The sequence below is a fragment of the Rattus norvegicus genome, chromosome 1 (genome assembly GCF_021556685.1).
Source record: "Rattus norvegicus strain SHRSP/BbbUtx chromosome 1, alternate assembly SHRSP_T2T, whole genome shotgun sequence".
In the NCBI taxonomy this organism is placed as follows: domain Eukaryota; kingdom Metazoa; phylum Chordata; class Mammalia; order Rodentia; family Muridae; genus Rattus; species Rattus norvegicus.
The window spans coordinates 83,179,703-83,251,791 of record NC_141534.1 but is presented as its reverse complement, the minus strand read 5'-3'; the positions used below and the strand labels follow the sequence as shown (position 1 = coordinate 83,251,791).

General features: G+C 38.4%; 1 protein-coding gene across 3 annotated transcripts; it reads left to right on the top strand.

The window, feature by feature from the left end:
* Positions 1-15,838: 15,838 nt before the first annotated feature.
* Vom2r78 (vomeronasal 2 receptor, 78) lies at positions 15,839-62,710 on the top strand. Of its 3 annotated transcripts, none has more exons than NM_001099659.2 (6): positions 15,839-16,327; positions 20,299-20,581; positions 43,164-43,976; positions 56,488-56,715; positions 59,132-59,255; positions 61,672-62,710. In NM_001099659.2, the coding sequence occupies exons 1-6, from the start codon at positions 16,131-16,133 to the stop codon at positions 62,574-62,576; spliced, it is 2,550 nt and encodes an 849-aa protein (NP_001093129.2). In that variant the 5' UTR covers positions 15,839-16,130; the 3' UTR covers positions 62,577-62,710. The 3 variants fall into 3 exon arrangements, with proteins under 3 accessions (NP_001093129.2, XP_087434452.1, XP_087434461.1); XM_087578326.1 differs by having other exon boundaries at positions 16,131-16,327; positions 20,299-20,529; positions 43,160-43,976; positions 61,672-62,576; XM_087578335.1 differs by having other exon boundaries at positions 16,131-16,327; positions 61,822-62,576.
* Positions 62,711-72,089: the final 9,379 nt, after the last annotated feature.

Genomic DNA, 72,089 nt, shown 5'->3' with positions numbered 1-72,089 from the left:
GGTTCTGTTCTTTCAGTTTGTTTATATAATGGATCACGTTGATGGTTTTCCGTATGTTAAACCATCCCTGCATGCCTGGGATGAAGCCTACTTGATCATGGTGGATGATTGTTTTGATGTGCTCTTGAATTCGGTTTGCCAGAATTTTATTGAGTATTTTTGCGTCGATATTCATAAGGGAAATTGGTCTGAAGTTCTCTTTCTTTGTTGTGTCTTTGTGTGGTTTAGGTATAAGAGTAATTGTGGCTTCGTAGAAGGAATTCGGTAGGGCTCCATCTGTTTCAATTTTGTGGAATAGTTTGGATAATATTGGTATGAGGTCTTCTATGAAGGTTTGATAGAATTCTGCACTAAACCCGTCTGGACCTGGGCTCTTTTTGGTTGGGAGACCTTTAATGACTGCTTCTATTTCCTTAGGAGTTATGGGGTTGTTTAACTGGTTTATCTGTTCCTGATTTAACTTCGATACCTGGTATCTGTCTAGGAAATTGTCCATTTCCTGAAGATTTTCAAATTTTGTTGAATATAGGTTTTTATAGTAAGATCTGATGATTTTTTTAATTTCCTCTGAATCTGTAGTTATGTCTCCCTTTTCATTTCTGATTTTGTTAATTTGGACGCACTCTCTGTGTCCTCTCGTTAGTCTGGCTAAGGGTTTATCTATCTTGTTGATTTTCTCAAAGAACCAACTTTTGGTTCTGTTGATTCTTTCTATGGTCCTTTTTGTTTCTACGTGGTTGATTTCAGCTCTGAGTTTGATTATTTCCTGCCTTCTACTCCTCCTGGGTGTATTTGCTTCTTTTTGTTCTAGAGCTTTTAGGTGTGCTGTCAAGCTGCTGACATATGCTCTTTCCTGTTTCTTTCTGCAGGCACTCAGCGCTATGAGTTTTCCTCTTAGCACAGCTTTCATTGTGTCCCATAAGTTTGGGTATGCTGTACCTTCATTTTCATTAGATTCTAAAAAGTTTTTAATTTCTTTCTTTATTTCTTCCTTGACTGGGTTACCATTGAGTAGAGCATTGTTCAATTTCCACGTATATGTGGGCATTCTTCCCTTATTGTTATTGAAGACCAGTTTTAGGCCCTGGTGGTCCGATAGCACGCATGGGATTATTTCTATCTTTCTGTACCTGTTGAGGCCCGTTTTTTGACCAATTATATGGTCAGTTTTGGAGAAAGTACCATGAGGAGCTGAGAAGAAGGTATATCCTTTTGCTTTAGGATAGAATGTTCTATAAATATGTTAAGTCCATTTGGCTCATGACTTCTCTTAGTCTGTCTACGTCTCTGTTAAATTTCTGTTAAATGTCGACATCACTGTTTAATTTCTGTTTCCATGATCTGTCCATTGATGAGAGTGGGGTGTTGAAATCTCCCACTATTATTGTGTGAGGTGCAATGTGTGTTTTGAGCTTTAGTAAGGTTTGTTTTACGTATGTAGGTGCCCTTGTATTTGGGGCATAGATATTTAGGATTGACAGTTCATCTTGGTGGATTTTTCTTTTGATGAATATGAAGTGTCCTTCCTTATCTTTTCTGATGACTTTTAATTGAAAATTGATTTAATTTGATATTAGAATGGCTACTCCAGCTTGCTTCTTCTGACCATTTGCTTGGAAAGTTTTTTTCCAGCCTTTCACTCTGAGGTAGTGTCTGTCTTTGTCTCTGAGGTGTGTTTCCTGTAGGCAGCAGAATGCAGGGTCCTCGTTGTGTATCCAGTTTGTTAATCTATGTCTTTTTATTGGGGAGTTGAGGCCATTGATGTTGAGAGATATTAAGGAATCGTGATTATTGCTTCCTGTTATATTCATATTTGGATGTGAGGTTATGTTTGTGTGCTTTTCTTCTCTTTGTTTTGTTGCCAAGACGATTAGTTTCTTGCTTCTTCTCGGATATAGCTTGCCTCCTTATGTTGGGCTTTACCCTTTATTATCCTTTGTAGTGCTGGATTTGTAGAAAGATATTGTGTAAATTTGGTTTTGTCATGGAATATCTTGGTTTCTCCATCTATGTTAATTGAGAGTTCTGCAGGATACAGTAACCTGGGCTGGCATTTGTGTTCTCTTAGGGTCTGTATGACATCTGTCCAGGATCTTCTGGCCTTCATAGTTTCTGGCGAAAGTCTGGTGTGATTCTGATAGGTCTGCCTTTATATGTTACTTGTCCTTTTTCCCTTACTGCTTTTAATATTCTTTCTTTATTTTGTGCGTTTGGTGTTTTGACTGTTATGTGACGGGAGGTGTTTCTTTTCTGGTCCAATCTATTTGGAGTTCTGTAGGCTTCTTGTATGCCTATGGGTATCTCTTTTTTTAGGTTAGGGAAGTTTTCTTCTATGATTTTGTTGAAGATATTTACTGGTCCTTTGAGCTGGGAGTCTTCACTCTCTTCTATACCTATTATCCTTAGGTTTGCTCTTCTCATTGAGTCCTGGATTTCCTGTATGTTTTGTACCAGTAGTTTTTTCTGCTTTATATTATCTTTGACAGTTGAGTCGATGATTTCTATGGAATCATCTGCTCCCGAGATTCTCTCTCCCATCTCTTGTATTCTGTTGGTGAAGCTTGTATCTACAGCTCCTTGTCTCTTCTTTTGATTTTCTATATCCAGGGTTGTTTCCATGTGTTCTTTCTTGATTGCTTCTATTTCCATTTTTAATTCCTTCAACTGTTTGATTGTGTTTTCCTGGAATTCTTTCAGGGATTTTTGTGTCTCCTCTCTATGGGTTTCTACTTGTTTATTTATGTTTTCCTGGAATTCTTTCAGGCATTTTTGCGATTCCTCTCTGTAGGCTTCTACTTGTTCTCTAAGGGAGTTCTTCTCATCTTTCTTGAAGTCCTCCAGCATCATGATCAAATATGATTTTGAAACTAGATCTTGCTTTTCTGGTGTGTTTGGATATTCCATGTTTATTTTGGTGGGAGAATGGGGCTCTGATGATGCCATGTAGTCTTGGTTTCTGTTGCTTGGGTTCTTGCGCTTGCCTCTGGCCATCAGATTATCTCTAGTGTTACTTTGTTCTGCTATTTCTGACAGTGGCTAGACTGTCCTATAAGCCTGTGTGTCAGGAGTGTTGTAGACCTGTTTTCCTGTTTTCTTTCAGCCAGTTATGGGGACAGAGTGTTCTGCTTTTGGGCGTGTAGTTTTTCCTCTCTACAGATCTTCAGCTGTTCATGTGGGCCTGTGTCTTGAGTTCACCAGGCAGGTCACTTGTAGCAGAAAAGTTGGTCTTACCTGTGGTCCCGAGGGTCAAGTTTGCTCAAGGGGTGCTGCCTAGGAGCTCTCTGTGGCGGCAGCAACCAGGAAGATATGTGCCGCCCTTTCCGGGAGCTTCCATGCACCAGGGTTCCAGATGGCGTTTGGTGTTTTCCTCTGGCGTCAGAGATGTGTGTGCAGAGTGCAGTCTCTTCTGGTTCCCAGGCGTGTCTGCCTCTCTGAAGGTTTAGCTCTCCCTCCCACGGGATTTGGGTGCAGAGAACTGTTTATCCCGTCTGTTTCCTTCAGGTTCAGGTGGTGTCTCAGGCGCAATGGTCCTGCCGCTCCTGGGCCCTCCCCTACATGAAGGGGATGGGCCAGGGATGTGGGCAGGGGTGGGCAGTGTTGGTGGTCTCCTCTGCTCTGCAGCCTCGGGAGTGCCCACCTGACCAGGCGGTGAGGTCTCTCTCCCACGGGGTTTGGGAGGAGAGAGCTGCCGCGGGCCAGGATGCACGGATGTGGGACTTCCGGTAAACACAGGAAGTGCCCGGTCCTAGAGTAATTTTGCCTCTGTCTGTCCTGAGTTCACCAGGCAGGTTTCTTGCAGCAGAAAAGTTGGTGTTACCTGTGGTTCCGAGGCTCAAGTTTGCTCGTGGGGTACTGCCTAAGTCCTCTCTGCAGCGGCAGCAACCAGGAAGATATGCGCCGCTCTTTCTGGGAGCCTCCGTGCACCAGGGTTCCAGATGGCATTTGGTGTTTTCCTCTGGTGTCTGGATGTGTGCAGGGTGCAGTCTCTTCTGGTTTCCCAGGCATGTCTGCCTCTCTGTAGGTTTAGCTCTCCCTCCCACGGGATTTGGGTGCAGAGAACTGTTTATCCTGTCTGTTTCCTTCAGGTTCCAGCGGTGTCTTAGGCGCAGGGGTCCTGCCGCTCCTGGGCCCTCCCCTATGGGAACGCAGAGGCCTTATACAGTTTCCTCTTGGGCCAGGGATGTGGGCAGGGGTGGGCAGTGTTGGAGGTCTACTCCGCTCTGCAGCCTCAGGAGTGCCCACCTGACCAGGTGGTGAGGTCTCTCTCCCACGGGGTTTGGGAGCAGAGAGCTGGTGCGGGCCGGGATCCCGATTGTTCCTTTCTAAAAGTACTGCGGGGACAAGATCAAGCAGAAACTGAGGGAAATGTGATCCAGTGACCATCTCATATTGCTTCACATCTTAAGGGGAGGTTCTAAGGTCTGATACTATAACTGATGGTAAGGTCTACTTACAGACTGATGCCTTGCATGACTGTCTTCCAAGAGACTCAACAATTACCTGAATGAGTCAGACACACATACTTATATACATCTAATGGATGGAAGTCAGGAATCCCTGTGGGTGAATTAGGAAAAGACTGTAAGTAGGTGAGGTTGAGGGCAACCCCTTATCAAGACCAAAAAACCTGGAACCCAGAGATCTCACAGACACTGAGTTGCCAAGCAGGCACCATGTACCAGCTGGTCTGAAGCCAAGGACCTATATACAGCAGAGGACTGCCTGGTCTGGCCTCTTCGAGAGAAGGTGCACTTCACCCTTGAGAGACTTGAAACCCCAGAAAATAGGGAGACCAGTTAAGGTATGGGGGTATGGGGAGATGAGGATATTCTCTTGCTGATGGGAAAAAAGAATGGGGTGAGGAACTGGTGAAATGCAGAATGGCAGAGAGATAAAAGCCTTATAAAAGAAGATTAAATATAATAATAAAAATAATTTTCATTACATTATTTAGTTAAATAGTTTGTGTACTGTTCTGAGCAGGTAGGTTAGTGGTAAACAACATTGTCTGTTCCTCTAGAAGAATAGGATACTGCTCTCAGGACTTGCAGTACAGCTTATATCATATTGTATCATTATCCCAGGATATGGCAACTTTTTCCAACATCTAAAGTTAATGGATTGAAATATGTGTAGCAAGATTTACACAGACACAGACACACACACACACACACACACACACACACACACACAGAGTTGACCACATTTTTGTTTTAAATGGTATATTTTTTATTTTTTATTATATATATATTCTTTACTTAAATTTCAAATGTTATTCTCCTTCCCTGTTTTCTTTCTATAAGGACCTATCCCCTCTCTTCCCCGTCCCCCCCTATGGGTATTCCCCCCATATATTCCCTTTATTGACCGCCCCATATGCCCCTGCACTGGGGGCGGGGTCCAACCTTGGCAGGACCCAGGGCTTTCCCTCTACTGGTGCCCCAACAAGGCTATTTATTCTCTACTTCATATGCAGTTGGAGCCCTGGGTCAGTCCATGTATAGTCTTTCTGTAGTGGTTTAGTCCCTGGAAGCTCTGGTTGGTTGGCATTGCTGTTTTTATGAGGTAGCAAGCTCCTTCATCTCTTTCAATACTCCCTCTAATTCCCTTCAAGGGGTCCTGTTCTCAGTTCAGTGGTATGCCGCTAGCATTGACCTCTGTATTGGACAAGCTCTGGATGTGTCTCTCAGGAGAGATCTATATCTGGTCCCTTTCAGCATGCATTATATTTATTTATTTTTTTATTAACTTGAATATTTCTTATTTACATTTCGAGTGTTATTCCCTTTCCCGGTTTCCGGGCAAACATCCCCCTAATCCCTCCCCCTCCCCTTTTTTGTGGGTGTTCCCCTCCCCATCCTTCCCTCATTGCCGCCCTCCCCCAACAATCACATTCACTGGGCGTTCAGTCTTAGCAGGACCAAGGGCTTCCCCTTCCACTGGTGATCTTACTAGGATATTCATTGCTACCTATGAGGTCAGAGTCCAGGGTCAGTCCATGTATAGTCTTTAGGTAGTGGCTTAGTCCCTGGAAGCTCTGGTTGCTTGGCATTGTTGTTCACAAGGGGTTTCGAGCCCCTTCAATCTCTTCCAGTTCTTTCTCTGATTCCTTCAACAGGGGTCCAGTTCTCAGTTCAGTGGTTTGCTGCTAGCATTTGCCTATGTATTTGCTGTATTCTGGCTGTGTATCTCAGGAGAGACCTATATCCGGTTCCTGTCAGCCTGCACTTCTTTGCTTCATCCATGTTGTCTAATAGGGTGGCTGTATATGTATGGGCCACATGTGGGGCTGGCCTTGAATGGGTGTTCCTTCTGTGTCTGTTTTAATCTTTGCTTCTCTATTCCTTGCCAAGGGTATTCTTGTTCCCCTTTCAAAGAAGGAGTGAAGCATTCACATTTTGATCATCTGCCTTGAGTTTCATGTGCTCTATGCATCTAGGGTAATTCAAGCATTTGGGTTAATAGCCACTTATCAATGAGTGCATACCATGTGTGTTTTTCTGTGATTGGGTTACCTCACTCAGGATGATATTTTCCAGTTCCAAACATTTGTCTATGAATTTCATAAAGGAATTGTTTTTGATAGCTGAGTAATATTAAAACAAGAAACAAATGGCCAATTAGATTCTCCTCCCCCTCCTCTTCCACATCCTCTCCCTTTTCCTTTTCTTTTCCTCCTTCTTTGTGCTTCTTTTTCCTTCCTTCCTTCCTTCCTTCCTTCCTTCCTTCCTTCCTTCCTTCCTTCCTTTCCTTCCATCCTCCCTTCCTTCCTTCCTTTCTTCCTCCCTCCTTTCTTTCTTTCTTTCTTTCTTTCTTTCTCTCTCTCTCTCTCTCTCTTTCTTTCTTTCTTTCCTTCCCTTTTCCCCCTTACTTATTCACTGTACATTCTGCATGCTGCATAGCTTATCATCACCGAAACCACTATCCTTCCATCATTACCAATCTTCTTCTGCTCTGAACAGTTAGGGACAACCTGTTCTACACACATGCACTGCAAATCTCTGCAAATAGGTGTTTCTTCTCCAACTTAGGTCATAGAAGGCAGCCCAGCTATAGAACATTACCCTCATATAAACAACTGTTCTTAGGGACATCCCTTGTTCCAGTGTTCAGCAACCAAGATGCACATCTGTTACATATATGCAGAGAAGCTTAGGTCCAGTCAGTGTATGCTATGTGGTTAGTGGTTCAGTACCTGAGAACCTGAAAAGTCCAGGTTGGTTGATTTTATTGGTATTTCTGTGGAGGTACTATCTTTTTAGGGACAATAATCTTTCCTCATATACCTGTACAAGAATTCCCAAGCTCCACGCACTATTTGGCTGTGAATGTTGTATCTGTGTCAGCTTCTTCATGGAGCTTCTCAGAGGGCAACCACCTTTAATTCCTGTCTACAAGCATAACACAGCATTTCTTATAGTGTCAGGGGTTGGTGATTGCTTATGGAAGACATCTTATATTGTTTTGTTTCCTCTGTCTCTGCTCCATCCTGTTCTATCCACAACTCCAGCATTTATTGTAGTCAGTGTAATTTTGGATAGAAAGTTTTGTGGGAGGTCTATAACACCACTGGAGTTCCTGAATGGCCACATGAAACAGTCTACCTTAGTTTCACGTCCTTGATGCTGTTAGTCAGAGCTAAGGTATCTCCATTGATTCCTAGGCACCTCACATATCCCAAGACTCTATCTCTTCCTGGAGATGCTCCCTATATACCCTTACCCCTTGGCTGCAGGTCTCTATTCATTCTAATGGACATCAAACCATTCATCTTCAAACTTCACATACCTGACAACAATATCTGAGTCCCCACATAATGTCCTCACCCATGCAGTTCCATCCCTCGGCCCTCCATGAACTTTCTATTCCTCTTTCCTAGTGGGGCTTAAGCATTTGTTCTTATGTCCTCCTTCATGTCCAGTCTCCTTTAGTCTGTGGAGTGCAGCATGTGTATCCTCTATTTTATGGCTAATAAGCACTTACAGGTGAATATATACCATGCATGCCTTTTGGGGACTTGGTTCCCTCATTCAGGATTATATTCTCAATATCCACCCATTTGCCTGCAAAACTCATAATGACATAGTTTTTCATGAATATTTCATGGTAGATGTACAGTTCTTACTATGTACAATTGTCTACATAACAATTAATATACAGCCTTCTCTATATATTCTGTTCCTAAAATATAGCTAGGTATGACTTATTGAATAATGAACTTAGGGACATATTAGAGGATATCTAATCCCCCTTATTTGCAGTTTATTCTAGCACAATATGGTGCTATACCTTACATATACTCAAATATTCAAAAGGGAGTCAAATATGTAAATAGTATCAATTCTTTAATCTACTTCAATTACTCTATATTAATCATAATAATTATTTCTCTACATTATTTACAAAAGGAAGAAAAGTTAGATCTCAAATGAGATTTCATCTTATATAAATATGTTTGCAATTTTGATAATGCATTTAAATTAAAATATAATTTTGTAAATATTTTATATTGTATATAATTTATACATGTTAGAGAAAAAGGCCTTTTATTGGACTAAAAGGGGAGAAAATATGAAGGGAATCTCTTGTGCACTGTATGGATGATTCACCTGTCAATAGAAAAGCCCAGGTTCAATGTTTTGAGCCAAGAATAGAAATTGGAATATCTGGCCTAGGGAGAAGATTTTGTGAGATCGGCAAGTTCAGGGGATTAACCCAAACACAGAAGATGAAGGTCACATGACACAAAGGATCAGATAAACAACATAGCTGCATGACTTAAATGGCAATAAAGGGTGATAAAAGTATGAGCTAGTTGGGGAAGAAGAAAAGATTTTGGTCTTCCCATTTATTCATAAAAATATTACATATATACAAAACTTTACTGTTCATTCCTTTCCTGTCTTTGCTGATCCTTTTCAAATACCTCCCTCTCAGCAACTTCTTCCGTGTCCCTTTAAAACTCTTAGCTACTTCTTCACAAATGTTCCATGACAATATCTTTCCCAAATCACACACACACACACACACACACACACACACACACACACACACACAAACTCTGCCATGACAATAAATGTTTAAACCTCTGAAGTGTAACACAGCTCCAAACAAATGCAAATAAATATGTATTTAAATGGACAATCATATAAATTTATTCTGCTAAGCCTCTTTTTTGTATTTCTTGTGTATGTATTTTTCCATGGTGACTACTTTCTTTTAAAGAGTCCAATTGGGCAGGGCATCCTTGTGAAAGCTCACTGTTATTATCTCTGTATTTTTCTAGTAACCTGTAATTCTTTGTCCACAAATATGACCATAGAAAATGTTATCAATTAAACTTTATCATGTCTACTAATATTTTCATTGCTCAGATCTTGTTTATTCAGTCATTTTGGGAGAGCAAGCCTCGTGGCAGATTTTCTGATATTCTCACTTTCAATCTTTAAGCTCTGTCTTCTGTAATGACCCCACACAAGTGATGAAGAACTTGTGATATAGATTAATCCATTGGAGTAAGGGTTAGCAAAATTTGTTAACTTCTACATTGTATATAGTTAGGGGTTTTCAGTGGTGTTCCCCATTTCTGATGAAGAATAGCTTCTTTGATTATGGATGTGAGCTAGCTACATTCATCAGTAGGCCTAAAGTTAAAACTCAGTAAGGGTCTATGCTATTCTACCAAATGCCATTCCCTCCTTTGCACTACTTCCTTCATGTAAAGACATTTCCTCTGTTACCTATAATTTAACTTTAATACTGAGAGATAATAGAGACTTACAAACTGCACAGCACACATACACACTGGAATGCAAATTTAGATATTCATTATCTGTAGAATACCAAAATTCTAAATTATGAAAATGCTTTAGGAGTTTTGGACCCAATTCATCTCCTTTCATCTTTATGTTCTGGAAATTTTTAGTAAGAGTAAACATCTGGGTGTTAATTTCTCTGTAGTAGACAGATATATGACAGATTTGTATTTCTCTACACGATTGCAATTTCAGCCACCATCCAAATGACAGAGTTAGCTTTAGGTTCCATATTACTTGTGAATGTTATCAAGTTGATAAATAACAAACATATACAAAAGGTTTTTGTCAACACTTACAAAAACACTAGAGGTTTTAAGAAGGCATTAGTTTTCATCATCTCATAAAAATGACAAGATGTCCTGTGGAAGATGATAGAATCTTTGAGGCAGACTAGTAAGAAAGTGAAGGAAGCTGCAGTGTCTCCCTGATACCACATTTTAATGACTATTTTCTAACAAGAATCACTCAGAACACTTAATACTTAAATATTTCTTAGAATATTTTATATTTGTATATGTTTTACTTGTTGGCCAAATACTAGTAATTTCCCAATCTCTTCCTGATCCCTACCACTATTTCCTCCAAACTTTATGTTTTCATGAAGAAAGAAAAAACATTTGTGCTACGTAGTGAACTGTTATGACTAGAGTTGGGACATAAATTGGCCATCTTGACCAGGAAATGTTCAAATAGTTGAGAACTGTACTGACATCCTCCACTACACTCAGATTTTTCTAGATTGATTTTGGAAAAGTTATTTGCATATTGGTAAAACTAATTGTTGAGGGGAAGTACCCTATTCTATCTGAACAAAACCTGACTTGGAGTCATATGTTACCTCTGTTTTTACATAACTTCTGAATATTCTTCCATGATGATTCCTGACTCTTGAAATGAAAGGCATGATACAGATATTTAATTTTAGCTGAACATACTAACATCCATTATTCTCACTATTTTGAATACTGGTGAGGTGATCTAATAAGTTAATTACCATAAATTTTGAAAATAAAACCACCTCATGAGGATTAAGGTATAGACTCATCCTCGATATAAAATGAAGATTCTGTAGAAATATTATCAATTTTCCATTAAGCTGAATATTGCTGTTAGATCCTTCTCCAGAGTTTATGTAACTCTTTAGCTGCATACTATACTCCCTGATAATAGTGCCAGGCATGGGTACTATCTTGTGAAGTGAACCTACAATTCAACTATGCAGTCATTTGCCACTCCTAGAATGGTCATGACATTGGTTCAACAGGCACAATGTTGTTTACTTCTAAGGACCAACAACTGGGTAATATTTATGATTACTTCTAGGACTATAAAAATACCCAGTATAGATCAAGCTTCCACCTAGATTTCATCTTATTCTTTGACTGAAGCATTGGGTATCTTAAGTAATGGCTACTTACCTTAGGAATACCAGTACTGCTAAACATTACAGGTCACAAGCATAATCCTAGTTTGTCCTCTATTTATTTCTTACTTGGAAATAACTAACCTGTCCCATTTAAGAATTCTCACCAAAGGAACATAGTACTTCATAGCAAAGAGCATTTCTAAAGAATTAGGAGTTAAAGCAAAAATTTGCTTTCACATGAAGCAGTGGAGATCATTAGAACATTTAATATAGTCTAATAAATTGTTTTTTATAATCAAGACAAGAAGTTATTCTTAGAAATATTGTCCTTTTCTAACTTTTTAAATTTTAAGATATATATTACTTTAAAAATTTAAATATAAATGCATCATTCCCCCCTTTTCACTCAACTCTTCAATCCTTCCTATGTATACTCCTTAACACATGTATTCATAATGTCCATTTATGAATTATATAAAAATAGAACCTGCATCATCCATATAACATAACTTGTATGTACAATACTTCAGGGCTGAACTCTTGGTGTTAGATTTTTATCCTGGAAATCTCTGCCCTTAGGTAGACTATTTCCCCAATTTCACCATTCCTTATTTGTGTATAGTTCTCTGCATTTGGTTGAGTCCTCATGAAATTGAACTCATCCTAGTTAGTATGTCTATCAGTATCACCCTTCTTCCATTTTTTTTAGGGATCCGAATTTATGAGACATCATGGAGGCCATTTCTCTACCGTGTGTAGGAGAGAATTCTCACATCAAACTTCCTGTTTCTCTCACTCTTGCAACATTTTCTTCCACTTCTATACCTAAGCTTTATGTGCAATTGTGTTGTAGATGAACCAGATAGGGTTAGGAACCACAAGATCTCTTATTCTCTTTGTTTCAATTTGGCTCTCAGAAATGATACTGATCTGTTTCAATCCACATTTCAATTAGGTATTAGAGCTGTACTGTTTTGTGAGTATAGGAATAAATACTTACAATGTAGTTAGGATTCATGTTGGTTTAATAAAGCAGCTATAGCAGATCCTCTTTTTAGATTCCCTAAATCTCTACTTCTGGAAAGTTGCCTAGTTTCCAACAAAGCTCTCTTTCCTCCACAAAACAGAAAATATTCCTAAATCATTTTGTTCAGCCACTTGTAACATCAAATCAAAACAAGACAAGTGTCCAACAAAATTTAATACATACATGTATTCTAGGACTTGGCTTATATATACTACCTAGAACAAAGTTATTTTTCATGAAGGAAAAATATACACCAAGAAAGAATTGTACTGAGCAATCATACAAGAAGAGTTTCCAGTCTAAAGAGGTGGCCAATCTGTTCACTACAACCTTCTCCATCTTGTGTACAGGACTAGACTGGCATTGCACAAGAAGATGTGGCTGTCTTTGGAACACGAAGGAGCAGAGGGTTATAAAGTGCATTTTTAGAATTTTAACAGTGTAATCCAATGGATATCAATTCTTAAATATAAACACTTAGACTAAAACTCACAAACCAATCTTATAAATATTTATGGAAATAGACTTTATGCAATGCAGAATTGATTGAAAAAATGGGTGTAGTTAAACACAAAATATTTCTGTGTCTACTGTTCTTGTAGTGATATCACAATTTAGATGACAGACATGAAGGCTATACATGCAAATATGAAACTTTTCTAAAACCTTCAAGAATTATATCATCTTGTTAATAAGAAGTAAGGATATATCAAGATGTTATCGTTTTAAACTTAAGGCTGACTGAGGAAATTCAGACTTTTCAGAGTCTGGAAATAACAGTGTGTGTTTTTTAGCTGTGTGCGTGTGTGTGTGTGTGTGTGTGTGTGTGTCTGTGTGTGTCTGTGTGTTTGACTGTTTGTGTTTGTATGCTTGTGGGTGTGTGCACATTTCTTTGCACATCTTTGGACAAGGAAAGTAGTAGAAGAATTTGAAAACTGCATAGGCATGATGTAACTAGGAACGAGTATATCATGTGAAGCTGATAGTAACAAAATATCAATGAAAATATCAATCTTAGATTGAAAATTAAGTATGCATACAATGTCTTGAAGGTAGAAAGACATTGGTTGAACAGAGGAATGATTCAGTAGCAAGATGGGAAAGTGATAATGTTGCTGAAGGTGCAGATACTAGCAGAATATATGCTACATTTTTGTCAGTGTGCCATAATGAAAATAAAAAAATGTGTTCAAAAATTATAAGTCATTAAACACAAAAACATGAATACAAATCTGGATTACTATAAATTTTCCTTGGACTCTTCCTTTTTTTAATTGGTTATTTTATTTACTTAGGTTTCAAAGTTATCTCTCTTCCCAGATCCTCCTTGTGAAACTCTAGGCCATCCCACCTGCTCCCTGATTATATGAGGGTGCTATCCCAACCACTTTGTCATTCTTTCCTCTCTGCACTAGCATTCCCTTATACCTTTTCACAGAATCAAGGACCTCAGCTTCCACTAATGCCAGATCAGGTAATCCTCTGTTACATGCTGCTTGATCCATTGGTCCTTCCAAGTGAATTCTTTGGTAGGTGGTTTAACCAGACTATAGGGTGTCTGGTTGGTTGATACTGTTGTTCTTCCTATGTAGTTGCCAACCCATTTACCTTCTTCAGTCTTCAGTACTTCCCCTACATCCTCCATTAGAATCTGCATGTTCAGACTTGCATGTTTCCTGCAAGAATCTGCATCTGTGTTGGTCAAATTCTGACAGAGTCTTTCAAAGGAAAGTTATATCAGGCTCCTGTCTGCAAGGACCTCTTGGAATCAGGAATAGGGTCTGGTCTTGGTGGCTGCATATGAGATAATTTCCCAGGTTGGGCAGACTTTAGATGACATTTTCTTCAGTCTATGCTCCACTCTTTATTTACGTATTTCCTTCACGCAGGAACAATTCTGAGTTAAAACTTTTGAGAAGTGTGTGTGGCCCCATTCCCCACTCTTGAAATTTCCCACTGTATTTTTATGAAGACTTCTCTATTCACATTCCTGTAGATACAAGTGTCAGCACTGTGGGATGACTTATAACAGAACTAGGAGTCATATATATGAAAAACTTTGACTTTTAAATGTACAGCAATATCCAGTGCGAAACACTAAACTTGTTTGTGTCATTAAAACAGAAAATAGGGCTTATCATTCCACAAAACAATGAGTTCCCTACATGTGTTCTGGTTTCTTTCAGTCCAAGTCCACTTAAAACAGTTCATGAAGCGTACAATTTTCAGTAAACACATGAATGTCATTGTTGATACTAGATTTAAGGTAAAAATAGATGGGTAAAAAGATTTTATGAGAAAAGTTTATGCATTAGAACACAGTGTTGCTTCATAGTCACTAGTTGCTTCTAAGATACTAAGAAGATATTTCTAAACAAAACTTCTTCACAGCCACTACTGCAATGTAAAAATGACCAAAAATAAAAATGTAGGAAAATAAATGCAATGTAGAATAGACTGGTCAGCACAAGTTATTAAATTAAAAAAAAAAAGGAAAACATGAGAATCAGGGTTGAAGATCATGATTTTGAATTCAAATACTAAGATTACATTACTTTTTCATTAGTATTGAATCTTCGGAAGGTGATGACATTTGCATGATTTATGAAGAAACACACAGACGTGGGTCACTCATGTTTCAAGAAATGAATGATAAATCTTTAACTGAGTTCATAAAATATGTGTACCCCAACCACTGAGAGGAAGCACACTGGGGAAACAGAAACTGAAACTAAAGCTGAGATCAAAAGATCTAGCATTCAGAAGTTAGCTAACCCCTGTGGCTGACAGGAAGGCCAGGATGTTAAATTCAAAATAACAAAGACTTTCACTTGCATCAGCAATGCTCCACAGACAGAGTCCAGGAGGGTCAGACAGGAAGGTGAGCTGTAGGGATTAAACGACCATGCAGAGTACAAATTGGGGTCCCACTGCTCCAGCTGGAATTATAGTAGAGGAGTGACTTCTCTAGTATCATTGGAGGGTGTGTCCCTTGGTCCTGTGGAGGCTCCATGTTGCAGGGTAGGGGAATGCTATGGAGCTGAGTGAGGATTGGGAGGGGTTTATGGTTATGTACCCTCATAGAGGAAAGGAAGGCAGATGGAATAGGGGATAGAGAAGAAACTAGGAATGGGGGTAAAATTTGAAAAGTAAATAATTACAATGAGCAATAAAAAGAAAAAAGAAAGAAACCACAGACCACAAGAATCTCTCTCTGATTTCTTGAACCTTTAATATTCAATCTTTTTCATGTAAATTAACTGTGGATCAGTAAAGAACTGAGTAATTTTGGATAGAGCTAGATTAAATACACTTCTGACTTTTTCTATTTTTTTGATTCTCAAGGAAATCGAAGGAGAGGCATTGTTTTTATAATCTGTTCATGTCACCAGTGTGACATAGTCCATACTGTACATGGTATGTGGATCTTAGTGGCTATAAACATGAGCCTGCCTCTCCTTGAATTGGATCTTGTAATACAATGTCCTGTGTGTCTTCAGTAGCTTTGATTTTACCATTACTGGATTTGTCACTGGTAATTTTCTGATAAAATCTACAGATATCACTTCTAATTGTGTCCATATAATAACCTTGTTAAAAACTTCCAAGACCAAATTAGAACAAAAGTTTTCTTTCTGCCTATTAATAAACATGAGTGATATCATGGAGCCTGAGAAAGAATAATTCTCCAAAGTATTTACCAATCTGTGTTACATGAGCTGTGGTCACCTGTTGCAGAGCCCCAGGGAAGAAAGTGCTTAACCTTCCTCCAGGGCTCAGAAGCAATCTGGAAAAACAAATGAATCATGAATATGCAACCTCTTCTTTATACAGAGTAATAAAAGATCATAGAAATTTGATGTTCTTATATGCATGGTACTTTCCAATTCACACTGCCCAGGTTTAAGGCAGAAAGAATATGTTAATTTTGATGGTAGTATTTTTCCTTCTCCACTATCCACTTCTCATGGCCAATTTCATTGATCCCTGGTGCTTTTGGAGAACAAATTTGAATGAAGTCAAGGAAAAAGACTTGGATATAAATTGTGCCTTCATCCTTGGAGCAGTTCAGTTGCCTATGGAGAAAGATTATTTCAATGAGACTTTGAATGTCCTGTAAGTGCATTTGTATTTTCCATGTAAATGACATCTTTCATATTTCTTGAGTGTTCTGAGGATGAAGATTAGGTAAAACCTTGAGTCTTCTGTCGTGTTTCTAAGTCTGAAAACCACTCACCAAGCTTAATTATTTTACAGATTCAATCCTATTTTCTCCTTTAAATTAATCCAGTGAAGGTTTTGTTTTTCTTCTAGGCGACCTCTGACTTAAAGCTTGGAAGCTGAGGAAAAAATGTATATCTACATGGATCGTTCACATAAAGCCCTCCTAATAACAGTTTTTTTTCCACACTAGACAATGATGATTTATTTCATTTGATCCTGTAACATTTCATTGATTTTATCCCAAGCACTTGCAAATAAATGGTCATAAACTATGCTTACAATTCTTCCATTGAAAGATCCCACGCAGAGATACCCTTACTCAAGTCTTGGGAAATCGTGGACCCCAGACACAGAGAGACCATTTTGGATGTAATAAGGAAAGGCAAGGTTTATTACGGAGACCTATTACAGAGATCTCCGGGCCGACACATATCCCACGCAGGAGACAGAGGTGTCGACCCTGAGAGGCTGGGAGAAAGAGTATTTAAAGGCAGAGGCTGTGAGCACCAGGGGATGGGGGGATGTCAAAGGGGAATGCACCACAAGTTACAGGATTGTTTTATGGCTCTAGGAGATAAGGGGACTCCAAAAGTTTTTATGGCCCCCTGGTGCCTGGAACAGAGCTACTAAATCAGGAGAAAAATTGGGTCTTTAGGTCCTCATTATTTTTAAAAGTTTGTCAAAATTGATGAAGCATCTGTATTTGAAACACCTCTTGTTAGGCTTGGGCTGTCCGGTTTCTTGGAATGCTCTCTGCAGGACACAATGGCTGAAAAGCACAAGTAGGGCTTATCAGGGTCTGGAGGACATCTGGTTAAAGTATGACTCTGAGTAAGCTGGGGGGATGTGTTTGGATGGTTTATGGGTTAGTCCTTGATAGCCTGAGCTGGTTTTTGTATTCCTTTTCTTTATCTTTATGGCCTGCTATTCCTGGTGGCAGGGCTTAGCCCTGAGTCTGTGGCTTTTGGGGCTTACTCTTTTAATTTTATATTTTTAAACCTTAAATTCGTATAATTTTCCTTTCACCGTCAGTGTCTTTCTCCTAGAGCATATGCTGGTTCCAGTAATATTCATGGTGCCTACACTTATCAAAAACTTTACATATATGCGGACTTAGTCTCTCAAATTCATTGCATGTGGTCACTTCTTGCCTTCTAATGCTTCATCAAGTTTGTAAAAAGAAGATTCTTACACTCAGAAACACATACTTCATATGAATGGTTGGATGTATATGTTTGTATGTAATGAGCAAGGAATACTTAGGTCATTAGAGGGCAAGACATCCAATTGTTTTAAAAAATTAAAAACCTGAAAGGCCTGTCGCTGTGTGCTTCAAGTTGTTCATATATAACCACTGACTTTTGTCTTTTATAAAGTTCAGTTTGGCATTCTCTCTTTAAAGTAAAATATATTTGAAATAAATGGAATTAAATGATATGTTTAGCCTCTTGGAATAGTGAGGCTATCAATAACAGTGGTGACTGCCTATGTCTTTTGTCACTGGCATAGGTTACAGTTGTGGTGTGGGACAGTTGTAGCATTTGAGAACTGAAATACAGGAATTTTCCATAAGATTTTTGCCATTGTTTTAGAAACATGTCCACTCTTTGCATGTCTAAGTTTGTTAATATCTGACCCCTTTATGATATTTATATGTTAGGAGACTTTTTGCAGTAATTTTAGAAAATATAGGGGCACATGTTTCCAATATCTTGTCACTACTCATTTTAGTGAGTTTCTGATAGTTGTTTTAAAACAGAGCCCTTTAGACTGCTAGGCTACCCAGACAGCATATTTCATAAAGTTTCACTGGAGAAAATAGTTGAGTACTGAACAAGGTTTATTCTTAAATTACTTTTGTATATTAGTAAAAATTTTAATGGAAAATTAAAAACTTTACATACATGCAAATTTACTCTCTCAAATTCATTGCTTGTGGTGTGTGGTAATAGAAAATATCATAAAATTACCAATTTTATAGAGTATAGAATGAAAACACCACAGGGATACAGTTTTGGCGAAAATCTAATTGTACTTATCTCAAATTTAATCATTAAATATATAGGCATTTGTTTATTGTTTACTGATCAGATTATATTAAGTGACAAGGTTGATACTGGAGATAGTATTCTTTACACAAACATAAAAACAATATGGTATTATTCCATTCCCACTGTCTTATAGCCCACTTTTCTTACAAAAATGGTCATATCACATCGAAATTTCTTCTATATTATAAACATATAATACTGGCACATAAAAATATCAATGCAAGTTATTTATTTCCCCAGTTCTTAGTGTGATGCTAGCATTATTTTACTATAACTGGAAAAGTTGTCAAAGGCGTTTACTAGAAATTAAGGTATAATGATCAGAAGTACTCAGAGTGTATATATCCCATTCATTTGTAAATAGAAAGTAGGTGAATGATACTTTGGTGGTAGGGCAAGCCCTTAATCTCTGCACTAAGTACTTGGCACAAGTGTATACCTACACATTTGAAGTGAGTATAGTCTGCAGCAAAGTGTCTTATCAAATACTCAGAAAAGATTAATGAAGCTAAAAAGTGCATGCTGACAGGAGACTGATATAGCTGTCTCCTTAGAGGCATCACCAGAGCATGTCAAATACAGAGGGGAATGCTAGCAGCAAACTATTAAACTGAGAATAGGATCCCTGTTAGAGGATTAGAGAAAGGATTGAAAGTGCTGAAGGGGCTTGCAACCCCATAAGAGCAACAATGCCAACCAACCAAAGCTCCCAGGGACTAAACCACCATCCAAAGGCTATACAAAGACTGACCCATGGCTCCAGCTGCATATTTAGAAGAGGATGGCCTTGTTAGGCAGCAATGGAAGGAGAAGCCTTTGGTCCTGCCAAGGCTGGTCCCCCCAGTGTAGGGGAATGAAGGAAGAAGTAAGGGTAGTGGATGGGGAGGGGACACCCTTATAAAAGAAGGGGAAGGAGATTGGGTAAGGGCCTTATTTCTGGGAAACTGGGAAAGGGAATAATATTTGAAATGTAAATAAAAAATAACCAAAAAAAGAAAAAATAAATTAAATTTGTTAGAGTGGGATAAAGTTTGATGTGAGAAATAGAATAAGAATTTATGTTCAAAGATATAAAAACAACTGGAAAAATAATAAAATATAACACTCAGATATATTGCCTTCTTAGGTCCTAAGTAGTCGACGCTCAAATACATATAAATATATGCATAGTCATGCATGATTTACCAAATATATGTTTGATATTTAAATTTATATATTTAGTTAAGACTTTTTTTTCACCAAAAGACTGAAAGAAACAATAAACAAGATGAGGGTAGATATGAGGGGGAGATGTTAAGAATATTGGCCACTAATTATAAGTGATTGTAAGTACAGGAAACAAATGTTTCTGCAGAAAGGCATTTATGCACTGATAAATAAATCATGTTTCAAGCTCCTGACCAATTCAGCTAATTGAACAAGAAAATATCATGAACTCAATATCTCTCATGACACACATATTTTTATATTGCTTATTAATTTGATAATAAAGATATGATCAGAATTACTGTTTTGTCCATTTCTTTTGTTTTCTCTTTACTTTCTGGTCAAGCACTCAAAAGCAGAGATGGAAATCCTCTCTGTAAAAGAGGTAAAGAACATATCTTATTTATGGGAGACACACTGACATGAACTTTTAAAGTGTTTGCTATTTTCTAGGTTATCATGTCAACCCAATCTCAGAACAGAAGCCAGATGTTTGCATCTTTAAAGATCAGATGCAGAAGCTTTGTGTACAGAATAGTGCTTTTATTGAGTATAGTTGATCATGTATAAACATCTGTCCATAATAAAAACTATGCTTTTTTACAGAGAAAAAACTAAAACCAACAAATATGCCTTGGCATTAGCCTTTTCAATGGAGGAAATCAACAGGAACCCTGATCTTTTACCAAACATGTCTTTGGTTATAAAACATACTTTGAGCTATTGTGATGGAAATACTGCACTCCACATATTTAAAGAAAAATTTTATAGGCCTTTACCTAATTATGTCTGTAATGAAGAGACTATGTGTTCATTTATGCTTACAGGACTGAATTGGATATCATCTATAAAACTTTTTAGAAATTTGGAAATCTTCTCATTTCCACGTGTGAGTTATCATAGGCAAGGAATTTCTTACATTATTTCTCTTTGGCAGACTTTGATAGACATTAAGAAAATTAATGGATGAGATTGTACTTGTGCTTATATCAATCTATTAAGTTCCACAGTACTTACTAATCAGTGACATGATAGCCCTTCTGCTAGGTGTGACATCCAGAAATTGACAGATTCCTGAAAGGAAAAATAGAGGAGGCCAGGAAGAATTGAGTCTGGCATGGTGGCAGAGAGACTTGCAGCATTGATTGATTAGCAGTCAGAGTGTTTACTTATACAAATCTCATTAAGCAGAGATTAATTCATATTGTTCCTACACCTAGAAAATATTATTTCTGTTCCTAGATATGTGTTATCTTCATCTTGGTTTAGGTATAGACTATCATTGTTAAAATTTCAAATACCACATTTATCACTTACCATCATAATAGTGTTATATAAGTTTAGTTATCAGTGATAAACTATAATTGAACAGAATTTATTTCACAAACATTTTCTCTTTAACCCAAATTTAATTATCTGGAATACCTTTTCACAAAGGCATGGTGACAAACCATTTTTAGCCTGGCAGCTCATGACATTTCAGTATCACTAAACAGGATGAAAACCTCCAATCCACTCTGTGAAGTTAACCATTTTACTAGCAGCGAGTGTTTGACCAACCACTAAGGGTCCTAGTATCCACTATCATTAGATCCTCTGTCAAAAATTTCATCAACATACTGCTATAGTTAGTATAAATCATTTTCTTTAATAATGTAATGATTCAGTCATATCTTTGTGGAATTTATTGCTCTGTTTTATCTTGTTTTTCATTTGTTTCCTGCTCATAAAATATAAGAGTGGAAATTCATAAGTGAATTTTCTAAGAAAGAGGGGTTATGGGGTTCTGATACCTCATTCTTTCATATCTTTCCACATGATTGTTTTTCCATCATTATAAGATACTTTGTATGTTAGAGATAATTTGATTCAATCTAACTTTGTTTCAGGCTAATTGTCTCAAAAAATACAACTTATGAGTCTGAAAAACTTAGCAGCAAAATTGCTTGGGTAATTATTAGGTGGGTTTTTTTTTTCATTTCATTTATTTTTATTTTTTTAGGATGAGGTTTTTTTTTTTTTTTTTTATTAACTTGAGTATTTCTTATATACATTTCGAGTGTTATTCCCTTTCCCGGTTTCCGGGCAAACATCCCCCTCCCCCCTCCCCTTCCTTATGGGTGTTCCCCTCCCAACCCTCCCCCCATTGCGGCCCTCCCCCCATAGATTAGTTCACTGGGGGTTCAGTCTTAGCAGGACCCAGGGCTTCCCCTTCCACTGGTGCTCTTACTAGGATATTCATTGCTACCTATGAGGTCAGAGTCCAGGGTCAGTCCATGTATAGTCTTTAGGTAGTGGCTTAGTCCCTGGAAGCTCTGGTTGCTTGGCATTGTTGTACTTTTGGGGTCTCGAGCCCCTTCAAGCTCTTCCAGTTCTTTCTCTGATTCCTTCAATAGAGGACCTATTCTCAGTTCAGTGGTTTGCTGCTGGCATTCGCCTCTGTATTTGCTGTATTCTGGCTGTGTCTCTCAGGAGCGATCTACATCCGGCTCCTGTCGGTCTGCACTTCTTTGCTTCATCCATTTTGTCTAATTGGGTGGCTGTATATGTATGGGCCACATGTGGGGCAGGCTCTGAATGGGTGTTCCTTCAGTCTCTGTTTTAATCTTTGCCTCTCCCTTCCCTGCCAAGGGTATTCTTTTTCCTCATTTAAAGAAGGAGTGAAGCATTCACATTTTGATCATCCGTCTTGAGTTTCGTTTGTTCTAGGGATCTAGGGTAATTCAAGCATTTGGGCTAATAGCCACTTATCAATGAGTGCATACCATGTATGTCTTTCTGTGATTGGGTTAGCTCACTCAGGATGATATTTTCCAGTTCCAACCATTTGCCTACGAATTTCATAAACTCGTTGTTTTTGATAGCTGAGTAATATTCCATTGTGTAGATGTACCACATTTTCTGTATCCATTCCTCTGTTGAAGGGCATCTGGGTTCTTTCCATTTTCTGGCTATTATAAATAAGGCTGCGATGAACATAGTGGAGCACGTGTCTCTTTTATATGTTGAGGCATCTTTTGGGTATATGCCCAAGAGAGGTATAGCTGGATCCTCAGGCAGTTCAATGTCCAATTTTCTGAGGAACCTCCAGACTGATTTCCAGAATGGTTTTACCAGTCTGCAATCCCACCAACAATGGAGGAGTGTTCCTCTTTCTCCACATCCTCGCCAGCATCTGCTGTCACCTGAGTTTTTGATCTTAGGCAATCGCACTGGTGTGAGGTGAAATCTCAGGGTTGTTTTGATTTGCATTTCCCTTATGACTAAAGATGTTGAACATTTCTTTACGTGTTTCTCAGCCATTCGGCATTCCTCAGCTGTGAATTCTTTGTTTAGCTCTGAACCCCATTTTTTAATAGGGTTATTTGTTTCCCTGCGGTCTAACTTCTTGAGCTCTTTGTATATTTTGGATATAAGGCCTCTATCTGTTGTAGGATTGGTAAAGATCTTTTCCCAATCTGTTGGTTGCCATTTTGTCCTAACCACAGTGTCCTTTGCCTTACAGAAGCTTTGCAGTTTTATGAGATCCCATTTGTCGATTCTTGATCTTAGAGCATAAGCCATTGGTGTTTTGTTCAGGAAATTTTTTCCAGTGCCCATGTGTTCCAGATGTTTCCCTAGTTTTTCTTCTATTAGTTTGAGTGTGTCTGGTTTGATGTGGAGGTCCTTGATCCACTTGGACTTAAGCTTTGGACAGGGTGATAAGCATGGATCGATCTGCATTCTTCTACATGTTGCTCTCCAGTTGAACCAGGACCATTTGCTGAAAATGCTATCTTTTTTCCATTGGATGGTTTTGGCTCCTTTGTCAAAAATCAAGTGACCATAGGTGTGTGGGTTCATTTCTGGGTCTTCAATTCTATTCCATTGGTCTATCTGTCTGTCTCTGTACCAATACCATGCAGTTTTTATCACTATTGCTCTGTAATACTGCTTCAGTTCAGGGATAGTGATTCCCCCTGAAGTCCTTTTATTGTTGAGGATAGCTTTAGCTATCCTGGGTTTTTTGTTATTCCAGATGAATTTGCAAATTGTTCTGTCTAACTCTGTGAAGAATTGGATTGGTATTTTGATGGGGATTGCATTGAATCTGTAGATTGCTTTTGGTAAAATGGCCATTTTTACTATATTAATCCTGCCAATCCATGAGCATGGGAGATCTTTCCATCTTCTGAGGTCTTCTTCAATTTCTTTCCTCAGTGTCTTGAAGTTCTTATTGTACAGATCTTTTACTTGCTTGGTTAAAGTCACACCGAGGTACTTTATATTATTTGGGTCTATTATGAAGGGTGTCATTTCCCTAATTTCTTTCTCGGCTTGTTTCTCTTTTGTATAGAGGAAGGCAACTGATTTATTTGAGTTAATTTTATACCCAGCCACTTTGCTGAAGTTGTTTATCAGCTTTAGTAGTTCTCTGGTGGAACTTTTGGGATCACTTAAATATACTATCATGTCATCTGCAAATAGTGATATTTTGACCTCTTCTTTTCCGATCTGTATCCCTTTGATCTCCTTTTGTTGTCTGATTGCTCTGGCTAGAACTTCAAGAACTATATTGAATAAGTAGGGAGAGAGTGGGCAGCCTTGTCTAGTCCCTGATTTTAGTGGGATTGCTTCAAGTTTCTCTCCATTTAGTTTAATGTTAGCAACTGGTTTGCTGTATATGGCTTTTACTATGTTTAGGTATGGGCCTTGAATTCCTATTCTTTCCAGGACTTTTATCATGAAGGGGTGTTGAATTTTGTCAAATGCTTTCTCAGCATCTAATGAAATGATCATGTGGTTCTGTTCTTTCAGTTTGTTTATATAATGGATCACGTTGATGGTTTTCCGTATATTAAACCATCCCTGCATGCCTGGGATGAAGCCTACTTGATCATGGTGGATGATTGTTTTGATGTGCTCTTGAATTCGGTTTGCCAGAATTTTATTGAGTATTTTTGCGTCGATATTCATAAGGGAAATTGGTCTGAAGTTCTCTTTCTTTGTTGTGTCTTTGTGTGGTTTAGGTATAAGAGTAATTGTGGCTTCGTAGAAGGAATTCGGTAGGGCTCCATGTTTCAATTTTGTGGAATAGTTTGGATAATATTGGTATGAGGTCTTCTATGAAGGTTTGATAGAATTCTGCACTAAACCCGTCTGGACCTGGGCTCTTTTTGGTTGGGAGACCTTTAATGACTGCTTCTATTTCCTTAGGAGTTATGGGGTTGTTTAACTGGTTTATCTGTTCCTGATTTAACTTCGATACCTGGTATCTGTCTAGGAAATTGTCCATTTCCTGAAGATTTTCAAATTTTGTTGAATATAGGTTTTTATAGTAAGATCTGATGATTTTTTTAATTTCCTCTGAATCTGTAGTTATGTCTCCCTTTTCATTTCTGATTTTGTTAATTTGGATGCACTCTCTGTGTCCTCTCGTTAGTCTGGCTAAGGGTTTATCTATCTTGTTGATTTTCTCAAAGAACCAACTTTTGGTTCTGTTGATTCTTTCTATGGTCCTTTTTGTTTCTACTTGGTTGATTTCAGCTCTGAGTTTGATTATTTCCTGCCTTCTACTCCTCCTGGGTGTATTTGCTTCTTTTTGTTCTAGAGCTTTTAGGTGTGCTGTCAAGCTGCTGACATATGCTCTTTCCTGTTTCTTTCTGCAGGCACTCAGCGCTATGAGTTTTCCTCTTAGCACAGCTTTCATTGTGTCCCATAAGTTTGGGTATGCTGTACCTTCATTTTCATTAGATTCTAAAAAGTTTTTAATTTCTTTCTTTATTTCTTCCTTGACTGGGTTACCATTGAGTAGAGCATTGTTCAATTTCCACGTATATGTGGGCATTCTTCCCTTATTGTTATTGAAGACCAGTTTTAGGCCCTGGTGGTCCGATAGCACGCATGGGATTATTTCTATCTTTCTGTACCTGTTGAGGCCCGTTTTTTGACCAATTATATGGTCAGTTTTGGAGAAAGTACCATGAGGAGCTGAGAAGAAGGTATATCCTTTTGCTTTAGGATAGAATGTTCTATAAATATGTTAAGTCCATTTGGCTCATGACTTCTCTTAGTCTGTCGACATCACTGTTTAATTTCTGTTTCCATGATCTGTCCATTGATGAGAGTGGGGTGTTAAAATCTCCCACCATTATTGTGTGAGGTGCAATGTGTGTTTTGAGCTTTAGTAAGGTTTCTTTTACGTATGTAGGTGCCCTTGTATTTGGGGCATAGATATTTAGGATTGAGGGTTCATCTTGGTGGATTTTTCCTTTGATGAATATGAAGTGTCCTTCCTTATCTTTTTTGATGACTTTTAGTTGGAAATTGATTTTATTTGATATTAGAATGGCTACTCCAGCTTGCTTCTTCTGACCATTTGCTTGGAAAGTTGTTTTCCAGCCTTTCACTCTGAGGTAGTGTCTGTCTTTGTCTCTGAGGTGTGTTTCCTGTAGGCAGCAGAATGCAGGGTCCTCGTTGCGTATCCAGTTTGTTAATCTATGTCTTTTTATTGGGGAGTTGAGGCCATTGATGTTGAGAGATATTAAGGAATAGTGATTATTGCTTCCTGTTATAGTCATATTTGGATGTGAGGTTATGTTTGTGTGCTTTTCTTCTCTTTGTTTTGTTGCCAAGATGATTAGTTTCTTGCTTCTTCTAGGATATAGCTTGCCTCCTTATGTTGGGCTTTACCATTTATTATCCTTTGTAGTGCTGGATTTGTAAAACGATATTGTGTAAATTTGGTAAAAATGGAATATTTTGGTTTCTCCATCTATGTTAATTGAGAGTTCTGCAGGATACAGTAACCTGGGATGGCATTTGTGTTCTCTTAGGGTCTGTATGATATCTGTCCAGGATCTTCTGGCTTTCATAGTTTCTGGTGATAAGTCTGGTGTAATTCTGATAGGTCTGCCTTTATATGTTACTTGACCTTTTTCCCTTACTGCTTTTAATATTCTTTCTTTATTTTGTGCGTTTGGTGTTTTGACTATTATGTGACGGGAGGTGTTTCTTTTCTGGTCCAATCTATTTGGAGTTCTGTAGGCTCCTTGTATGCCTATGGGTATCTCTTTTTTTAGGTTAGGGAAGTTTTCTTCTATGATTTTGTTGAAGATATTTACTGGTCCTTTGAGCTGGGAGTCTTCACTCTCTTCTATACCTATTATCCTTAGGTTTGATCTTCTCATTGAGTCCTGGATTTCCTCTATGTTTTGGACCAGTAGCTTTTTCCGCTTTACATTATCTTTGACAGTTGAGTCAATGATTTCTATGGAATCTTCTGCTCCTGAGATTCTCTCTTCCATCTCTTGTATTCTGTTGTTGAAACTCATATCTACAGCTCCTTGTCTGTTCTTTTGGTTTTCTATATCCAGGGTTGTTTCCATGTGTTCTTTCTTGATTGCTTCTATTTCCATTTTTAATTCTTTCAACTGTTTGATTCTGTTTTCCTGGAATTCTTTCAGGGATTTTTGTGTCTCCTCTCTATGGGCTTCTACTTGTTTATTTATGATTTCCTGGAATTCTTTCAGGGATTTTTGTGACTCCTCTCTATGGGCTTCTACTTGTTTATTTATGATTTCCTGGAATTCTTTCAGGGATTTTTGCGAATCCTCTCTGTAGGCTTCTACTTGTTCTCTAAGGGAGTTCTTCACGTCTTTCTTGAAGTCCTCTAGCATCATGATCAAATATGATTTTGAAACTAGATCTCGCTTTTCTGGTGTGTTTGGATATTCCGTGTTTACTTTGGTGGGAGAATTGGGCTCCGATGATGCCATGTAGTCTTGGTTTCTGTTGCTTGGGTTCCTGCGCTTGCCTCTCGCCATCAGATTATCTCTAGTGTTACTTTGTTCTGCTATTTCTGACAGTGGTTAGACTGTCCTATATGCCTGTGTGTCAGGAGTGTTGTAGACCTGTTTTCCTGTTTTCTTTCAGCCAGTTATGGGGACAGAGTGTTCTGCTTTCGGGTGTGTAGTTTTTCCTATCTACATGTCTTCAGCTGTTCCTGTGGGCCTGTGTCTGGTGTTCACCAGGCAGGTCTCTTGCAGCAGAAAAGTTGGTCTTACCTGTGGTCCCGAGGCTCAAGTTTGCTCCTGGAGTGCTGTCTACGAGCTCTCCGTGGTGGCAGCAACCAGGAAGATCTGCACTGCCCTTTCCGGGAGCCTCCGTGCACCAGGGTTCCAGATGGTGTTTTCCTCTGGCGTCAGAGATGTGTGCAGTGTGCAGTCTCATCTGGTTTCCCAGGCGTGTCTGCCTCTCTGAAGGTTTAGCTCCCCCTCCCACGGGATTTGGGTGCAGAGAACTGTTTATCACTTCGGTCCCTTCAGGTTCCAGCGGTGTCTCAGGCGAGGAGGTCCTGCCGCTCCTGGGCCCTCCCCCACAAGTACCCAGAAGCTGTATACAGTTTCCTCTTGGGCCAGAGATGTGGGCAGGGGTGGGCATTGTTGGTGGTCTCTTCCGCTCTGCAGCCTCAGGAGTGCCCACCTGACCATGTGGTGAGGTCTCTCTCCCACAGGGTTTGGGAGCAGAGAGCTGCTGTGGGCTGGCATCCGTGGGTTTGGGAGTCCAGGTAAACCCTGGAAGTGCCCGGTCCTAGAGGAATTTTGCCTCTGTGTGTCCTGAGTTCACCAGGCAGGTCTCTTGCAGCAGAAAAGTTGGTCTTACCTGTGGTCCCGAGGCTCAAGTTTGCTTGTGGGGTGCTGCCTACGAGCTCTCCGCGGCGGCAGCCCACCATCAAAATTCTAATTCAATTCTTCATATAGTTAGAAAGTGCAATTTGGAAATTCATTTGGAATAATAAAAACCCCAGGATAGAAAAAAATATTCTTAACAATAAAGGAACTTCTGGGGGAATTAGCATCCCTGATCTCATGCAGTATTACAAAGCAATAGTGATAAAAAACTGCATAGTATTAGTACAGAGACAGGCAGGTAAAGCAATGGAATAAAATGGAAGACCCAGGAGTGAAGCCACACACCAGAAGTCACTTGATCTTTGACAAAGGAGCTAAAATCATTCAATGGAAAAAAGGTAGTGTTTTCAGCAAGTGGTGCTGGTTCAACTGTAGCTAGGCATGTAGAAGAATGCAAATTGACTTGTGCAAAGCATAAGTCCAAGTGAATCAAGGACCTCCACAAAAACCATATACATACAAACTCATAGAAGAAAAAGTGGAGAAGATCTTAGAACAAATAGGCACTGGGGAAAATTTCCTGAACCAAATACCAATGGCTTAAGCTCTAAGGTCAAAAATAGACAAATGGAAGCTGATAATACTGCAAAGCTTCTGTAAGGCAAAGGACAATGTCTTAAGGACAAAACAATAATGAACACACTGGTAAAATTCTGTACCAACCCTATATTGGATAGGGGGCTAATATCCAATATATACAAAAACTCAAGAAGGTCAACTCCGGGGAGCCATAACCCTATTAAAAATGGGTTACAGAGCTAAATAAAGAAATCTCAGCTGAGAAATACCTAAAGAAATGTTGAATATCCTTAGTCATCAGGGAAATGCAAATCAAAACAACCCTGAGATTACATCTCAAGCTTGTCAGAATGGCTAAGAACAGAAACTCAGGTAAGAGACAGATGCTGGTGAGGATATGGAGAAAGAGGAACACATCTGCATTGTTGGTGGCATTGCAAGATGGTACAACCGGTCTGGAAATCAGTTGGGAGGTTCCTCAGAAAAATGAGCATTGCTTTACCTGAGGATCCAGCTATACCACTGCTGGCATATACCCAAATGATCCTCCAACATACAACAGAGACACATGCTCCACTATGTTCATAGAAGCCTTATTTATAATAGTCAGAAGCTGGAAAGAACCCAAATGCCCTTCAACAGAAGAATTGATACAGAAACTGTGGTACATCTAAACAATGGAGTACTACTCAGTTATCATAAACAATGACTTCATGAAATTCATAGCCAAATGGATGGAACAAGAAAATATCATCCTGAATGTGGTAACCCAATCACAAAAAAAAAAAAAAAATACACATGGTCTGCACTCATTGATAAGTGGATATTAGCCCAAAAGCTGATACAATAAACAGACCACATGAAGTTCAAGAAGAAGGACCACCAAAGAGTGGATGCTTCAGTTCTCCTTAAAAGGGGGAACAAAAATTTTCATAAGAGGAGATATGGAGATAAAGTTTGGAGCAGAGACTGAAGGAATGGCCATTTCAGACCTTGCCCCACCTGGATATACAGCTCATCTATACAAATCCACCAAAACTAGACAATATTGATGAAGCCAAGAAGTGCATACTGACAGGAGCCTGATATAACTGTCTCCTGAGAGGCTCAGCCAGAGTGTAAAAAATACATAGGCAAATGCTAGCAGTGAACCATTGAACTGTGAATGGGCCCCCATTGGAGGAATTAGAGAAAGGACTGAAGGAGCTGAAGTGGCTTGCATCCCCATAAGAACAACAATACTAACCGTCCAGAGCTCCCAGGGACTAAACCACTACCCAAAGACTACAAATGGACAGACCCATGGCTCCAGCTTCATATATCGCTGAGGAAGGCCCTGTTGGGCACCAATGGGAGAAGCCCTTGGTCCTTCCAAGGCTGGACTGTCCAGTGTAGGGGAATGTTTTGATGGAGAGGCAGGAAGAGGAGCTGTTTGGGATAGGGATTAGCCTTATATAAAAGGGAAGGGGGAGCTCCCTGCTCACAAGCCCCATGGGAGAGAGAGCTCATCGCTCAGACAGGTGGGCACTCCTGAGACTACAGGGCAGGAGAGACCACCAGTACTGCCCACACTTGCTTACATCCCTGGCCCAAGAAGAAACTGTATAGGGAATTCCTCTGGGAAGAGGAATATAGGGGCCCTCAAGCTGCAGGTCCCCTGCAGTCTGGACTGGCACAGGTCTGAAGGGACCTGGTCAAACAACTTCCTGCAACCAAGTCCTGTGGGAGGGAGAGCTAGACCTTCAGAGGGGCAGACACGCCTGGGAAGTCAGAGGATAATACTCTCTGCCAACATTTCTAACTCTCGAGGAAAACGCCTAGCGCCATATGGGCCCCTTGTGCACGGGGACCCAAGAAGATGTGGGGCAGACCCCTCTGGTTGCTGCCCTCATGAAGAGCTGAAACCTGCCCCTGAAGAGTGACTTCAGGACCAAGACCAGAGGTAAGACCAACTTTTCTGCTCCAAGTGACCTTCCTGTTGGACTCAGCACACACAAAGGCAAAATTCCTCTGAGACCAGACATTTCCGGTTTCTAGCTGGAGCCCAAACCTATCTGATCCTAGCCCCAGCTCCCTGCTACCAAACCCCATGGGAGAGAGAACTCATCTCCCAGACAGGTGGGCACTCCTGTGACTGCAGGGCAGGAGAGACCACCAGTACTGCCCACCCTTGCCCACATCCCTGGCTAAAGAGGAAATTGTATAGGGCCTCTGGGAATAGGAAGATAGGGGCAGTCAGGCTGCAAGTCCCCTGCAGTCCAGACTGCACCCAGACCTGAAGGGACACAGTCAAACAGCTTCCTGCAAATCACATAGGAGGGAGAGCTAAACCCTCAGAGGGGCATACACGCCTGGGAAGCTAGAGGGGACTACTCTCTGCTCACATTTCTGACTCTAGAGGAAAACGCCTAGTGCCACCTGGGCCCCCTGTGCACAGGGACACAAGAGAAGGAGAAGGACCTTCTGGTTGCTGCCCTCACAAAGAGCTGAAACACAGCATCTGAGGAGCAACTTCAGACATGAGACCAGAGGTAAGATCAACTTTTCTGCTCCAAGTGACCTGCCTGGTGGACTCAGGACACACACCCACAGTAACAGCTGAATACCAGTAGACAGGAAAGACTACACACCTGAAAGCAGAACACTCTGTTCCCATAACTGGCTGAAAGAAAACAGGAAAACAGGTCTACAGCACTCCCGACACACAGGCCTATAGGACAGTCTAGCCACTGTCAGAAATAGCAGAACAAGGTAACACCAGAGACAACTGGATGGTGAGAGGCAAGCATAAGAACCCAAGAAATCAAGACTACATGGCATCAGTGGAGCCCAATTCTCCCACCAAAGCAAACACTGAATATCCAAACACACCAGAAAAGCAAGATCTAGATTTAAGATTACATTTGATCATGATGATGGAGGACTTCAAGAAAGACATAAAGAACTCCCTTAGAGAAATGCAGGAATACACCAATAAACAAGTAGAAGCCTATAGAGAGGAAATGCAAAAATCCCAGAAAGAATGACAGGAAAACACAATCAAACATGTGAAGGAATTAAAAATGGAAATAGAAGCAATAAAGAAAGCACAAAGGGAGAAAACCCTGGATATAGAAAACCAAAGGAAGAGACAAGGAGCCGTACATACAAGCATCAGCAACAGAATGCAAGAGATAGAAGAGAGAATCTCAGGAGCAGAAGATTCCATAAAAATCATCGACACAACTGTCAAAGATAATGAAAAATGGAAAGGAAATCCAGGACACAATGAGAAAATCAAACCTAAGGATAATAGGTATAGAAGAGAGTAAAGACTCCCAACTCAAAGGCCCAGTAAATATCTTAAACAAAATCATAGAAGAAAACTTCCCTAACCTAAAAAAAGACATGTGCATAAACATATAAGAAACCTACAGAACTCGAAATAGATTTGACCAGAAAGAAACTCCTCCCAGTCACATAGTAGGGAAAAAAACCAAATGCATGAAAAAAGAAAGAATAATAAAAGAAGTGAGGGAAAAATGTCAAGTAACAAATAAAGGCAGACCTATCAGAATTATACCAGACTTCCCACCAGAGACTATGAAAGCCAGAAGATCCTGGACAGATGTTATACAGACCCTAAGAGAATACAAATACCAGCCCAGGCTCCTGTATCCAGCAAAATTCTCAATTGAAATAGATGGAGAAACCAAGATATTGCATGACAAAACAAAATTTAGACAACATCTTTCTTCAAATCCAGCCCTACAAAGATACTAAATGGCAAAGCTGAACACAATGAGTCAAGCTTCACCCTAGAAAAGGCAAGAAACTAATCGTTTTGCAACAAAACAAAGAGAAGATAAGCACACAAACATATCACATCCAAATATGCATATAACAGGGAGCAACAATCAGTATTCTTTAATAACTCTCAACATCAACGGACTCAATTCCCCAATAAAAAGACACAGATTAACAAACTGGACACGCAATGAGGACCCTGCATTCTACTGCCTACAGGAAACACACCTCAGAGACAAAGACAGACACTACCTCAGAGTGAAAGGCTGGAAAACAACTTTCCAAGCAAATGGTCTGAAGAAGGAAGCTGGAGTAGCCATTCTAATATGGAATAAAATCGATTTTCAACTAAAAGTCATCAAAAAAGATAAGGAAGGACACTTCATATTCATCAAAGGAAAAATCCACCAAGATTAACTCTCAATCCAAAATATCTATGCTACTAATACAAAGGCACCTACATACATAAAAGAAACCTTACTAAAGCTCAAAGCACATACTGTACCTCACACAATAATAGTAGGAGATTTCAACACCACACTCTCATCAATGGACAGATCATGGAAACAGAAATTAAAGAGATGTAGACACACTAACAGAAGTCATGAACCAAATGGACTTAACAAATATTTATAAAACAGTTTATCCTAAAACAAAAGGATATACCTTCTTCTCACCAACTCGTGTATTTTCTCCAAAATTGACCTTATAATCAGTCATAAAACAGGTATTAAAATATACAGAAAGATAGAAATAATCCCATGCATCCTATCACACTACCACTGGCTAAAGCTGGTCTTCAGTAAAAATAAGGAAAGAACACCCACATATACATGGAAGTTGAACAATGCTCTACTCAATGATAACCTGGTCAAGGAAGAAATAAAGAAAGAAACTAAAGACTTTTTAGAATTTAATGAAAATGAAGGTACAACATACCCAAACTTATGGGACAAAATGAAAGCTGTGCTAAGAGGAAAACTCGTAGCTCTGAGTGCCTGCAGAAAGAAACAAGAGAGAGCATATGTCAGCAGCTTGACAGCACACCTAAAAGCTCTAGAAGAAAAAGAACCAAATACACCCAGGAGGAGTACAAGGCAGGAAATAATCAAACACAGAGCTGAAATCAACCAAGTAGAAACAAAAAGGACTATACAAAAAAGCAACAGAACCAAAAGCTGGTTCTTTGAGAAAATTGTCAAGATAGATAAACCCTTAGCCAGATTAACCAGAGGATACAGAGAGTGTGTCCAAATTAAAAAAAAATCAGAAATGAAAAGAGAGACAAAGCGGCAGACTCATAGGAAATTAAAAAATCATCAGATCCTACTAAAATAGTCTATGTTCAACGAAACTTGAAAATCAACAGGAAATGAACAATTGCCATTCTATCTGACCTTCATAGAAGACCTCATACGAATATTATCCAAAATATTCCACAAAATTGAAACAGATGGAGCACTACAGAATTCCTTCTACGAAGCCACAATTACTCTTATACCTAAACCACACTAAGACCCAACAAAGAAAGAGAACTTCAGACCAATTTCCCTTAAGAATATTGATGCAAAAATACTCAATATAATTCTTGCAAACCGAATCCAAAAAAACATCAAAACAATCATCCATCATGATCAAGTAGGCTTCATCCCAGGCATGCAGGGATGGTTTAATATATGGAAAACCATCAATGTAATACATTATAAAAACAAAATGAAAAATAAATACCACATGATCATTTCATTAGACATTGAGAAAGCATTTGAAAAATTCAACACCCCCTCATGATAAAAATCCTGGAAAGAACAGGAATTCAAGTCCTATACATAACATGGAAAAAGCCATGTACAGCCAACCATTAGCTAATATTAGACTAAATGTAGAGAAACTTAAAGCCATCTCACTAAAATCAGTGACTAGACACGGTTGCCCACTCTCTCCCAACTTATTCAATATAGTTCTCGAAGTCCTAGCCAGAGCAATCAGACAACAAAAGGAGATCAAAGTGATTCTGATTGGAAAGGAAGAAGTCAAAATATCACTATTTGCAGATGATATGATAGTATATTTAAGTGACCCCAAAAGTTCCACCAGAGAACTACTAAACCTGATAAACACCTTCAGCAATGCGGTTGGATATAAAAATAACTCAAATAAATCAGTAGCCTTCCTCTACACAAAAGATAAACAAGCCAAGATAGAAATTAGGGAAATTACACCCTTCATAATAGTCCCAAATAATATAAAATACCTTGGTGTGACTTTAAGGAAGCAAGTGAACGATCTGTATGATAAGAACTTCAAGCCTCTGAAGAAAGAAATTGAAGAAAATCTCAGAAGTTGGAAAGATCTCCCATGCTCACGGATTGGCAGGATTAATATAGCAAAAATGGCCATTTTACCAAAAGCGATCTACAGGTCTAGTGCAATCCTTATCAAAACACCAATTCAATTCTTCAGAGAGTTAGAACAATTTGCAAGTTCATCTAGAATAACAAAAAACCCAGGATAGCTTAAACTATACTCAACAATTAAAGGACATTCAGGGGAATCACTATCCCTGAACTTAAGCAGTATTACAGAGCAATAGTGGTAAAAACTGTATGGTACTGGTACAGAGACAGGCACATAGACCAGTGGAATAGAATTGAAGACCCCGAAATGAATCCACCACACATTTGGTCACTTGATGTTTGACAAAGGAGCTAAAAAAAATCCAATGGAAAAAAAAGATAGCATTTTCAACAAATGGTGCTGGTTCAACTGGAGGTTATCGTATAGAATAATTCAAATTGATCAGTTTTTGTCACTCTATACAAAGTTTAAGTCCAAGTGGATCATGAACCTCCTCATCAAACCAGACACACTCAAACTAATAGAAGAAAGTGGGGAAGAGTCTCGAACACATGGGCACTGGAGAAAATTTCCTGAACAAAACACCAATGGCTTATGCTCTAAGATCAAGAATCAACAAATGGGACCTCATAAAACTACAAAGCTTCTGGAAGGCAAAGGACACTGTTGTTAGGACAAAATGGCCACCAAAAGAATGGGAAAAAAAGCTTCCTGGTTGCTGCCGCTGCAGAGAGCCCGTGGGCAGCACCCCACGAGCGAACTGGAGCCTCAGGACCACAGGTAAGACCAACTTTTCTGCTGCAAGAAAGCTGCCTGGTGAGCTTGGGACACACGGAAGCAGAATTCCTCTAGGACCGGGCACGTTCTGTGTTTACCGGAAGTCCCACACCCTCAGATCCCGGCCCGCAGCAGCTCTCTGCTCCCAGACCCTGTGAGAGAGAGACCCAACCGCCTGGTCAGGTGGGCACTCCTGAGGCTGCAGAGCGGAAGAGACCACCAACACTGCTCACCCCTGCCCACATCCCTGGCCCAAGAGGAAACTGTATAAGGCCTCTGGGCTCCCGTGGGGGAGGGCCCAGGAGCGGCAGGACCCCTGTGCCTGAGACACCGCCGGAACCTGAAGGAAACAGACCGGATAAACAGTTCTCTGCACCCAAATCCCGTGGGAGGGAGAGCTAAACCTTCACAGAGGCAGACAAGCCTGGGAAACCAGAAGAGACTGATCTCTGTACATACATCTCGGACGCCAGAGGAAAACACCAAAGGCCATCTGGAACCCTGGTGCACTGAAGCTCCTGGAAGAGGCCGCACAGGTCTTCCTGGTTGCTGCCGCCGCAGAGAGCCCATAGGCACCACCCCACGAGCGAACTTGAGCCTCGGGACCACAGGTAAGACCAACTTTTCGGCTGCAAGAAAGCTGCCTGGTGAACTCAAGACACAGGCCCACAGGAACAGCTGAAGACCTGTAGAGAGGAAAAACTACACACCCGAAAGCAGAACACTCTGTTCCCATAACTGGCTGAAAGAAAACAGGAAAACAGGTCTACAGCACTCCTGACACACAGGCTTATAGGACAGTCTAGCCACTGTCAGAAACAGCAGAACAAAGTAACACTAGAGATAATCTGATGGCGAGAGGCAAGCGCAGGAACCCAAGCAACAGAAACCAAGACTACTTGGCATCATCGGAGCCCAATTCTCCCACCAAAACAAACATGGAATATCCAAACACACCAGAAAAGCAAGATCTAGTTTCAAAATCATTTTTGATCATGATGCTGGAGGACTTCAAGAAAGATGTGAAGAACTCACTTAGGGAAACACAGGAAAACATTAATAAACAAGTAGAAGCCTACAGAGAGGAATCGCAAAAATCCCTGAAAGAATTCCAGGAAAACACAATCAAACAGTTGAAGGAATTAAAAATGGAACTAGAAAAAATCAAGAAAGAACACATGGAAACAACCCTGGATATAGAAAACCAAAAGAAGAGACAAGGAGCTGTAGATACGAGCTTCACCAACAGAATACAAGAGATGGAAGAGAGAATATCAGGAGCAGAAGATTCCATAAAAATCATTGACTCAACTGTCAAAGATAATGTAAAGCGGAAAAAGCTACTGGTCCAAAACATACAGGAAATCCAGGACTCAATGAGAAGATCAAACCTAAGGATAATAGGTATAGAAGAGAGTGAAGACTCCCAGCTCAATGGACCAGTAAATATCTTCAACAAAATCATAGAAGAAAACTTCCCTAATCTAAAAAAAAGAGATACCCATAGATATACAAGAAGCCTACAGAACTCCAAATAGATTGGACCAGAAAAGAAACACCTCCCGTCACATAATAGTCAAAACACCAAACGCACAAAATAAAGAAAGAATATTAAAAGCAGTAAGGGAAAAAGGTCAAGTAACATATAAAGGCAGACCTATCAGAATCACACCCGACTTCTCGCCAGAAACTATGAAGGCCAGAAGATCCTGGACTGATGTCATACAGACCCTAAGAGAACACAAATGCCAGCCCAGGTTACTGTATCCTGCAAAACTCTCAATTAACATAGATGGAGAAACCAAGATATTCCATGACAAAACCAAATTTACACAATATCTTTCTACAAATCCAGCACTACAAAGGATAATAAATGGTAAAGCCCAACATAAGGAGGCAAGCTATAACCTAGAAGAAGCAAGAAACTAATCGTCTGGGCAACAAAACAAAGAGAATGAAAGCACACAAACATAACCTCACATCCAAATATGAATGTAACGGGAAGCAATAATCACTATTCCTTAATATCTCTCAACATCAATGGCCTCAGCTCCCCAATAAAAAGACATAGATTAGCAAACTGGATACACAACGAGGACCCTGCATTCTGCTGCCTACAGGAAAGACACCTCAGAGACAAAGACAGAGATTACCTCAGAGTGAAAGGCTGGAAAACAATTTTCCAAGCAAATGGTCAGAAGAAGCAAGCTGGAGTAGCCATTCTAATATCAAATAAAATCAATTTTCAATTAAAAGTCATCAAAAAAGATAAGGAAGGACACTTCATATTCATCAAAGGAAAAATCCACCAAGATGAACTCTCAATCCTAAATATCTATGCCCCAAATACAAGGGCACCTACATACATAAAAGAAACCTTACTAAAGCTCAAAACACACATTGCACCTCACACAATAATAGGGGGAGATTTCAACACCCCACCCTCATCAATGGACAGATCATGGAAACAGAAATTGAACAGAGATGTAGACAGACTAAGAGAAGTCATGAGCAAAATGGACTTAACGGATATTTATAGAACATTCTATCCTAAAGCAAAAGGATATACCTTCTTCTCAGCTCCTCATGGTACTTTCTCCAAAATTGACCATATAATTGGTCAAAAAACGGGTCTCAACAGGTACAGAAAGATAGAAATAATCCCATGCGTGCTATCGGACCACCACGGCCTAAAACTGGTCTTCAATAACAATCAAGGAAGAATGCCCACATATACTTGGAAATTGAACAATGCTCTACTCAATGATAACCTGGTCAAGGAAGAAATAAAGAAAGAAATTAAAAACTTTTTAGAATTTAATGAAAATGAAGGTACAACATACCCGAACTTATGGGACATAATGAAAGCTGTGCTAAGAGGAAAACTCATAGCGCTGAGTGCCTGCAGAAAGAAACAGGAAAGAGCATATGTCAGCAGCTTGACAGCACACCTAAAAGCTCTAGAACAAAAAGAAGCAAATACACCCAGGAGGAGTAGAAGGCAGGAAATAATCAAACTCAGAGTGGAAATCAACCAAGTAGAAACAAAAAGGACCATAGAAAGAATCAAGAGAACCAAAAGTTGGTTCTTTGAGAAAATCAACAAGATAGATAAACCCTTAGGCAGACTAACGAGAGGACACAGAGAGTGCGTCCAAATTAACAAAATCAGAAATGAAAAGGGAGACATAACAACAGATTCAGAGGAAATTCAAAAAATCATCAGATTTTACTATAAAAACCTATATTCAACAAAACTTGAAAATCTTCAGGAAATGGATAATTTCCTAGACAGATACCAGGTACCGAAGTTAAATCAGGAACAGATAAACCAGTTAAACAACCCCATAACTCCTAAGGAAATAGAAGCAGTCATTAAAGGTCTCCCAACCAAAAAGAGCCCAGGTCCAGACGGGTTTAGTGCAGAATTCTACCAAACCTTCATAGAAGACCTCATACCAATATTATCCAAACTATTCCACAAAATTGAAACAGATGGATCACTACCGAATACCTTCTACGAAGCCACAATTACTATTATACCTAAACCACACAAAGACACAACAAAGAAAGAGAACTTCAGACCAATTTCCCTTATGAATATCGATGCAAAAATACTCAACAAAATTCTGGCAAACCGAATCCAAGAGCACATCAAAACAATCATCCACCATGACCAAGTAGGCTTCATCCCACGCATGCAGGGATGGTTTAATATACGGAAAACCATCAACGTGATCCATTATATAAACAAACTGAAAGAACAAAACCACATGATCATTTCATTACACGCTGAGAAAGCATTTGACAAAATTCAACACCCCTTCATGATAAAAGTCCTGGAGAGAATAGGAATTCAAGGCCCATACCTGAACATAGTAAAAGCCATATACAGCAAACCAGTTGCTAACATTAAACTAAATGGAGAGAAACTCGAAGCAATCCCACTAAAATCAGGGACTAGACAAGGCTGCCCACTCTCTCCCTACTTATTCAATATAGTTCTTGAAGTTCTAGCCAGAGCAATCAGACAACAAAAGGAGGTCAAGGGGATACAGATCGGAAAAGAAGAAGTCAAAGTATCACTGTTTGCAGATGATATGATAGTGTATTTAAGTGATCCCAAAAGTTCCACCAGAGAACTACTAAAGCTGATAAACAACTTCAGCAAAGTGGCTGGGTATAAAATTAACTCAAATAAATCAGTAGCCTTCCTCTACACAAAAGAGAAACAAGCCGAGAAAGAAATTAGGGAAACGACACCCTTCATAATAGACCCAAATAATATAAAGTACCTCGGTGTGACTTTAACCAAGCAACTAAAAGATCTGTACAATAAGAACTACAAGACACTGAAGAAGGAAATTGAAGAAGACCTCAGAAGATGGAAAGATCTCCCATGCTCATGGATTGGCAGGATTAATATAGTAAAAATGGCCATTTTACCAAAAGCAATCTACAGATTCAATGCAATCCCCATCAAAATACCAATCCAATTCTTCAAAGAGTTAGACAGAATAATTTGCAAATACATCTGGAATAACAAAAAACCCAGGATAGCTAAAGCTATCCTCAACAATAAAATGACTTCAGGGGGAATCACTATCCCTGAACTCAAGCAGTATTACAGAGGAATAGTGATAAAAACTGCAAGGTATTGGTACAGAGAAAGACAGATAGACCAATGGAATAGAATTGAAGACGCAGAAATGAACCCACACACCTATGGTCACTTGATTTTTGACAAAGGAGCCAAAACCATCTAGGGTATAGCTTGCCTCCTTATGTTGGGCTTTACCATTTATTATCCTTTGTAGTGCTGGATTTGTAGAAAGATATTGTGTAAATTTGGTTTTGTCATGGAATATCTTGGTTTCTCCATCTATGTTAATTGAGAGTTTTGCAGGATACAGTAACCTGGGCTGGCATTTGTGTTCTCTTAGGGTCTGTATGACATCAGTCCAGGATCTTCTTGCCTTCATAGTTTCTGGCGAGAAGTCGGGTGTGATTCTGATAGGTCTGCCTTTATATGTTACTTGACCTTTTTCCCTTACTGCTTTTAATATTCTTTCTTTATTTTGTGCGTTTGGTGTTTTGACTATTATGTGACGGGAGGTGTTTCTTTTCTGGTCCAATCTATTTGGAGTTCTGTAGGCTTCTTGTCTGCCTATGGGTATCTCTTTTTTTAGATTAGGGAAGTTTTCTTCTATGATTTTGTTGAAGATATTTACTGGTCCTTTGAGCTGGGAGTCTTCACTCTCTTCTATACCTATTATCCTTAGGTTTGATCTTCACATTGAGTCCTGGATTTCCTGTATGTTTTGGACCAGTAGCTTTTTCCGCTTTACATTATCTTTGACAGTTGAGTCAATGATTTTTATGGAATCTTCTGCTCCTGATATTCTCTCTTCCATCTCTTGTATTCTGTTGGTGAAGCTCGTATCTACAGCTCCTTGTCTCTTCTTTTGGTTTTCTATATCCAGGGTTGTTTCCATGTGTTCTTTCTTGATTTTTTCTAGTTCCATTTTTAATTCCTTCAACTGTTTGATTGTGTTTTCCTGGAATTCTTTCAGGGATTTTTGCGATTCCTCTCTGTAGGCTTCTACTTGTTTATTAATGTTTTCCTGTGTTTCCCTAAGTGTGTTCATGTCTTTCTTGAAGTCCTCCAGCATCATGATCAAAAATGATTTTGAAACTAGATCTTGCTTTTCTGGTGTGTTTGGATATTCCATGTTTGTTTTGGTGGGAGAATTGGGCTCCGATGATGGCATGTAGTCTTGGTTTCTGTTGCTTGGGTTCCTGCGCTTGCCTCTCGCCATCAGATTATCTCTAGTGTTACTTTGTTCTGCTGTTTCTGACAGTGGCTAGACTTTCCTATAAGCCTGTGTGTCAGGAGTGCTGTAGACCTGTTTTCCTCTCTTTCAGTCAGTTATGGGGACAGAGTGTTCTGCTTTCAGGCGTGTAGTTTTTCCTCTCTACAGGTCTTCAGCTGTTCCTGTGGGCCTGTGTCTTGAGTTCACCAGGCAGCTTTCTTGCAGCAGAAAAGTTGGTCTTACCTGTGGTCCCGAGGCTCAAGTTCGCTCGTGGGGTGCTGCCCAGGGGCTCTCTGCAGCGGCAGCAACCAGGAAGACCTGTGCCGCCCCTTCCGGGAGCTTCAGTGCACCAGGGTTCCAGATGGTCTTTGGCTTTTTCCTCTGGCGTCTGAGATGTGTGTGCAGGGAGCAGTCTCTTCTGGTTTCCCAGGCTTGTCTGCCTCTCTGAAGGTTTAGCTCTCCCTCCCACGGGATTTGGGTGCAGAGAACTGTTTATCCGGTCTGTCTTTCAGGTTCCGGCGGTGTCTCAGGCAGGGGTCCTGCCGCTCCTGGGCCCTCCCCCACGGGAGCCCAGAGGCCTTATACAGTTTCCTCTTGGGCCAGGGATGTGGGCAGGGGTGAGCAGTGTTGGTGGTCTCTTCCGCTCTGCAGCCTCAGGAGTGCCCACCTGACCAGGCGGTTGGGTCTTTCTCTCACCGGGTCTGGGAGCAGAGAGCTGCTGCGGGCCGGGATCTGAGGGTGTGGGACTTCCGGTAAACACAGAACGTGCCGGGTCCTAGAGAAATTCTGCTTCCGTGTGTCCCAAGCTCACCAGGCAGCTTTCTTGCAGCAGAAAATTTGGTCTTACCTGTGGTCCCGAGGCTCAGGTTCGCTCGTGGGGTGCTGCCCAGGGGCTCTCTGCAGCGGCAGCAGCCAGGAAGACCTAGGATGAGGTTTTTAATATGATATGCTGCTTACACTTTTATGCAGCCAAATGTTGTTTACATTTTTAAATTTACTTTGTTCTGATTATCTGTTTCCTGAGGAGGACAGAGGCAGATATCCACAGAGTATTTTGGAGCCTTATCCTGAAGGAGATCTATAGTATCTTTATGTGAGTCACAACCTCTAGTGTACAAGGAATGCCTACATGTAGGGCAAGACAAGAAAAGATGTTCCTAAAAGCTAATCAGTTATGCATCAGGCTTTCCTGTTAAATAGTAGACAAATATTTCTGGATTAAGGCGTAAATGACTTTTAAAAAACAATTAGGCAAATATCCCCAATTTGTAAATATATTAAAATCTCTCCAAACATTGAATACACAGATATCAAGACAAAAGCTGAATGACAGAATGGAAGTTATTGTAACATGCAAATGTGTTTTATTATATCTTTGTGAAACAGTTATGTTTGCTGTTCCCCTTAGAAGTGGATGTACCAGGCTTCCACATTTGCTCATTTGAATTAGTGATGAGAGGAAAAGTCATAGGTAAACAACTGTTTGTAGTTAAATATGAGTACAAGTTTTTTAAGTGCACTCCACCTCATGCTGCTCCCTGTATTGCAGTTCCTTCAGATTTCCTATGGACCTTTCCATTCCATCTTCAGTGATAATGAACAATTTCCATATCTCTATCAGATGACCCCAAAGGACACATCACTAGCATTGGCAATCATCTCCTTCTTACTTTACTTCAACTGGAACTGGGTTGGGCTTGTCATCTCTGATAATGACGAAGGCAATCAATTTCTCTCAGAGTTGAAAAAAGAGACCCAAAACAAGGAAATTTGCTTTGCCTTTGTTAACATGATGTCAATCCATGAGCGTTCATTCTGTCAAAAAACTGAAATGTACTACAACCAAATTGTGATGTCATCCACAAATATTATTATCATTTATGGGAAGACATACAGTATCATTGAATTGAGCGTCAGAATGTGGGAATCTCCAGTTATACAGAGGATTTGGGTCACGAAATCAGAGTTGGATATCCCGACAAGTAAGAGAGACTTAACTCTTGGCACATTCTATGGGACTCTGACATTTCTACACCACCATGGTGAGATACCTGGATTTACAAATTTTGTCGAGACATGGGACCATCTCAGAAGCAGAGATTTAAATCTATTAATACCAGAGTGGAAGTACTTTAGCTATGATGCCTCAGGATCTAACTGTAAAATATTGAGAAACTATTCATCCAATGTCTCATTGGAATGGATAACAGAACAGAAGTTTCACATGGCCTTTAATGATTATAGTCATAGCATATATAATGCTGTGTATGCCATGGCCCATGCCCTCCATGAGAATAATCTGCAAGAGGTTGATAATAAGGAAATAAGAAATGGGAAAGGAGCAAGTACTCACTGCTTGAAGGTAGAGTTTCTTTATTTTTTCTATTTTTATTGGATATTTTCTATTTTTATATTTCAAATGTTACCCCCTTTCCTTTACTTCCAACCCTCTTCCCCCTACTTATATGAAAATGCTCCAACTCACCCCCACCCACTCACAAAATCCTGTCATTGCTCTACATTTTCCATCTCGTGCAGAATTACAAGTTTTGTTCAGTATAGGCTTCTACAATAGGATGTGATGATTTTTTAAAAATTCTTCAGTTTGTCGTATGTTTCCCTTTTAATTTCTGATTCTGTTAATTTGGACACAGTTGCTGTGCTCGCTGGTTAGTGCGGCTAAGTGTTTAGGTATATCTTCTTGATTTTTCTCAAAGTTATAGCTCCTGGTTTTGTTAAATCCTTGTATAGTTCCTTTTGTTTCTACTTGCTTGATTTCAGCCCTGAGTTTGATTTTTTTTTCCTTCTGTCTACTCCTCTTGAGTGTATTTACTTTTTTTTGTTCTTGAGCTTTCAGGTGTGCTATAAACCCCTGTCAACCTGATAGTGTATGCATGCTCCAGTTTTTTCTTTGTTTGTTTGTTTTGTTTTTGTTTTTTTTGTTGTTGTTTTTGTTCTTTTTTGTTTTGTTTTGTTTTTTGTTGTTGGGGGGGTGTGGAGGCTCTCAAGCTATGAGTTCTCCTCTTAGCACTATGTTCTTTTTGTCCAAAATGTTTTGTCATGCTGTGTTTTCCTTTTCATTACATTTTTAAAAGCTTTCAATTTCTTTATTTCTTCCGTGACCAAGTTATGATTGAGTAGAGTGTTGTTCAACTTCCATCTGTATATGGGCTTCCTGTTGTTTTTGAAGTCCAGCATTAATCCATGGTGATCTCATAGGATGCATGGGAATATTTTTATTTTCTTGTAACTGTTGAGGCCTGTTTTATGAACGAGTATATGGTTAGTTTTGGAGATGTTCCATGAGATCCTGAGAAGAAGGTATATTCTTTCTGTTTTAGGATGACATGTTTTAAGGTATCTTTTTTTTCCCATTTGGTTCATATCTTCTGTTAGTTTAAATGTGTCTCTGATTAGTTTCTGAAGTTTCCATGTACTGTTCATTGATGAGAGGGAGGTGTTAAATCTCCGACTATTATTGTGTGTAATACAAGGAATGATTTAGCCTTAATAAATCTATTTGTGATCATGGGTTCCATTGCATTTGGGGTGGAAATGTTCAGAATTGAGAGTTCATGTTGGTAAATTTTTCCTTTGATGCATATGAAATGGTCTTCCTTTTTTTTTTTTTTAATAAATTTTGGTTGAAAGTTGGTTGTATTCAATATTAGAATGGGTACTCCAGGTTGTTTCCGGTGAATATTTGCTTGGAATTTTTTTCCAGATTTTCATTCTTAGGTACTTGCTCTCTTTGTCACTTAGGAGTGTTTCCTCTATGCAGTAAAATGCTGAGTCCTGTTTATATGTCCACTCTATTAGTCTATATCTTTTTACTGGGAAATTGAGTACATTGATGATAAGAGATATTAGGAAGCAAGAATTGTTGTTTTCTGTCATTTATGTTGTTAGAGGTAGAATTATGTTTTAGTGGCTATCTTTTTTTTTGGATATATCAAAAGAAGATTACTTTCTTGCTTTTCCTAGCATAGAGATTCCTGACTTGTGTTGGAGTTTTCCATCTATTTTCTTTGTAAGGCTGAATTTGTAGAAAGATATTGTGTAAATTTGGTTTTGTTGTAGAATATAATGATTTTGCCATCTTTTTTAACTGAGATTGTTTCCTGGGTATAGGATATTGGATGGTGTTTCTCTTTTCTTAGGGTCTGTATGGATTCTGCCCAATCTTTTCTATCATTTATCTTTCTTTGGGAAGAGTGATATAATTCTGATAGGTCTGCATTTATATGTTACTTGACCTTTTTTCCTTACTGCTTTTAATAATCTGTCTCTGTCTTGTGGAATTGGTGTTTTAACTATTATGTGACAGGAGAAATTTTTTTTCTGATCCAAACAATTTGGAGTTCTGCAGGCTTCTTTTATGTTCCTTAGACATCTCTTTTTTTTTAGGTAAGGAAAGTTTTCTTCTAGAATTTTGTTTGAAGATATTTACTGGCCCTTTAATTTGGGAATATTTGCTGTCTTCTTTATGTATTATACTTAGGTTTGGTTTTCTCATGGATTATTGGATTTCATGAATTTTCTGGGTTAGTGCCTTTTTATATTTTGCATTGTTTTGACGATTGTGTCAATGTTTTCTATAGTATCTTCTGCCCCTGGGATTCTTGTTTCTTGTTCTTGTATTCCATTAGTGAATCATGCATCTATGACTCCAGATCACTTTCCTAGGTTTTCTATCTCATGTGTTGTCTCCCTTTGTGATTTCTTTATTTTTTCTATTTCCATTTTTAAATCCTGGATGGTTTTGTTCAATTACTTCACTTTATTTGTTGTGTTTCCCAGTAACTCTTAAGGGAATTTTTATGTTTCCTCTAATAGAGCTTATATTTGTTTTAATGTGTTCTTCTGTATTTCTTTTTTTTTTTTTTTGGTTCTTTTTTTTTCGGAGCTGGGGACCGAACCCAGGGCCTTGCGCTTCCTAGGCAAGCGCTCTACCACTGAGCTAAATCCCCAACCCCTTCTGTATTTCTTAAAAGGAGTTATTTACATCCTTCTTAAAATCTTCTATCATCACCATGAAATGTGTTTTTAAATATTAATCTTGCTCTTCTTGTGTACTGGTGTATCTAAAACTTGCAGGCCAGAAGGATCTTTCCAAGGTTCCTCCATGGATCGTGTGCCCTATGTGCTTCTCGTGGGTCCCTCTTTGTACAGTTAGTGTAGCATAACTGGGCACTTACCTGTGGACTTAGGAGTGAGAGCACTCCTGAGAGACCAGCTCTCTCTGGGCTGGTTTTCGGTCTGGAAGCTGTAGAAGAGCCTTAGCTCTGGTGCAGTTGGAACTATAGAGTTTCTTCTAATGGATGATGATGGTTGTCTTTTAACTGCATTGCCATTTAGAATCTCTCAGTTGCACACACTTAATGAAATAGTAAATATTTTCCAAAATAGATTGGTTTCTAAACTTTTTTAAAGAAAAATAAATCTAGTGACTGTTATAAATATGAATGGAAAATTAAGGCATAGTTTATCAATTAAAATTTGTAGTTTCATAGGGAGCACTTGAATATCTATCAGCATACCCCTTCTAATCTGAGTTGGTCATCAGTTCCATCTACAAAAATATGTTTATAGGTGTGACTGTATCTTTCACACTGAATATATGTATATTTTTTTACTTTCTGTGTATCTGTGTTTATATTTGTTTGCTTTGAACGTATATGTTTATGTATCCATGTGACTGTGGATGTGAGCAAAAGTTTTTGTATGTATGAATTTCTTTCTATAAGTGTGTTTGTATATGTGTGTATGTTTCTTAGTGTGATTGTGAGAGTATGTGTCTTTGTGTAACACTGTATATATTTTGTGAGTGTTTGTACGTGCTTATGTGCTTTCATATCTGCTTTACACTGTAAGTGTCTGCATATTTCTTTGTGCTTGTCTTGGTCTTTACCTGAATTTTGGTCATTATGTGTGAGTATAAATTTCTCTGGGTGTCTATATCATTCAGGACCTGTGTTTAATTTTCTACCTCTCCCTGTGTGTTGTTGTCAGTCTGTGTATGTTTGTGTTTCTGTTTTTGTGTGCCTGTGTGTGTGTGTATGTGTGGGGGTTGACAGTGTATGTATTTATGTATTTTGTGTAATTTCATATCTGTGCATATATATATATGTATATATATATATATATCACTTTCGTGCCTAAACATTTAAATCTGTGTGTCAACATATATGTATATTTGTGTGTAAATAAGTGTATAGCTCTATTATATGTGTTACTCAGAAAAGATTTGAGCGTCACTATATATTAATGTGTTTGTGTGTATATGTATGTGTGATTTTCATATCTGTTTGGTTCTGCATTTTTGTCAGTTTGTTTTTGGTAGTCTTGTCTGGGAGAACTGAAATTCTTAGAATATTATGACAATTTCATTTTTAGAATATTTTTTCTTGTATTGGATCTTTTAAATTTACATTTAAATGTTATGCCCATTCCCAGTTTCCCGTCCTGAAATCCGCTATCCAATCCACACTCTGCCAGGTTCTATGAAGGTGCTCTCTCACCCAACCAACCACTACCTCCCACCTCCCTGACCTGACAGTCCTGTACACTAGGGCATCAAGACTTGGCAGGACCAAAGGTCTCTCCTTCTGTTGATGCCAGACAAAGCTATCCTCTGTTACATTTGCAGCTGAAGCCTTTGGTCCATCCATATGTACTCTTGGGAGGGTGATTTCATCCCTGGGACCCTGGGAGCTCTGGGGTTTCTGGTCTCTTGATATTGTTGTTTTTTTATGGGGTTGCAAATTCCTTCAATTCCTTCAGTCCTTCCTCTAACTCCTCTATTGTTGACCCTGTTCTCAGTTCAATGGTTGGGGGCAAGCATTCGTCTCTGTATATGTCAGGCTCTTCTTGCAGAGCCTCTCAAGAGACAGTATCAAGCTCCTGTCAGTGAGTAATTACTGACCTCCACAATATTTTCTGGGATGGTGTCTGTGCATGGGATGGATCCCCCAGGAGTAGCAGTCTCTGGATGGCCTTTCCTTTGGACTATGCTTTACAATTTGTCACACTATTTCCTCCTGTGAGCATTTCTGTTCCCCCATCTAAGAAGGTCTAAAGTAGCCACACTTTGTTCTTCCTTTTTCTTGAGCTTCAGGTGGTCTGTGAATTGTTTTTTGGTTATTCTGTGCTTTTGGGCTAAGAAGGATTTATAGGTGAGTGCATACCTTGCATATTCTTTTGTGATTTTGTTACCTCACACAGGATGATATTTTCCAGATCCATCCATTGACTTAAGTATTTCATGAAGACAATGATTCTAATAGCTGAGTAGTATTCAATTGTGAAAATGTACCATATTTTCTGTATCCACTCCTCTGTTGAAGGACATTTGGATTTTTTTTTCAGGTTCTGGTTATTATGACTAAGGCTGCTTTAAACATAGTGGAGCATGCTTCCTTGTTATATGTTGAAGCAACCATCAGGTATATGTCTAGGAGTGATATAACTTGGGCCTCAGATAGTACTGAGCCCAATTTTCTGAGGAACCACCAGAGTGATTTCCAGATTTCCAGTGGTTGAACCAGCTGACAATCCCACCACCAATGGAGGAGTGTTTCTCCTCTGCACATCCTTGCCAGCATGTACTGTCACGTGAATTTTTGATCTTAGCCATTCTGACCAGTGTGAGGTGGAATATTAGAGTTGTTTTATTTGCATTTACCTGATGACTAAGAATGCTGAACACTTCTTTAGGTGCTTCTTGTCTATTTGATATTTTTCAGTAGAGAATTCTTTGTTTAGCTCAGTAGCACATTTTGAAAGGGGTTTTTGATTCACTGGAGCCTAACTTCCTGAAGACTTTGTATATACATTGGATATTAACCCTCTATTGGATGTAGACTTGGTAAAAATCTTTTCCCAATGGGTCGGTTGCTGTTTTATTCTATTGACAGTGTACTTTGACCTATGGAAATTTTGCAATTTTATGAGGTACCATTTGTTTAATCGTGACCTTAAAGCATAAATCATTAGTGTTCTGTTAAGGAAATTTTCCCCAGTGCCCATGTGTTTGAGGCTTTTCACCACTTTTCTTTTCTATTAATTTCAGTGTATCTGGTTTAATGTGGAAGATCTTGATCCACTTGGCCCACTCTCTCCCTATCTGTTCAATATAGTACTTGAACTACTAGCCAGAGCAATTAGGCAACAAAAAGAAGTCAAAGGGATACAAATTAAAAGGAAGAAGTCAAAATTTCACTATTTGAAAATGATATGATAGTATACTTAAGTGACCACAAAATTCCACTAGAAAAACTCCTACAGCTCATAACCAACTTCAACAAATTGGTTGGATATAAAATTAACACAAACAAATCAGTAGACTTCCTCTACTCAAAGAGTAAACAAGCAGAGAAAGAAATTAAGGAAAAGGCACCCTTCACAATAGTCACAATTAATATGAAATACCTCAGTGTAACTCTAACCAAGCAAGTGAATGATCTATATGACAAGAGGTACAAATCTCTAAAGAAAGAAATTGAAGAATATCTCATATGATGGAATGATCCCCCATGCTCATGGATTGGCTGGATTGATATAGTAAAAATGGACAACTTGCTTAAAGCAATATACAGATTCAATGCAATACCCATGAAAATAAAAGTCAATTTTTTAAGAGTTAGAAAGAGAAAATTGCAAATTCATTAGGAATAACAAATAGTCCCAGTATAGCAAAAATTATTCTCAAAAATTAAAGAACGTCTGTGGGAATCACCATCCCTAAAGTCCAGGTGTATTACAGAGAAATAGTAATAAAATATGTATGGTATTAGTACCAAGTCAGGCATGTAGATCAATGGAATAGAATTGACTACCCAGAAATGAACCCACTAAACTATGGTCACTTGATCTTTGACAAAGGAACTAAAACCATCCATTAGAAAAAGAAAGCATTTTCACCAATGTCCTGGTTCAACTGGAGGTCAGCATGTAGAAGAATGGGGAAATTGAGAGATAGCTGATCACCCAGAAGTATAGGCAATCCTGAGACTGCAGGGCAGGAGAGACCACCACTTCTGCCCACCTTTGTCGACATCCCTGGCACAAGAATAAACTTCCTGTGCATCTGGGCACAGAAAGATAGGGGCAATCAAGTTGCAAGAGCCCTATGGTACAGACTGTGCACAGATCTGAACAAACCCTGTCAAACAACTCCCTACACCTAAGTCCTGTGGGAGGGAGAGCTAGACCTTTAGAGGGGCAGACATGCCTGGGAACCCAAAGGAGGCTATTCTCTGTCCTCATTTCTGACTCTAGAGGAAAATGCCTAGCGCCATCTGGGTCCCCTGTGTACAGGGACCCAGGAGAAGTAGGGGGGCCCTTCTGGTTACAGCCCTCACAGAGAGCTGAAACCTATCACTGAGGAGAGACTTCAGGCCCGAGACCAGAGGTAAGACCAACTTTTCTGCTCAAAGTGACCTGCCTGGTGGACTCAGGACACACAAAGGCAAATTTCTCTGGGATCAGACACTTCCAGTTTCTTGCTGGTGCAAAAACCTCGCTGATCTCAGCACACAGCTGCCTGCTCCCAAACACCGTGGGAGAGAGAGGTGATTGCCTAGAAGTGTGGGCAATCCTGAGACTGTAGAGCAGAAGAGACTTTCACTTCTGCTCATCTTTGCCCACATCCCTGTCCCAAGAGGAAACTGTATAATGTATCTGGGCACAGGAAGATGGGGGACTCTAGCTGTAGGAGCCCTCTGGTCCAGACTGTGCCCGCATCTGAACAGACCCAGTCAAACAGCTCCCCACATCCAAATCCCATGGGGGAGGTGAGCTAGATCTTCAGAGTCTCAGACATGCCTGAGAAACCAGAGGAGACTACTCTCTGCCCACATTTCTGACTCTAAAGGAAAACTCCTAGCAACATCAAGGCCCCCTCTGCATAGAGGCCCAGGAGAAGGAGGGGCAGGCCATTCTGGTTCCCGCCCACAGGAACAGCTGAAAGATAGTGGACAGGAACGAATACACACCTGAGAGCAGAACACTCTGTTCCCATAACTGGCTGAAAGTAAACAGGAAAACAGGCCTACAGTACTCCTGACACACAGGCCTATATGACAGTCAAGTTACTCTCAGAAACAGCAAAGCAAGGTAACACCAGAGACAACCTGATGTCAAGAGGAAAATGTCGGAACCCAAGCAACAGAAACCAAGACAACCTGGCATCATCAGACCCCAATTTTCCCACCAAAGCAAACACTGAATATCCAAACACAACCGAAAAGCAAGATCCAGATTTAAAATCACATTTGATCATGATGATGGAGGACTTTAAGAAGGTCATAAATAACTCCCTTAAGGAAATATAGGACAGCACAAGTAAACAAGTAGAAGCCCTAAAAGAGAAATCACAAAAATTCCTTAAAGAACTACTGGAGAAAAAAAAAAAGCAGGAGAAAGAAAGGAACAAAACCACCCAGGAGTTAAAAATCGAAATAGAAACAATAAAGAAAGCACAAAGGGAGACAATCTTGGAGATAGGAAATCTAGGGAAGAGATCAGGAGACACAGATGCGAGCATAACCAACAGAATAGAAAAGATAGAAGAGAGAATCTCAGGATCAGAAGATTCCATAGAAATCATCGACACAATGGTCAAAGATAATGTAAAATGGAAAAAGCTACGAGCCTAAAACATACAGGAAATTCAGGACACAATGAGAAGATCAAACTTAAGGATAATATGTATAGAAGAGAGTGAAGACTCCCAGCTCAAAGGACCAGTAAATATCGTCAACAAAATCATAGAAGAAAACTTCCATAACCTAAAGAAAGAGGTGCCGATAAACATACAGGAAGGCTACATAACTCCACATAGATTGGATGAGAAAAGAAAGACCTCCTGTCACATAATAGTCAAAACACCAAATGCACAAAACAAAGAAAGAATATTAAAAGCAGTCAGGGGAAAATGTTAAGTAACGTAGAAAGGCAGACCTATCAGAATTACACTAGACTTCTCACCAGAGACTATAAAAGCCAGAAGATCCTGGACAAATGTCATTCAGACTCTAAGAGAACATAAATGCCAGCAAAGGTTACTGTATCTGGCAAAACTCTCAATTAACATCGATGTAGAAACCAAGATATTCCATGACAAAACCAAATTTACACAATACCTTTCTACAAAGCCAGCCCTACAAAGGATAATAAATGGTAAAGCACAATTAAAGGAGGCAAGCTACACCCTAGAAAAAGCAAGAAACTAATCGTTTTGCAACAAAACAAAGAGAAGACAAACACACAAACAGGATCTCACCTCCAAATACAAAGATAACAGGAAGCAACAATCACTATTCCTTAATATCTCTCAACATTAATGGACTCAATTCCCCCAAGAAAAAGGCACAAATTAACAAATTGGATATGTAATGAATACCCAGCATTTGTTGCCTACAGGAAAAATACCTAAGAGGAAAAAACAGTCATTACCTCAGAGTTAAAGCCCTAAAAACAACTTTCCAAGCAAATGGTGTGAAGAAACAAGCTGCAGTAGATACTCTAATATAGAATAAAATCGATTTTCAGCCAAAAGTCATTATAAAAATAAAGAAGGACTCTTCATATTCATCAAAGGAAAAATACACCAAGATGAACTCTCAATCCAAAATATCTATGCTCCAAATTAAAGGGCAGCTACATGCATAAAAGAAACATTACTAAAGCTCAAGGCACACATTGCACCTCACAAAATAATAGTAGGAGATTTCAACACCCCACTGTCATCAATGGACAGACCATGGAATCAGAAATTTAACAGAGATATAGACAGACTAATAGAAGTTATGAACCAAGTGGACGTAACAGATATTTATGAACGTTCTATCCTAAAACAAAATAATACACTTTCTTCTCACCACCTCATGGTACTTTCCCCAAAAATGACCACATAATCAGGCATTAAAGAGGCCTCAACAGATACAGAAAGACAGAAATAATCCCATGTGTCGTATCAGACAAGCATGGGCTAAAGCTGGTCTTCAATAACAATAAGGAAAGAATGCCCACGTATACATGGAAGTTAAACAATGTTCTACTCAATGATAAACTGATCAAGGAAGAAATAAAGAGAGAAATTAAAGACTTCTTAGAATGTAATGAAAGTGAAAGTGAAAGTACAATATACCCAAACTTATGCTACACAATGAAAGCTGTGCTAAGAGGAAAACTCATAGCTCTGAGTGCCTGCAGAAAGAAACAGGAGAGTATGTATCAGCAGCTTGACAGCACACCTAAAAGCTCTACAACAAAAAGAAGCAAATACACCCAGGAGGAGTAGAAGTCAGAAAATAAACAAATTCAGAGCTGAAATCAACCAAGTAGAAACAAAGGACTATACAAAGAACCAACAAAATGAAAAGCTGGTTCTTTGAGAAAATCAACAAGATAGATTAACCCTTAGCCAGATTAACCAGAGGACACAGAGACTGTCTCCAAATTAACAAAAGAAGAAATGAAAAAAAGAGACATAACAACAGAATCAGAAGAAATAAAAAAAAATCAGATCCTACTACAAAAGCCTGTATTCAACCAATGTTGAAAATCTTGAGGAAATGGACAAGTTCTTAGACAGATACCAGGTACCAATGTTAAATCAGGAACAGATAAACCATTTAAAAAACCCCATATCTCCTAAAGAAATAGAAGCAGTCATTGAAAGTCTCCCAACCAAAAAGAACCCAGGGCCAGATGGGTTCCGTGCAGATTTCTATCAGATCTACATAGAAGAGCTCATACCAATACTGTCTAAACTATTCCACCAAATTAAAACACACTGAGTACTACCGAATTCCTTCTATGAAGCCACAATTACTCTTGTACCTAAACCCCACAAAGACCCAAGAAAGAACAAAAAGTTCAGACCAATTTTTCTTATTAAAATTGACACAATAATACTCAGCAAAATTCTTGCCAACTGAATCCAAGAACACATCAAAACAATCATCCATCATGATCAAGTAGGCTTCATGCCAGGTATGCAAGGATCGTTTAGTATACGGAAAACCATCAATGTAATCCACTATATTAACAAATTGAAATATAAACCCTACATGTTCATTTCATTCGGTACTGAGAAAGCATTTGACATAATTCAACACCCCTTCATGATAAAAGCCCTGGAAAAAACAGGAAGTCAAGGCCCTTACTAAACATTATAAAAACCATATACAGCAAACCAGTAGCTAACATTAAACTAAATGTAGAGAAACTTGAAGCAATCCCACTAAAATCAGGGACTAGACTAGGCTGCCCACTCTCTCCCTACTTATTCAATATAGTTCTCAAAGTCCTAGCCAGTGCAATCTGAAAACAAAAGGAGATCAAAGGATATAGATTGGAAAGGCAGAAGTCAAAGAATCACTGTTTGCAGATCATATAATAGTACCTTTAAGTGACCCCAAAAGTTCTAACAGAGAACTACTAAACCTGATAAACACCTTCAGCAAAGTGGCTGGGTATAAAATTAACTCAAATAAATCAGTAGCCTTCCTCTATACAAAAGAGAAACAAGCTGAGAAAGAAATTAGGGAAACGACACCCTTCATAATAGACCCAAATAATATAAAATACCTCGGTGTGACTTTAACTGAGCAAGTGAATGATCGGTATGATAAGAACTTCAAGTCTCTGAAGAAAGAAATTGAAGAAAATCTCAGAAGATGGAAAGATCTCCCATGCTCACGGATTCGTAGAATTAATATAGTAAAAATGGCCATTGTACGAAAAGCAATCCAAGAATTAATACAATCCCCCATCAAAATTCCAACCCAATTCTTCATAGATTTAGACTGAACAATTTGCAAATTCATCTGGAATATCAAAAATCCCAGGATAGCTAAAACTATCCTCATCTTTAAAAGGACTTCTGGGGGAATCACTATCCCTGACCTCAAGCAGTATTACAGCTCAATAGTGATTAAAAACTCTATGGTTTTGGTACAGTGACAGGCAGATAGACCAGTGGCATAGAATTGAAGACTGAAAAATGAACCCACACACCTATGGTCACTTGATTTTTGACAAAGGAGCCAAAACCATCCAATGGAAGAAAGATAGCATTTTCAGCAAATGGTTCTGGTTCAACTGGAGGTCAGCATGTAGAAGAATACAGATCAATCCTTTCTATCACCCTATACAAAGCTTAAGTCCAACTCAATCAAGGACCTCCATATCAAACCAGATGCACTGAAACTAATAGAAGAAAAAAATGGGGAAGAATCTTGAACACATAGGCAGTGGATAAAATCTCCTGAACAAAACACCAATAGGTTTTGCTTTAAGATCAAGAATTGCCAAATGGGATCTCAGAAAACTACAAAATTTATGTAATGCTAAGGACACAGTTGTTAGAACAAAACAGCTACCAACATATTGGGTAAAGATCTTTACCAATCCTACAACTGATAGAGGGCTTATATTCAAAATATACAAAGAACTCACAAAGTTAGACTGCAAGGAGAGAAATAACCCTATTAAAAATGGGGTTCATAGCTAAACCAAGAAATTACACCTGAGGAATATTTAATGGCTGAGAAACACCTAAAGAAATGTTCAACATCTTTAGTCATAAGGGAAATGCAAGTCAAAACAACCCTGAGATTCATCCTCACACCAGTGAGAATGGCTAAGATCGAAAACTCTGGTGACAGCAGATGCTGGCAAGGATTTGGAGAAAGAGGAACATTGTTGATGGGATTGCAGTCCGGTACAACCATTCTGGAAATCAGTCTGGAGGTTCCTCAGAAAATTGGACATTGCACTACCTGGAGCCTTAAATATGAAATTATAATACAGTTTATGGCTTGAAGGAATGGCATGTACATTGTTCTGCAATGCTTTCCTTTTAGGTAAACTCATTTCTCAAAAAGACCCACTTTACTAATTCTCATGGAGACAGAGTGATTATGAAACACAGAGAGAGAGTACAGGAAGACTATGACATTGTTCACATTCAGAATTTCTCACAACACCTTCGGATTAAGATGAAGATAGGAAAGTTCAGCCCATATTTTGCACATGGTGGACTCTTTCACTTATATGAAGACATGATTCAGTTGGTCACAGGAAGTAGAAAGGTAGGTGTGTAGTAACTTTTTGATTTATACTTCACAGCAGTAATACTGCAATATATTGAAATGAAATATTTTGTCACATCAGGACCCAAATTCTAGGCTCCTGTTTTATGTTTCTTTTTTTTTCATTTTTAACATATTTTTACTAATTCTCTGAAGATTTCATGCATGCATAAGTTACAGCTTTGTCATATAAGAAATATATCTGATATGATATATCTTATATATTATAAGACGTTATCTGAAATATAATGACTATTAAACTGTTCTTCACCACTGGTATTCTTTCTTTAAAGTGATCAATATTCATTTCACATCATTGTTGGTATTACACAGTAATCTCCTCCCTTAACTTACACCTCTGGAACCCATGTTGATACAAGTGAGATTAATGTTATAGTTATGAAACACTAAGATACATAATTCTAACACTTGTCATTATACTAAAAAATGTTTTCCCATATAATAGAAGGACATATAGCAGGTTCACTAATAAATACATTTTCAAAAATTCATATTCACAGAATCATCAATTTTTAATAAACTTGAAGAATCCCCCTTCACACTTTCAAGTTAGATGATAGATATTTCAAAGAAATATGTAGACAGAATTATTATAACAGACAAATAAATAGCTATTAAAACCCATCAAATACAGCAATAAGAGCAAAAGAAAAAATGTTTCCATTATAGTTGAATATTTTTGGTAACATTCTTTAAAGGAAATCAATGACAAGAACTCTTTTTTATATTTTAAGATAGTCCCTCTTCATTTCAGAAGATGTGAATACTCATTCACATAAAACAGGAGAACTTTTCCTTATAAAATTGTAGGAAAACATTAAAATGTGTAATAAGAGGGAAAAGAGAAATTAGATAACCATATTTTGATTAATATGTGTGGAATAGTTCTTGACTAAAATACCTACCAAAGAAAAATAACACAACAGAAAGATCATACCGTGAGAACAGAAAGAATCAAATCCACAGATGCTAGCATGGTTTCACATATGCAAATTCTTTGAGTGTAATACAGCACACAATATAGAATTACACTTTTTTCCATAAATGTTCAGAAAGGCTGTTAACCCAGCCCAAAATTCATTCAGAGTAAAAGAGATCAAACAAGTGATAGAAAGCAAGGAACATAATATCATATTGATATGACATTTTCTTTCACAAACCTCTTGACAATACATGGAGAGAAAATTGTTATCCATTGAAATCAGAAATAATGACAAGTAGTTTTATTGGTTCATGTCTTTATTCAAGCGCTTTGGAGACAGTAGTCTGAAAATAATTGTTTCTTGCCAGAAACAATTTTATTGTGTGTTTAAATCTGCCATGTGTGATATAGAAATACTACCTTAAAGTAAAATAGTGTGAAGTATATAAGTATGAATTTTTTAGTACTCTAACTCAAAATAATATTTAATATATTACAGTGTTAACATAAATTTAAAGAAAATGATGGGGTAAAAAAGAAAAAATGTACTCTGATATATATTGTGAGAACTAATCTAGGGATACTTCATGGTGAGACAATTTGAAAATCATAGGATAACCCTTCAAATCTTCAATTAACTTTAAACAATCTAATTTTTATACAGCCTTTTCGAGTATTTGTAGCCATTGTGGAACATTTTAACCTTATGAAACACTCCATATTTTACATCACTACACATCACTTTATCATTTCCAACCTTATTAAAACAGTGTCTGCATATTCCATTGTTTTTTATATACAATTTCTCATGCTTTGAAATGGTAATTTATTCAAGATCATATTTGTTATCAGTGATTAAAAGACATACTGTTCCTCTTACAAGTGTCTTCAAATACTAATATGCTTCTCTGTTGCTTTCATTTAACTTGATCATTAAGGAACATGAAAAAGGAGGTGTGATTTGATGTATGGCTTATAGTCAAAAGAATACAAGTGTGGATATCTGGAGACTGGAACTAAGGCATATACCACAAAAGCGTACTATTTACTGGCTATACTGCCAACAGTGAGATGGGAAAACTTATATCAATTACCAAATAAGAAAATACTTGAAAGTTTTGAGAGCAGTCTAGTGTTGGCTGAGAAAATATTCCAGTTAAAATTCCCTCTGTCTGTTCACAGTACTTAGTGCTAAATTGAAAATAATTAACTAAAAAAGCATCAGGTTGCAATCTCTAGATTTAACACACAGCTCACCATCAGCTCTTTTCTTGGATTAACTGGACATTGATAAATTATCCACCATTTCTCCAATATATTTCCAATATGCTTATCTGGTCATTAAAAATGGATAGAGTAAAATGTCAATCAGTTGGGGTACATAAAACAAGCTCACTGTATCGTAATATACTATAATAAAACATAAAAAATAATGAAAACTAATTAGTAGTATGTTTCTAATTTTTTGCTCAGATGCCATCCTCTGTGTGCAGTGCAGATTGTAGTCCTGGATTCAGAAAAACCTGGAAGGAGGGAATGGCAGCCTGCTGTTTTATTTGTAGCCTGTGCCCTGAAAATGAAATTTCTAATGAGACAAGTGAGTGTTTGCTGCTTTTATAAATCCTGCAACTATATATTACTCTTGGGCCCTCTGGGATTGTGAAGTCAACTAAAAGGCAACTTCAAGTATAAAATATATCATTTTTCTCATTTACTAGTTGTAGATATAAAAATACTTAATAAAATCATGCCAAAAATAAATAAACAAACAAACAAACACATACACCTTGTGCCTTGAACCACATATTGACCCACTGAAAATTCATGCCAGATTACATTTTCTGAAAAAATATTTTAGGAAATAAAACTACAATATGAGGGAATTCTCCACAAGATTTTTCCCAAAAAAATAATTTATTATACAAGAACATGTGCATTAGATTTTAGTCACAATTTTTAAAAGAATTAAATTAGTTAAATTTCATCAATATATTTATCCTATATATGATTATGCACACCATGTACATATAAGAGCCCATGAAGTATCTAATGTAAAAGAAAATCTATTGGACTAGATTTTGTGACTGTCAGGTACAAAAATCCATGTTCTCTGTAAAATTAATATAGAAGACAAAAGTATTTGAAAATTTATGAGAAACTTCTCTGTATGTAAAATTCTGAGGATCATGTTCAAAGCCAAATGTGATAAGAATCAAGAAAGAATGGAATAATGGTAAACCCATGATTTGGAATATATGATAAGAGTCATATTTAGAATATTACAAACTACACACATTATTAAAATTATTATTTAGGATTGGCAACATGCATAAAGTTTATAGTTAGTTTTTCATTTCATTTCCTTTTCAATTTATATAGTGATTAAAGTTATTAAAAGACGTATAATGCCTGTGAGATGGTATGGCAGTTAATTCATTTACAATCTGACTTAATTCCCATGATGCATGGAGTATAACTAAGCAATGTTCTCAGAATATCTCTTTTGAAGTTATGCATACCAACATTACACTATGCTCAAAAATAATTTCTAAAAGTATATTGAAATTGTTTTAGTTTTAAAAACAAAAAATAAATAATATTTACATCAGTGAATTCCAAGAAAGTCCATAAAACATTTCATTATATTAATTGTTATGTGTCTGGGATTGGTAATGCATGTATAGGTACACATAAGAGGATATAATACTCCTGTAGTTACATTTACATGCACTCATGAGACACCAGTGCTGGGATTTGAACTGAGGTTCTCTGCTAGAGTAAAATACTCTATGTATAGCTAAACCAACTTCTTAGGCTTTTAGGAAACGTATCAAATAATTGCTTTCCACAAAGGCGTTATTCTAGATAAGAATTCTGGAAACCAAACAAGCACATCAACATTCTCTGAATTGACATGAAAATTAATTTCAAATACAACCACATTTAAAGTTGTAGCCAGGTTCTGAATTATAACTTAGAAATGGAATCCTATTGCTTAAGAAAAATCATCTGGGTTACTACACTTGCTCAAGGATTCCACTGTTATTTTCCTGATTTTCTTTCTCAATAGTGATTTTATCCTTGAGTACATTCACAGATACTAAGCCACATAGGAATGGGGATGAGGCAAGGATGAAAGTGGTCAGCATTGCAAAGGAAGAAGGGATCAAAGTGAAGTATTTCCTAGTGCCAAGAATTAACAGACGATTTTTTTGTTGTTGTTGTTGTTGATTTTGTTTTTTGTTTTTTGCTTTTTTTTTCAGTGCTAATATTAGTGCATCTCAGGGACAATAACCAAAACATTTGTTTACTTATTGCCAGATGAATATAAAAGTTTATTTCTTTAATGTTTTCTACTTTTCAAACATCAATATTATATCTCCTCTCATTCTCCACCTTTTTATCATTTATGTAAGGAATCACCTAAATTCAATAATGCAATTTTTATATTTACACGAACATATACATATAAATATGTACACATGCACACAGCCTACCTGTTCAATTTAGTGTTTTTTCTATGTCAAAGACTTTGAGATAGTGAATTTTCAAGTATCTATTACAGGTACTTTTGCAGTAAAGTCAGAGTCATAGTATGTGATAAATTCATAAAGCAGTCAATTATCACAAGAAACAGTGAGTGCATGGTTTTGTATTTATAAAATATACCCAATAACATGGTGGAATATGATGGTATCTTCTCTCAGTTTAATATACAATTTGTCGTCAACATAGAACAAAAAAATGTTTTTGGAAATCTTTTATTTCTGATAACATTGAATACAATAAAATAAAAAAGTTAAATAGACAAAGAAATAATTTCTTGTTATTATTTTTCCTTATGTCTTTATGAACATTATGAACTGAAAGCAGTGCTGTGCAGCAATGTCCTTGAAACTACATTGTTAGCATCAAAGGCAGCATTGCCATAATCCTTTCAACACCCTTACTTGAAATACCTTATCAATAAAGTTTCTAAGGCAGCACTAACTAAACTTTTCTTTGGACATCAGATATGGATCAATGTGTGAACTGTCCAGAATACCAGTATGCCAACACAGAAAAAAACAAATGCATTCAGAAAGACGTGATTTTTCTAAGCTATGAAGACCTCTTGGGAATGGCTCTTGCCTTAATTGCCTTCTGTTTGTCTGCATTCACAGCTGTGGTACTTTGGGTCTTTGTGAAGCACCATGACACTCCTATTGTGAAGGCCAATAACAGAATCCTCAGCTACATATTAATCATGTCACTAATGTTCTGTTTTCTCTGCTCCTTTTTCTTCATTGGCCATCCTAACAGAGGTACCTGTATCTTACAGCAAATCACATTTGGTATTGTATTCACTGTGGCTGTTTCCACAGTTCTGGCCAAAACAATCACTGTCATTCTTGCTTTCAAACTCAGAGACCCAGGGAGAAGTTTAAGAAACTTCCTGGTATCTGGTGCACCCAACTACATTATTCCCATATGTTCCTTATTGCAATGTATTCTGTGTGCAATTTGGCTAGCAGTTTCTCCTCCCTTTGTTGATATTGATGAACATTCTGAACATGGACACATAATGATTGTGTGCAACAAGGGCTCCATTATGGCATTCTACTGTGTCCTAGGATACTTGGCCTGCCTGACCCTTGGAAGCTTCACTACGGCTTTCTTGGCAAAGAATCTGCCAGACACATTCAACGAAGCCAAGTTCTTGACCTTCAGCATGCTAGTGTTCTGCAGTGTCTGGGTCACCTTTCTCCCTGTGTACCATAGCACCAGGGGCAGGGTTATGGTTGCTGTTGAGATCTTCTCCATCTTGGCATCCAGTGCAGGAATGCTTGGAAGCATCTTTGCACCCAAAATCTACATCATTTTAATGAAACCAGAGAGAAATTGTATCCAAAAGTTCAGGGAGAAATCATATTTCTAAACAAATATTTCAGGATTCAGTCAAACATTAAGTTGATATATACCCACCAAATATTTGGTTATAGTGCATGTATACAGTTTTAGAATCAGTCTTACTGGTTCCTCTATTGACGTCTAGAAGTATCATATCTACCACTCTTGCATACATTGTCCATAAAACCTTGTACTCATTCACTTCTTTAGTTTCCTTGGGAAAACTAAAATTCTCAAATTACTATTAAAATTTAATTCAACGTTATGCTTTCATGGATATTTCCACCTGGTTACATCAGATAAATTTGATAAGACAGCTGAATCTGTAACCTTATGTAGAATATGCCTTACAGGACAGATAGGAATTACACTTAGAAATCATCTATCAAATAAACAATCAATCATACTAAGAAACAAACTAAATGATCACCAAGATAAAAAGCAGAATACATTTTCTGTTTTCCAGTCGGAGCATATACATGACAGAATTCTGTCTGTGTTTACAGTTTCTCTTCCAGCTATTGGTCAATAGTCTAAGGTGCAAATATTTTTTTTCTGTTCTCAAAAACAAAAATATTATAGCCAACCATTGAAAGAATTCAGTGACCACTGTGTTTGAATTAGTTTGAGGATCCTGAGAAGGAGGGTAACCCATTGGAAGACCAGCAGTTTTAGCTAACCTGGATAACAAAGAATTCTCAGACACTGAGCCAAACCAGGCAGCATACACCAGCTGATATGAAGCCCCCAACATATATGCAACATAGGATGTCCTGATCTGGCCTCGGTGAGAGAAGACACACCTAACCCCCAAGACACATGAGGCTCAAGGGATTGGGAAGGATTGGGAGTTGGGAAGGTGGGGATTTCCTCTTGGTGCTGGGAAAGGAAGTATGGGATGAGGAAGAGTCAGGGCTCAGACTGGGAAAGGGATAATGAGTTCACGGTAAAAAAAATGTTAAAGAATAAAAATCTAAAACAAAATTAAATTAAATAGACTTGTTTATATATTAACATGCTGTTATACTGTAGTTATGGAAGGGAGAGGTAAAACTTCTGATATTGGTATGTACTTAAATTTTCTCAGAGTCTGCTCTAGGTTTCCATTTCTGATTGAGGTCCAGGTGTCATAAAATTCTGGAAGAATGGATTGGGAAGCAGATGCTTTGATTATGCGGCTTCCTAAAAAATGAATTTTACAAAAAAGACATTTGAGTGCCTGCAGCTGCACTAAATCTTCACATTTGTGAATATTTCCCCAACAATGGGATATTGCATGGGTCTCAAATGCATCAGCATTAACCAAAAAATTTACTTCCCTACGTTAGTCTTCATAGATCATTAACAATGTCTTTTTTTTTTTTTATTAACTTGAGTATCTCTTATATACATTTCGAGTGTTATTCCCTTTCCCGGTTTCCGGGCAAACATCCCCCTCCCCCTCCCCTTCCTTATGGGTGTCCCCCTCCCAACCCTCCCCCCATTGCCGCCCTCCCCCATAGACTAGTTCACTGGGGGTTCAGTCTTATCAGGACCCAGGGCTTCCCCTTCCACTGGTGCTCTTACCAGGATATTCATTGCTACCTATGGGGTCAGAGTCCAGGGTCAGTCCATGTATAGTCTTTAAGTAGTGGCTTAGTCCCTGGAAGCTCTGGTTGCTTGGCATTGTTGTACTTTTGGGGTCTCGAGCCCCTTCAAGCTCTTCCAGTTCTTTCTCTGATTCCTTCAATAGGGGACCTATTCTCAGTTCAGTGGTTTGCTGCTGGCATTCGCCTCTGTATTTGCTGTATTCTGGCTGTGTCTCTCAGGAGCGATCTACATCCGGCTCCTGTCGGTCTGCACGTCTTTGCTTCATCCATCTTGTCTAATTGGGTGGTTGTATATGTATGGGCCACATGTGGGGCAGGCTCTGAATGGGTGTTCCTTCAGTCTCTGTTTTAATCTTTGCCTCTCCCTTCCCTGCCAAGGGTATTCTTTTTCCTCATTTAAAGAAGGAGTGAAGCATTCACATTTTGATCATCCGTCTTGAGTTTCGTTTAACAATGTCTTCTTAAGGAACACATTGTTTAATAACATCCACATTCTCTCACTGAAAATTTGTGAAAGATGTCATTTTAGCAAAAAAATGATTTGATATTTAAATTGTGATTTAAGGGATTTCTACTAAATTTATTATACTAACTGATCTCTAAAATTACATTTGTATTATATTCACATCTTGAATTTTAATAATATTTACTTATTATTTTTGACATTTAAGCATGAGTCCCTATATATTTTCTGGTCACCGTGTAAGTGCAGGTGACTGTGGAGAATAGAAAATGTCAAAATGTCAACTGGACTGTACCTGTTGGATGCTGGAAATCAATATTTAAGACCTCTGTTAGATTAATGAAGAGGATAAATGATTAATTGTAAGATTTAAAAACTGCTAAGGAAGAGACTGAAGAATTTATTCATAACTAGACACCCCCTTGTCTTAGTCATGGTTCCTATTCCTGCACAAGCATCATGATTGAGAATCAAGTTGGGGAGGAAAGGGTTTATTCAGCTTACTTACATGTTGTTCATCACCAAAGGAAGTCAGGACTGGAACTCAAGCAAGTCAAGAATCAGGAGCTGATGCAGAGGCCACAGAGAGGGGTTTCTTACTAGCTTGCTTCCCCTGGCTTGTTCAGCTTGATTTCTTACAGTACTCAAGACCACCAGCTCAGGAACTGCTCCACCCATTATGGGCTGGGTCCTCCACTCTCAATCACTTATTGAGAAAATGCCTTACATCTGGATCTCATGAAAGCATTTCCCCAACTGATGCTCCGTTTTCTGTGATAACACTAGTTTTTGTCAAGTTGACACACAAAACTGGCCAGTACAGACATTTTTAAAAAATTCACATGATTTGATATCTACAAATTTGTAGCAACCTTTTAATCCACTGTGTATAGATTATGAGAAATATTATTTTTGATAATTTATACACATGCAGTTTATTGTGCTGCAGTATAATGGATTAAAGTTTCAGAGCTAGTCACAATTATTCAAACTATATTGTCATTTATAGAACCATCATTATTCAAAAGATTATTTGTTTAGTGTTAGTTAAATATAAATTGGAAACTTGTATATTTTTTTAATGATTTTTTTATTTATTTTTTAACTTGAGTATTTCTTATTTCCATTTCGAGTGTTATTCCCTTTCCCGGTTTCCGGGCCAACCTCCCCCTAATCCCTCCCCCTCCCCTTCTTTATGGGTGTTCCCCTCCCCATCCTCCCCCCATTGCCACCCTCCCCTCAACAATCACGTTCAGTCTTAGCAGGACCCAGGGCTTCCCCTTACACTGATGATCTTACTAGGATATTCAATGCTACCTATGAGGTCAGAGTCCAGGGTCAGTCCATGTATAGTCTTTAGGTAGTGGCTTAGTCCCTGGAAGCTCTAGTTGCTTGGCATTGTTGTACATATGGGGTCTCAAGCCCCTTCAAGCTCTTCCAGTTCTTTCTCTGATTCCTTCAACGGGGGTCCTGTTCTCAGTTCAGTGGTTTGCAGCTGACATTCACCTCTGTATTTGCTGTATTCTGGCTGTGTCTCTCAGGAGAGATCTACATCCGGCTCCTGTCGGTCTGCACTTCTTTGCTTCATCCATCTTGTCTAATTGGATGGCTGTATATGTATGGGCCACATGTGGGGCAGGCTTTGAATGGGTGTTCCTTCTGTCTCTGTTTTAATCTTTGCCTCTCTATTCCCTGCCAAGGGTATTCTTGTTCCCCTTTTAAGAAGGAGTGAAGCATTCACATTTTGATCATCCGTCTTGAGTTTCATGTGTTCTAGGCATCTAGGGTAATTCAAGCATTTGGGCTAATAGCCACTTATCAATGAGTGCATACCATGTGTGTAAACTTGTATATTTAGTCTGTAATCACTTCTATGGATATCAATATCTTTAAAGGACATTTGTGGCCAGTATGATGGCAAAGCAATTAAATCCCTTAACACTCAATATGATGAACTGAGTCTACTTCAGGACTATTTAATAAAATGAGGATGGTGTCTTCTGTAAACCATATATTCTTACATAATATATACTCAAAATTATTACACAAAGTGATATAAAATCATTTCTAATAAAACAGACAATAATCAACATTATTCAGAAAAATACACCAAAATTTTCACAAAAATTGTTATTATCTTATTTATATGTATGTGTGCACTGTATGTACAAAAGAGCTTGTATGTGTCTACAAATACAGCTGCAAGTGAGAGTCATACAGTGATTCTGGAGGTAGATAGAGAGACAGCTGTGAAAAACCTAACATGGGTATAGAAATACAGATCAGATGTTCAGCATGGGCAATGTATTCTCTGCACAGTTGACCCAAATGATCAGACCGATAAAAATATTGATAATTTCTTTCCATTATTGAATTTTGACAGATTAACCTAAATAAAACCCTGGAAGCACATTATCCTTCTCAAGGAGGATGTCCGCACCCCACCCCCACCTTGCACCTCACCAGACCTCCCTATTCCCTGAGGCTTTAACTCTCTAGAGGTTTAGGTTCATCAGCTCGGACTGCATCAGACCCAGCAGTCCTCTGCTCTAAATGGCCTCTTCTCAGCTTGTTATGCTTTATAATTGGTGGTCCTGCGTCTTAGTGGTCTCGAGATCCAGGTAAATTGAGACTGCTGATTCTCCTACAGGATTGCCCTCCTCTACTCAGCTTCCTTCATTTTTTCACTAACTAATACAACCACAGGTTTCAGTAGCTTTTGTCCATTGGTTGGATATAAATATGTGCATTTGACTGCGTGTTGTGTCTTTCAGAGTGCAGCCGTGATAGACTACTTTTAGTGAGAACACCATAACCTCAGTAATACAGTAAGGCCTTGGGGTCTCCCATTTAACTGGATCTTAACTTGGGCCTGTGACTGGACCTAGTTTTCCTCAGGATCCTCTCCATTTTTATCACTGCAATTCTTTCAGACAAGAATAATTATTGGTCATAGTTTTTGAATGTGGAATGACAACCCTACCACTCACTGCATTTCTGCTGGAAGTGGTGTCTACAATATTCCTCTCTCTACTAGAAGGCATTGGATCTAAATAGCTTTATTCTTTTTCATAAGTTGGATTGACACATGATAACTTGCAAACTTTGGTTTGTTACCTTTTTTTTGAGTTCTGTGGACTTTATCCTGTGTTTTCTGTACTGTTTTCGCTAATATCCAAATATCGGTAACTATATATCATCCTTGTACTTTTGGTTCCGAGTTGCCTCACTCATAATGATAATTTCTAGTTCCATCCAGTTGCCTGAACACTCAGAATATCCTCGTTCTTAATAGCTGAATTGTTTTCAATTGTATAAATGAACCTTATTTTCTCTTTCCATTATTATGTTGTGGGACATCTGGGTGGTTTCCACTTTCTGGTTATCACAAAAAGAGCACTATGAATATAGTGCCACGTGTATGCTTGTGGTATTTTGGGACATGTTTTGGGTATATACCCAAGAGTAGTGTAGCTGGACCTTCAGTAAGTTCTACTTCCAATTTTCTGAGGAATCTCCGGATTGATTTCTAAAGTGGTTGTACCCACTTGTAATTCCACCAGGAATGGAGGAGTGTTCCTCTTTTCCACATTCTTAACAACATGGGCTGGCCCCTGAAGTTTTGATATTAACCATTCTGATTTGTGTGAGGTGGAATCTCAGGGATGTTTTGATTTAATTCCCTAATCACTTTGCATTTTGAACATTTCCTTAAGTGATTCTCATCCATTCTCAATTCCTCAGATGTCAATTCTTTGCCTAGTTCTATACATTTTTTTTGATTGGGTTTTTGGTTTCTTGGTGGTTAGCTCTTAAAATCCTTTACATATTTTGGATATTATCACTGTATTGAATATGGGGATCATGAAGATTTTTTCCAATCTTTAGTTTGCAGATTTCTCTTATTGACTATGTCAGTTGTCTAATACAAATTTTCCAGTTTCCTGAGGTTCCATTTGTCAATTTTAGTCTTAGAGTCTAAGCCATTGGACTTCTGTTTAAGAAATTTTATGAATTCCCCTTGAGCCAATAAAATCAAAATATTTTGCCAATTTTTCTCCTATTAGATTCAGTGTATATAGTTTTATGTTGAAGTGCTTGATCCACTTGGGATTGAGCTTTATGCAAGGTGACAGATATGGATCTATTTTCATTTTGCTACATTGTGACTACCAGTTAGACCAGTACCATATATATAGATGCTTTCTATTTTCCATTTTGTCAAAGGTCTACTGTCTCTAAGTATGTGATATCATTTCTGGGTCTTCAAATCTATTCCATTGGCCACTGAGTCCATCTTTCTACCAATTCTATGCATTTTTATAACTATTGCTTTGTACTATAGTTTGAGGTCAGGCATTGTGATTCCGCCAGCAGTTCTTTTATCTTAAAGAATTGTTTTCAGTGTTCTGGGTTTTTTGCATTTCCAGATGAAATTGCTTTTCCATGTCTTTGAAGAATTTTGTTTGGATTTTGACAGAGATTGCAATGATATGTACATTGCTTTTGGTAGGAAGATCCTTTGAACTATGTTAATTCTGCTGATCAATGAGCATGGGAGATCACCCCATTTTCTGAGACCTTCTTCAATGTCTTTATTGAGAGACTTGAAGTTTTTATCATATAGATCATTCACTTGTTTATTTAGAGTTACCAAAAATACTTTATATTATTTGTGGCTTTTAAACAGGGTCTTGTTTCCCTAATTTCTTTCTCAGCATCTCTCTTTTTTTTTTAATCTAAATAAAGGAAGGCTATTGATTTATCTGTATTAATTTTGTATCCAGCTGCTTTCTGAGGATTTTTATCCGCTGCACAAGTTCTCTGGGAGAATTTAAGGTTGCTTTTGTATGCTTTCATATCATCTGCAAGTACTGATAATTACTTGATCTTAAGAGAACTCCTGAATCTTATTTTTTTGAACAGATATGGGGAGAGTAGCCATTTTTGACCTGTCAACAATTTTTGTGGAATTGCTTCGAGTATTTCTCCAATTGATTTGATATTGGCTGTTCAATTGCAGTAACATGCTTTTGTTATGCTTAGCTACTGGCCTTGAATTCCTGATCTCTCCAATACATTAAACATGAAGGGCTGTTGTATTTTGTCAATTTTTTTTCTGTATCTTAGCAGATTAACATGAGATTTTTTTCCTTTGAGTTTGTTTATATAGTGGATTATGTTCATTGATTTTTGTATATTAATACATATGTATTGTACAAAATAAGGAAAGGAGTCCAAAAGAAGTCATAAAATCCAGAGATTCATGTGCTCAAAACTTACAAATATCATTAAAATATTTAACTTGTACAAAATAATACATATGCAAAGAACTTTAAATTAAAAATAGATAGAAGGTCATTTATTTTTCATCAAAGATATGGGGGGATAGATCTTCGTGGCAATAGCTTAGAAGTGGGGGAAATTGATAGAATTTAAAGTGAATAGGTAAAAAAAGTAAAATTTTAAGAACATAGAAATTGTTACTCTGTTAAGGATGGGACAAGTGTCTAACTCTACTTTCAGATCTTGGTCTCCAAGTGTAACAAACGCATGAACTTTTTCCCTCTTGCCTTGATCTCTGTCTGTCTCTGTCTCTCTCTCCTTCTCTCTCTGTCTCTGTCTGTCTGTCTGTTTCTGTCTCTCTCTGTCTCTCTCTGTCTCTGTCTGTCTGTTTGTTTCTGTCTCTCTCTGTCTCTGTCTGTCTGTTTCTGTTTCTCTGTCTTTCTCTGTCTCTGTCTCTGTCTCTCTCTCACTCTCTCTGTATGATATTTCTATTTATTTAGAAAGTCATGCTTTCTTGGTGTCCTTGATCAACTCTAGTTCTCATATTTTTTTCTATTTCCTCTTCTATGGTGTTTCCTGAAGCCAGAAGATAGAGATATTTGAATGTGACATCCACTTTAGTCCTCCTGTTCAGACTCTGAGCATAAATTCAGTGTGCTATTCTCATGATTTCTTCCATCTGTAATGAAAGAGGATTCTCTGTTGATGAGTGAAGAAGACATGGATTGAAAAGTATGACACAATAACATCACAAGTCATTTTAATGCCATTTAATTTTTAATAGCAATATTTACTTCTGTAGATATAGGCACTATCTAGTTGCTGATTCTTGGTACTCTAAATAATATCTTGGTATGTTCAGTCCCATGTATATTTGCTCACATAAATCAGATATCTTTGCTTCTCTCCCTACAAAATTTGTGCCACAAATGCCATAACTATCTTGTAATCAAAGCATCATTTTTGGTCATGATTTTGTTAAGGAGCACAGTAACTTACTGTACTATACACTAGAAAATTATAAATACTCTGTGATGGAACCAGCTCAAAATCTGTCATAGGTTTCATGTGTAGACCACACTGACAACAGAACTTCACACTTCTCACTAAATCTTTCCTGAATTCTACTTTGAAAGCAATTCAACTGAATGCACATCCATTTTCTTCAATGTTATCCTATACCCTTATTTGTCTCAGTAAAGGAGTAAAGAAAAGAAAAGATAATGGTAAACCCAATGTGTGCAAAATTTATTTCAACTTATGCTTTCATAATTTAAATAACTGAGGAGTTTGCAGTGTTTTTATATTTTATTAGATTTTTTACGGATATACATTTCAAATGTTATCCCCATTCCCCATCTCCCATCTCCGTTCCTCATGTTTCTTTGAAGGTTCTCCAACTACCACTTACCCAATCTCACAACAACTGTGTGGCTTTCCCCTATACTGGGGAAATGAGCATTCACAAGACCAAGGGCTTCTCCTCCTATTGAGGTCACACAGTACCATCCTCTGCTACATATTTGGCTAGAGCCGTGGATCCATCAATGTGTACTCTTTGGTTGATGGTTTAGATGCTGAGAACTCCAGGGTATCTGGTTGGTTGATATTATTGTTCTTCCTATCAGATTGCAAGTCCCTTCAGCTCTGTCAGTTCTTTTTTCACTCCTGCATTAAGGTCCCCATGCTCAGTCCAAAAGGTTGGCTGAGAGCATCCTACTCCATATTTGTCAGGCTCTGGCAGAGCATCTCAGGAGACATCTATATCAGGCTCCTCTCAGCATGCACCTTTTGGCATTAGCAATAGTGATTGGTTTTGGTGGCTGTACAAGGGATGGATCTCCAGGTGGAGCAGTCTCGGAATGGCCTTTCCTTCAGTGTCTGCTTCACTCTTTGTTGCTGTATTTCCTTCTGTGAGTATTTGCTTTCCCCTTTTAAGAGTGACTGAAGCAGATGTAGAGAAGGAAGAACACTCCTCCATTGTTGGTGGGATTTCAAACTGGTAAAACCACTCTGGAAATCAGTCTGGAGGTTCCTCAGAAAATTGGACATTCCACTATCTGAGGACCCAACTATACCTCTCCTGGGCATATACCCCAAAGATGCTCTAACATACAACGAACACACATGTTCCACTATGTTCATAGCAACCATATTTATAAGACAGAATCTGGAAAGAACACAGATGCCCTTCAACAGAGTA

Coding starts and splice junctions, on each gene's coding strand:
- Vom2r78 (NM_001099659.2), top strand. CDS start 16,131: ATGTTAATTTTGATGGTAGTATTTTTCCTTCTCCACTATCCACTTCTC. Junction 20,582..43,163: donor AAATCTTCTCATTTCCACGT/GTGAGTTATCAT, acceptor CCTGTATTGCAG/TTCCTTCAGATTTCCTATGG. Junction 43,977..56,487: donor CAAGTACTCACTGCTTGAAG/GTAGAGTTTCTT, acceptor CTTTCCTTTTAG/GTAAACTCATTTCTCAAAAA.